The following is a 72,089-nucleotide window of genomic DNA, read 5'->3' as shown; positions in this document are numbered from 1 at the left end:
TGAACAGTATCTCGTGGAGTCCCGTTTTGCAGTATGCCACACCCCTCCCGATGAACAGGACCCCGGTTTCGACCGTAGCGCTCCAACACAAGTCCGTTTCGTCCGTTTTGCGGTACGCCACACCCCTCCCGATCAACAGGACCCCGTTTCGACCGTTGGAGGTCCGTTTCCTCCGTTTTGCGGTACGCCAGGCCCCTTCCGATCAACAGGACCCCGTTCCGAACATGGCCGGTCAAACACAAGGCCGTTTCCTCCATTGTGTGGTATGCCAGGCCTCGTTTCCATCACCTGTTCCATCCAAGCCGGTTGGCTCCCACGCGTTCCGTTGCCTCCCGATGAACATGACGCATTTCGTTGCCACCCCATGAACACGACGCATTCCGTTGCCTCCCCATGAACACGACGACGTCGCTGTTTCTCCGTTCCGACCCGGCCATGTACATGAGCCTTGGCCGTACGTATGCGCGAGTAGGCGTTCGAGACCCTGCCCGTATGTACGTACGTGGCCGTATTTTCTTTCTTGTACCCTCACCGCTGTACGTACGTATACATGCTACGTGCGCGCCTCTACTACGACACGTGCGCGCCTCTACAACGACCAGTATGTATGTACACCTTCGCGACCAGAATGACAACGCTACGTATGCTTCGACCAGGTGGGTCCCGACTGTCAGGCACTTCCTTGCCTTCGAAGATGTAGCTGGTGGGTCCCAGCAGTCAGGGGGGCGAATCGGTTTTTTGCCCGGACGCACTTCCTTGCGTGCGAAGATGTAGCTGGTGGGTCCCAGCAGTCAGGGGGAAACTTTTTTTTGCGAAATACGGTGGCCCGTCCGGTGGCTCCCCGCTGTCAGGTGGAGGAATAATTATTTTGCGCGTAATAAGGAGGCACTTCCTTGTTGCGGCTGTAGACCCAGCTGTCAGCCTCTCCACGTACAGTCCACGTCCGATGGAAGCCATTCCTTGACCACGTTGACCACGCCGCGCCGAGAGCACCAGGGCGGTGGACGACGGCGAGGCCTAGGAAGGGGACGACGCGGAGCCGGGGAAGACACGGCAGTGGATGTCCATGCGTAGAGGAGTACGAGGGTTCACTAGTTCGCTGCGGTGTGTGGCTGCCGTCGCCGTAGAATAACAGGGGGTGTGGGTGAGTAGAGGGATGGTCTGGCCAGCGGTGGGAGTAGTAGAGGGCGGTGAGGCCTCCGCCGCATCGCAGCCGGTCACGGGAGGCAGGAGCACGAGGCATGACCGGCGCTGGTTTGGGCGGCTGGAGCAAGAAGACCAGAGGTTGAAGAAGCACTACGGCCGTTGGATGCACATCGTACGATCACTGGAGCTAGAATCGTGCATATTGACTAAGTTGACAAAGCCCTCCGTCCCCGTCAACTTAGTAGGCCCACAAGTCAGCCTGCCACTATACTGGGTCCCAACTAACAGGGGGAGTATTCAATTTTTTTGTGCATAATAAGGAGGCACTTCCTTGCGTGCGAAGATATAGCTGGTGGGTCCGAGCTGTCAGCGGCGGTAACGTTTTTTTCGCGAAATACAGAGGCCCTTTCGGTGGGTCCCTGATGTCAGGTGGAGGAATCATTATTTTGCGTGTAATAAGGAGGCATTTCCTTGCGTGCGGCCGTGGACCCAGCTGTCGGCCTCTCCACGTACAGTCCACTTCAGATGCATGTCGGTTGTTGACCACGTTGACCAGGCCGCGCCGAGAGCACCAGGGCGGTGGACGACGGCGAGGCCTAGGAAGGGAACGACACGGAGGCAGGGAAGACTCGGCAGTTGTTTCCCACGCGGAGGGGAGTACGACTGTACGAGGGTTTACTGCTTCGTCTGCCATCGCCGGAGAATAACAGCAGGTGTGGGTGAGTAGAGGGATGGCTAGGCCAGCGATGGGAGTACGGTGGGGCGGTGAGGCCTACGCGGCAGCACAGCCGGCCGTGGGGAGGAGGGAGCAGGCAGTCCCGCCGGCGCTTGTTTGAGCGGCTGGAGCAGGAAGAGCAGAGATTGAAGAAGCACGACGGCCGTTGGATGGACATCCAACAGTCACTGCTTGTGCGTCAACCTTTTTTTAGGAAAGCCTCAAATCTGTGGAAAACAGCATACAGCCCATCTGCCATTATTTCTAATAATTTACAGCCCATTTCCTAATTCTTAAGGTTTTTTATGGAGCCCATATTCTTTTTGTTAGCATTACAACCCATATTTTGGCCACGGTTAAAAAATTATACGAAATTTTGCATATTTTCGTGCGGTCCGAACTGTTTTTAATCCCGAAATTCCGATGGAAGTCGGTCGTTGACCAGATTGACCACGCCGCGCCGAGAGCACCAAGGCGGTGGACGACGGCGAGGCCTAGGAAGGGGATGACGCAGAGCCGGGGAAGACGCGGCAGTGGATGCCCACGCGGAGAGGAGTACGAGGGTTCACTGGTTCGGCTGCGGCGTGAGGCTGCCGTCGCCGCAGAATAACAGGGGGTGTGGGTGAGTAGAGGGATACCCTGGGCCAGCGGTGGGAGTAGTAGGGGCGGTGAGGCCTCCGCGGCATCACAGCCGGCCACGAGAGGCAGGAGCACACGACACGAACGGCGCTGCTTTGGGCGGCTGGAGCAAGAAGACCAGAGGTTGAAGAAGCACTATGGCCGTTGGATGGACATCGTACGGTCACTGGAGCTAGAATCGTTCATATTGACTAAGTTGACAAAGCCCTCCGTCCCCGTCAACTTAGTTGGCCCACAAGTCATCCTCCCACTATGGTGGGTCCCAACTAGCAGGGTGGGTATTCATTTTTGTGTGCGTAATAAGGAGGCACTTCCTTGCGTGCGAAGATATAGCTGGTGGGTCCGACATGTCAGCGGGGGGAACGTTTTTTCGCGAAATACAGAGGCCCTTCCGGTGGGTCCCAGCTGTCAGGTGGAGGAATCATTATTTTGCGCGTACAGTCCACGGCCGATGGATGTCGTTCGTTGACCACGTTGACCAGGCCACGCCGAGAGCACCATGGCAGTGGACGGCGGCGAGGCCTAGGAAGGGAACGACTCGGAGCCGGGGAAGACTCGGCAATGGTTGCCCACGCGGTGGGGAGTACGAGGGTTTACTGGTCCGGCTGCCGTCGCCGGAAAATAACAGGAGGTGTGGGTGAGTAGAGGAATGGCCTGGCCAGCAATGAAGTAGGGTGGAGCGGTGCGGCCTGTGCGGTAGCACAGCCGACCACGGGAGGCTGGAGCAGGAAGTCCCACCGGAGCTGGTTTGGGCGGCTGGAGCAATAAGATCAGATATTGAAGAAGCAGCACGGCCGTTGGATTAACATCCGACGGTCACTGCTGCTAGAATCGTTTGTGGACTAAGTTGACAAAGCCAAAGTACACGTCAACCTAGTAGACCCACAAGTCAGCCTCCAAATCTGTCCCAAACAGCATACAACCCGAAATTTCTAGCCAGATTCAAATTACTGCACGCGCTGCTGGGTCCCTACTGTCCTCCTCACCATGTACAGTCATCTCCTTATTCCTCTTAGTTGTTGACCATGTTGACAACACCGGAGGGCGGCGCCGCGGCGAGCGAACCAAGGCGGAGGACGATGGTGAGGCCTCGGACGGGAACGAACAGGAGCCGGGGAAGATCACAGCCAGCCGTGGGAGGCGGGAGCAGGCGGTCCCGCCGGTGCTGGTTTGGCTTTGGCGGCTCGAGGAAGAAGAGACTGAAGAAACGCGACAGACGTTGAATGTCAATCCAACGGTCAAGGTTGGCACAATCTTTTTTGACTAAGTGGACACCAAGTAGCATACTTTTTTATATATAGGAAGAAAACTGCGAGGAAAATGCGTTCGTCTGCTGTCCTCCTCACAGGGAACGTTCGCCACATAAGTGACTAGCACCCTTGGTTTTCAACCGAGAGGTCTTGGGTTCGAGTCTGAGGAACTCTCAATTTTGTCCTCCTTCCTTCCTCGCAAAAAAGGGAAAGAAAATCAAAGACTTGGGAAGGCGTACAGAAGAAGCTAGTGTACCAGTAAAGAGACGTTGCCGAGTTTTAGAAAAAAGGAAGACGTGCTCCTGTAGCTAGTTCGAATCCAAACCTAGACTATGACTATATATGGTGCTATGCTACTCTGCAAGTAATGAAACTGACATATCCAACGTTCGCTTCTCCTCTTCTCTACTTACTCTGCCTAGCATCAGAAGCTCTGGCCGCAGCAACCATGTCCGCTGGCTGCTCGTCCACCTGCTCTTCAGCAGGCAACAACCAGATATGCGCCAAGTCGCCACCCGTACCATCGCCTGCGGGTCTCATCACACCCCCGCCGGCACGCGCACCACAGCCGATTGCTCATCGCAACCCGCTGCCATTGGTGTGGTGCCACTGCTGCAAATGATGCAGAGTCATCCGTCGCGTCTCAACCACAATCTACAACCCTGGCCGAGTCTTCTACAAATGCCCGAATCATGGGGTAATAATATGTTTAAGTGTTGTTCTGCTGCTTTCAGTTGCTGATTTTTTTAATAGTTTGGTTGATGATCTTCCCATTTGATTCATGCAGAAAAGGGAAGATTCGTGTGACTTGTATTTCTGGGAAGTTGCTGATGTGGGGGAATGCAACTACGCTGATTATTTGGTTAGCCGAGGAATCCCAATACCAGCAGGTTGGGGTGTTGGACAAGTAACTGAAGGAACGGCAGAAGAGGAAGATGCAGAGCAGAAGGTTAAAGATGCAGTTCCTCTGATCATGGCCAAGCAACAGCTGCTGAACGGCCTTGACAGCAATGAAGAGATGAAAGAGCTTGTGAAGATAATGGGCAAAATCGATGTGCTCTGTAGGATGATTATCTCTTTATTTGCAGTGTATGTAGCACTCGTGATGTATTCAGTGGCTACGGCATGAGCACTTTGCTGAAACTAGTAATGAATGAAACCTGTGTAGCAGGCTGGGCGTAGTGTTGTGAACATCTAATGATTTCTATTAACGGAAATCAGGGGGTATCCCCTTTAGCTCATATAAATAAATAAATAGCAGAGGCCTTGTCGGGTCATCTTTGTTCTCATTCGAAGACGTCGAGAAAATTGCAATCCAACAGCAAACTATGTCATCAAATTCAAGTTTCACAGCCAAATATGAGTACAACTAAACAACAATGTCATCATGTTTTAGTTGTCATACAATCACCAAACACAAATCAGCATACATAACAAGTGATGCTCTCACAGCAAAATACTAAACAATATGTTCATCAGGTTTCAGTTGTCATAGCAAACACAATTTCACATAGTAGATAAAAAATGTCTTCTGACAAGCAAATACGACAAAAGCAATGTAATCATCATCCGCAGCAGCAGCGTCAACATCTTCGCCATGTGTATCAGTCTGAATCGTAATTCCCCACGGTGTCATCTTCTTCTTTGTCCTCAACGTCCTCGAACGTTGGCTTCTTCTTGATCAACTCTTGTATGTCCACAGCACGATAGGCAATCTTTTCGTCGGCGTCATTGACGTGATGGTTCTCGAAGATATTAGGAACATCTGTGTTATCTTGTACATCAGGAGCAGTGTAAGCATCATCATGTTGTGCAACTTCATTAAACGAATTCCTCTGCTCAAACCTTTGCAATACTCTCCAGTCATCGCTACGTGCAAATGTGTCTTCCAAGAAAAATATCTGTGTTGCTTGATTTGCCAAAATAAAAGGCTCGTTGGGGCAGGTTTGGGTATAAGCTTCTCGTAAACCAGAGCTTCTCACAAAAATTGTGATGGTTTCGGTAGGGAACATTTCACCTTTCTGGACGAAACGATATCCCTTGCCTCTTCTCAATTTCAAATTTTTTCCTAGTGTGAACATAGAACAACAGGAGTGTTGTGTCAATTTTTGGGATTTTGGGGGTTCGCTTGGACATTTTTATACATTAACTGAGTTTTCTATGCATGCATGTGCATAATTCAAATTTGAACTACATGCACATGCTCTAATGCATATAAATTAGTTGAAAATTCAAATATGTGTCCTTGGTTGCATGCTTAGGTCCCATGCAAGAAATGGGAATGAATGTCAAACACCCTGCCACCGTCACGCGGCCACAAACATTGAGATACCTGTTTTTTAAATTCTAGTAAATCCAAAGCTTGTTTGAAATTCATGAATCTTGGCATGCTATCATGGAGCGGCATCAACATGTCGTGGTAAAAATATTGTCCCATTTGGGGCGGGTTTGGGGATATGCTTCTCACAACAAGCCTGATGGTTTCAGTAGGGAACGTCCCACCTTTGGGGATGAAACGATGTCCATTGCCTCTTCTCGATTTCAATTTTTTTCCTAGTGTCAACATAGAACAACAGGAGTGTTGTGTCAGTTTTTGGGATTTTTCGGGGTTCGTTTGGACATTTTTATGCATTAACTGAGTTTTCAATGCAGTCATGTGCATAATCCAAATTTGAACTACATGCAATTCTCTAATGCATATAAATTGGTTGAAAATTCAAATGTGTGTCCTTGGTTGCATGCTGAGGTCCCATGCAAGAAATGGGAATGAATGTCAAACACCCTGCCACCGTCACTCGGCCGCAAACATTGAGATACCTGGTTTTTAAATTATACTAAATCCAAAACTCGTCTGAAATTCATGAAACTTGGCATGCTATCATGGAGCGGCATCAACATGCCGTGGTAAAATTTCTGTCCCGTTTGGGGCAAGTTTGGGTATATGCTTCTTGCAAACCAGAGCTTCTCACAACAAGCATGATGGTTTCGGTAGGGAACGTCCCACCTTTGGGGACGAAACGATATCCCCTGCCTCTTATTGCTTTCAAAAAAATTCTCATTTCAACATAGAGCAACAGGAGTGTTGTGTCAATTTTTGTGATTTTTGGGGGTTCATTTGGACATTTTTATGCATTAACTAAGTTTTTAATGCATTTATGTGCATAATTCAAATTTGAACTACATGCACATGCTCCAGTGCATATAAATTGGTTGAAAAATCAAATATTTGTCCTTGGGTGCATGCTTAGGTCCCATGCAAGAAATGGGAATGAATTTGAAACACCAGGGCACCGTTGATTTCCGGCAAAACATTGAGATACTTTGTTTTTAAATTCTAGTAAATCCAAAACTCGTCTGAAATTCATGAAACTTGGCATGCTATCATGGAATGGCACCCGACATGCTGTGGTATTTTTCGCGTCCATTTTGAGAGAAGGCGCACTCGAATAATAGCCAACAAAGGCATTTTGAAAAAATAGCTGCCACTTTAATATCTCAAACGTTTGTATAATTCAAACCATGTGCGTTCTGTTAACCATTCACGTGACGCCACGTTTCTTGGTTTTAATGGCTATAGGCTTTAATGGCTCTTGATCGCAAACATTTTAGGTAGAACACCCGTATGCAAAGTGAGAGCAGGATTTGTGGATCTCTTCAACACAAACGGTTCTTTTGGATGACCCATGTGCAACCACTTACAAACAATTTGGTAAGATTTGCATCTGTCATATTGGGTATGTTGCCATTTGTCAAACTGGAAAGATTGACATTTGTTGATCTAGTAACATTGCCATTTGTCAACCTTGTAAAACTGCGAGTTGTCAAAATATGAAGCTAAAAATCACTAGCAGTATCTAATTTTTGCAACTAAAATTCAGTAATTAAGCATAGACGGAGGCGAGGAGGCGTGTTCAGCTGGGCATCCAGCGGGTGGCGCAGTACTATTCGATTTGACAGTGGGCGGCGAACTTCCCGATATGGCTTTAATGCAGACCAGGAAGAGGGTAGCGGTTCCTGAAATGTTCAACGGCCAATGATGCATCCTCCTTCAATTAGCATCGTGAATGCATGAGGGAAGTAATGGGAGGAGGACCGGGAAAAGAGGCAACACGATGTGAATGCAACGCAGTTTGCACTCATATAAAGGTGCCCCTCCATTCCAATGCATCTACCACATCGTACGCACCTAAGCATTTGCCTAAGCACATACACTAAGCGCAAAAGTGCTCACTCCAGACCCATGGCGGCGATGCACGCGTGAGGCTAGCGGCTGTGCCAGATGGTCCACGACGCCGGTCTGCGGCATGGCACCGAGGATCGTCTCCAGACGGTGTTGGCGACCGGCTGGTGGATGGCCGCCGTCGACGCCAGCTAGGACTCTCAGTTGGACCAGATGATCGTTGCCACCACCAACAAGTTCGTCGTCGTCAAGAAGCTCGTGGACGACATCGCTGTACTCCTCCAGCCCGTCGCCCGGGCTCCTCATTGCCTGCCACCCTAATCGGCCTCCATGGTCATAACCTCTTTCAAGCACTGGTGGCCCTGCGACTGCCCACCGACGCCACGAAGAATGTCCACCTGGAGGTCGCGCTCTCCATGAGGCGCCTCGCCCTACAAGAATTCGTCGACCTACACATCCACGTGTACGAGCAAATCGTGTACATAGGTATCTACAAGGCCAGTGAGGACGCTACAACGTTGGCCTTCTTCAACCGGCTGGAAGCCTTGGATGCCTTTGCTGAGAAGCACCTTGACCTCGCCACAAAAGCCGCCGCTCCTTAGCCGCCGGTCTATGGCCTGGCACACTGAGTTGAGGAGGAGGAGGTCGTATGTTGATGGATGCATCTTTCTTCCCACCTCCTGTAACCACCACTGCAGTCGCATCATCGTGGCCTTAATTCTTATTGTGCTATTGCATTCTTGTTCCAGTCAATACAGACATGTGCGATCCCTTTGCTTAATTATATGCATCACTATAACTAGTACTCCATCCGTCAATTTATAAGTTGTGTTGCCAGTGTTTGGGGCCGGCGCACGATCACGCACGTTCGTGTGCATGCGGTTGTGCCGGGCCGCGGCGCGATGATGCAGTTACTCGCTGCAAAAACTGCCATGCGGGGGATGTGGCATTGACCATTGGGCGGCAACAGTCGATCATCCGGGTGCCCAATAAAGGATGCAAAGAGGGATCCTACAACAACAAGGACCAGCTTCCCTACCGATAGCTCATTTAACAAAACTCCCAAGTTAACTGTGCTCAGGCTTGAGTAGTCATCAGATGAGTGACCGGATGGGAAGTGGCCTCGATGTTAAATTAACTGATGTGATGGGTCACTGTAAACATTTAATTGCGTTGAATGCATATAGTGCTCCATCATATTAGTTGAATTAACCTCGACGTCCTTGTTTTGTAATTTTTGACATTTTTTGTACACATGTTGATTAGCTTGAAGAAGGTTTATCTCGTTACTTTTTGACAATTTTTTGTTTTTTGAACACATATTGATTGGCTTGAATGAAGGTCTATCCCGTTACTTTACGACATGTTTCCAAAACATGGACCTCGAGGTCAATTCAACTAATAGGACGTAGCACTATATACATTCAATGCAATTAAATGTTTTACAAAGAAAAGTGATATGATTTCTGTGAAACTTATAAGTCATGTATGTCAAATTAACCTCTTTGTACTTGTTCTCGAAGTAACCTCCGGGCCTTTTTGCCGCGTATCACACACATCTTGTTAAGTTGAACCATTTATGTTCTCTTCCCTAATCGAAAAACAGTTCATTCGACTGAACTGTATGCCGTATATCACACACACCTTGATCTGGCTGACCGTTTCTGTTGCTTTCCCTAATAGTAAACAGTTCATCGAAGCGAACTGTATGCCGTATATTGCACACACATTGATATGGCTACCCGTTTCTGTTGTTCTATCTAATCGCAAACAGTTCGTTTGGATCAACCGTATGCCCTGCTTCGCACGTGCAACTAAAATCTAAACCGTGTTTGATGTATATGTCATCGCAAACGTTTTGCACCTTTTTTGATGGTTTCACTACAAAAAAAAGACACATCCGTGACATTTTGGGCCGAACGAATTTTTTGTCTGTCATGCTTATGACACTTCTATGACGATAATTGTGACAAAACCCGGTATCATCATAGATGTGGTGGGACCCTACTTCTATGAAAAAAAAGGATGACAGAAAATAGGCTTTTCATCCTGGGCGGGCCGGAGATGCAGCTGCATGACACTCTTTGGGTCGTCCATGACGGAGAAAACCGTGGTAGAAGCGAGGGAGAGGAAAATATCGGGGAGTTCCCGGTTACGGTGGGTGGTCGGGGGCCGAGCGATGCGCGTTTCTCTCGTACACGTAGGCGCGTGGGTACGAGGTGTTGGGCTCTAACTGAACCCAAGCGAGGCATTCGCCTACTGAACCTGAGCGATTGCACTGCACGCTACACGTTACTGAACCAGAGCGATCGATCGATGGCTGTTAACTGAACCCGATCGAGCGATTCCTTCGCTACTGCTGCTAACTGAAGCCGATCGAACACTGTTGCCTCCTTCCCTTGATGAACAGTGAGTGTTGTTGGGGGGTTTGGATGAACAGTTCCCGGTGGGGGGTTGGATGAATAGGACCCCGTGGTAGTAGAGGCCGTTGCCGCTGGATGAACAGTACCCCGATCGATCGAGCCAGTGGAGGGTAGGATGAACAGGACCCCGTGGAGGGCTGGATGAACAGGACCCCGTGGAGGGCTGGTTGAACAGTAGCCGGTGGAGGTCTGGATGAATAGTAGCCCGTGGAGGGGTGGTTGAATAGGACCACATGGAGAGGGCTGGCTGAACAGTAGCCGGTGGAGGAGCAGTGGAAGCTGGATGAACAGGAGCCCGTGGATGGACAGTCGCAGGTGGAGGCTGGAGGAGGTCGACGGTGGATGAACAGGAGCCCGTGGAGGCAGTCGATGGTGGATGAACAGTAGCCCCTAGAGGCAGTCGACGGTGGAGATGAACAGTATCTCGTGGAGTCCCGTTTTGCGGTATGCCACACCCCTCCCAATGAACAGGACCCCTGTTTCGACCGTAGCGCTCCAACACAAGTCCGTTTCCTCCGTTTTGCGGTACGCCACACCCCTCCCGATCAACAGGACCCCGTTTCGACCGTAGGAGGTCCAAGAGAAGTCTGTTTCCTTCGTTTTGCGGTACGCCAGACCCCTCCCGATGAACAGGGTCCTTTTTCGACCGTGGCCGGTCGAACACATGGCCGTTTCCTCCGTTCTGCGGTACGCCAGGCCTCGTTTCCATCGGTTGTTCCATCCAAGTTGGTTGGCTCCCGATGAACAGCACAAGTTCCGTTGCCTCCTGATGAACATGACGCATTCCGTTGCCTCCTCATGAACACGACGACGACGCGGTTTCTCCGTTCCGACCCAGCCATGAACATGAGACATGGCCATACGTATGCGCAAGTAGGCATTCGAGACCCCGCCCATATGTACGTACGTGGCCGTAATTTTTGGTGTGTGGCTGTATGTACGTGTACACGGTTTAGACGGTACAGCCTGAACTGCTACGTGGGGGGCTCTACTATGACATGTGCCGCTACTTACTCGGCCACGGTTCATACTTGCAGAGAGACCGATCGACCAGTATGTATGTACATGTTCCGACAAGACAGACGACAGTATGTACGCTTCGACCGGGTGGGTCCCAGCTGTCAGGGAGGATAAGGATGCACTTCCTTGCGTGCGAAGATATAGCTACTGGGTCCCAGCTGTCAGGGGGGATATTTTTTTGCCCGTAATAAGGACACACTTCCTTGCGTGCAAAGATGTAGCTGGTGGGTCCCAGCAGTGAGGGGGAGAAAACATTATTTTTTAGCGTAGAAAGGATGCAGTTGCATGCATGCGTCCATGGGTGTGGTGCGTCCCCACTGTCAGCCTCTCACGTACAGTCATCTTTCGATGACTCTCGGTTGTCGACCATGTTGACCACACCTTGTCGAGGGCACCAAGGCCGATGGACGACGGCGAGGCCCCGGACTGGAACGACCCGGATATGGGGAAGACGCGGTAGTGGAGTCACAGATGGTGAGGAGTGGGAAAATTGACTGGTTCGGGTGCGCGGCAGCGCTGCCTCCCACAGGAGACAGGAGCAAGAACAGAGGTTGAAGAAGGAGCATGGCTATTGGATTAACATCCAACGGTCCAACTGCTAGAATCATTTGTTGATTAAGTTGACAAAGCCCTGCGTACACGTCTGCTTAGTAGGCGCACAAGTCAGCCACCAAATCTGCTGGGTCCCAGCTGTCATCGGGAGGAATGGTTTTTTTCGCATAACAAGGAGGCACTTCCTTCCGTGCGAAGATATAGCTGGTGGGTCCCAGCTGTCAGGGAGAGGAAACAACTTAATAAGGAGGAACTTTCCTTGCGTGCGACCATGGACCTCGTGGGTCCCAGCCGTCAGCCTCTCCACATACAGTCCTCTTCCGATTACTATCGTTTGTTGACCACGCCGCGCCGAGCGCAGCGAGGCGGTGGACGACGGCGAGGCCCTAGGCTGGAACGACCCGGCGATGGGGAAGACGCGGCAGTGGAGTCGTAGACGGAGAGGAGTGGGAAACCTGACTGGTTTGGGTGCGGGTGGGCCTACACTGGGTAGAGAATAACATGAGGTGCGGAGTGGAGGGATGGCCTGGCCGTCAATGGGGTAGCGTTTCGTTGAGGTGCGCAAAACGACGCCGCTGGATGCCGGAGGCTAGAGCAGGCGGTCCCGGCAGTGCTGGGGGAAGAAGACGAGATATTTAAGAAGAATGTCGGCCGTTTGATGTATATCCAATGCCTTGCTTAGGCTTCGACCTACTGGCCCACATGTCAACCAGTCCATTTATTTTTTAATCCATTTGGTGGGCTAGGTGAAACAATGATGTAGCATCTATGCAGCCCGTTTATATATATGGTAGAATTTAAAGCCCATTTGAATTTTTGTTGAAATCTGCGGACTTGCTGGGCTGGGTGAAAATATCATGTTGGGCTGGACGGAGAAATGTTATAAAAACATAAACACATGATTGCACGTCTAATACTGCATTGGTCAGTAAAATCTTTGCAAGCTTATGTACGCAATCACTAGGAGTTAACTTGCAAGTTATATATAAACAATTATTATTATTATTTTGTAAGAACTTTCAATTTATGAAATAAAATATCATTTTAATATGATGAGTTAATAGGACGTGGGGTATTATTATTTTTAGGCTAGATATGGGACAACTTAGTTGGTTCTAGGGAAAAGTACTAGGAGAAAACTTAGTTTACATCGAAAAAAAATGTGGGAGAAAATTCAAATATTGGATTAATGAGAATGAAAAATAAAGGAAGTGGGAAGGTCTATAAAATGGTTGGACGAACGACAGGTTTAACAGAACCTTATGTTGTTTCTATTATATATATGTAATAAAATAAGATATAAATATAGGTTCAATTTTGCATTCTTATAGAAAACATAGGTTCAGTTTTGCATTCTTATAGAAAAATAGAACTGAGTTGTGCGTCGTCTTGAAAAAACAAACATAACTTGGGCTGTTGATGTTATAGTCAAGCTAGGTTGGGAGGCCAAGAGGCCGCTTGATACCTGCTGGATCCAAAAAATGTTGAAACATATCATGGGCTGCCCATGTTAAACAACAAAACCTAGGCCATGGACCTGGTGGGCCCAGGACTGTCAGCCTCTCAACGAACAGTTGTCTCCCGATTCCTCTTGTTTTGTAGACCATGTTGGGAACGACAGACGGCGGCGCCGCGGCGACAGCACTAAGGCGGAGGACGATCTCGAGACCTCGGACCGAACGAACCGGAGCAGGGGAAGACGCAGTCGGAGGGGAGTATGAGGGTTGACTTGTTCGGGTGCAGGGTGGGCCGGTGGAGCTGCCGCTGCCGGACAATGTGTGGGAGTAGATAGATGGCCTGGCCAACGCCATAGGCTATGATGGCCACCGCTATATAGGAACGGGACGAAAGATTGAACAAAATAAAGAATACAAATGGATAGGTGGTTGGTCCCATATGTCTGTGTGTGAGACCTGCTGGGTTCACGTGAGAAGGGGAATATGTTGGGAGGAAGGAGATTCAAAGCACAAAAGTCGAGTGAATTAGTTTTTTTAAACGGACGAGTGAACTAGTTACATACATAAGCAAATAGCCACTAAAAAAAGCAAACAGGTTAATGGGTTCTTAAAAGAAATATTTCGGACAAAACAGATAATTACGACACATAGGCTAATGCATGAAACACTTAGATGATAAAGGTGCTTATAAACAGATAAAGTACAACATCTAGACCTTCCTGGCATGCTTGATCATGACACCGCGGCTGTCCGTGTACTCGTCGGTTACGGGAAGAAGACACGCCCTCATGTCCAAGATCCGCCTGTACATGTCGTAGCATGCATATGCGTCCTTGGCCGCGTAGGTTATGTAGGCTAGATTCAGAGGTACCTCCCACGTGTTCAGGTCCTTTGATATCATTGTCTTCTTTCATGTTGGCGTATCAGGGGTCGATGATGGTCTCGGCGAGGTCAACCACGGAGTCCTTCTCCTGCACGTTGCCGATGATCTTGTATTGCTTCTGGATGTCGACAAGCTTGTTGCACCAGATGGCCGAATCGTCGCGTTCTTCCTTCTCTTCACCGTAGCGAAGGTGCAGTCGGCGCTGCCGATGAAACGGGCGAATACTCCAGAACCTCTTATGGCCCTACAGCAGTGGTAGACGAGAATCTCGTCCCGCACACATACCTGGGTGACGGCGATCCGTTGGTCCCTGTGAGGAGACGAATGGATGGGCACAAGGTCTAGTCCTGCAACCTTGTGCTTTCTCGTCCTGTAGGTACTTCTTGAACTCGGCGATGCAGAGCTTCACTAAGTCTGGATCGTTGGTGTACATCACATTCAACTTCGTGCAACCATAGGACTGAATGGTGAACTCAAACGGGAACTCCTTGCTGAAGTCCATATCCAGCAGGCTCACCCCTCATATCGCCATTGGAGTCTCTTCAAGTGAATGAGTGGGTAGGCGGTGGCAACAGTTTGTTTTTCAGCTCTTGGGGAAATGGATTCAATAGTAAACTGAGTGTGTATAGGCGACAACAGTTACTACCCATCCCTCGCCCGCTATACGCCCGGCAGAAGATGCACCCTCGGCGCATTCAAACGCCTCCATTAAGAAACCTACTCCGGCCACATGTCGGTTCACGAGCGGGTCTGCATTGGTACTGTAATAACAAGAGTTAGTGGTCACTTTATGTCGGGGATATACCCCACAGTATGACCCGGCTGGAGATATGACCCGGCTGGGATTGGATGTTTCGTTGGTAACCCGACAGACTATAAGCCGGCAGACACAGTTAAGCAAGCTAAGCTGGCGGGAACAGTTAAGCATTGTAAGCCCGCAGACACAGTCATGTAACCCAGTAGACATAGTCATGTAACCCGGCAAACACAGTCATGTAAGCCGGCAGATCGTAAGCCAGATGGTAAGTCAGATCATAAGCCAGACCGTAAGTCAGATTGTAAGCCAGATTGTAAGAAGCCCAAGACGTTAAAGAAGCCCATGGAGAGAAGCCCGTGATGAGAAGTCAGAATAGTTTAAGTATTAGTGCGAGATGGACTCTACATGTAACCTGCCCCTTCAACTTATATAAGGAGGGGCAGGGCACCCCAAGAGGGGACGAACAAGAAGAAACAATCTCCAGGGCTAGACACAAAGAGCCGGCTTACCGGCCACTCCCTCATGATCATAATGAGACCTAACAACAAACAACATGTAGGGTTATTCGGATGATTGCGTCTCTCGAGTCCGCCCAACCCCTCTCAAGCTACCACATAGATGCGTTGGCCTCGCGACTAAGTCCTCACACTAAGCACATCTTCCGTGACAAATCCACAACAGTTGGCGCCCACCGTGGGGCCTGCGCACGGTGGTGTTGAGTTCTTGGAGGGATCTCTCCCAGGGATCGAGAAGCTCGCGGTTGACCGAAAGAGGAAGAACCAACATGAAAGAATCGCCAGGAATAATCCAACATGGACAATCTTGGAAAGAGTTGGCAAGTTTGTCATTAAAGAAGTTAGGTTGCTGCTGAGCCGCCGCCGCCGGCTGGGTAACCCACCAAATTGCAGTCAAACCAAAAAGCAACAAGGACGACGACCACATGTCAAATTTACATCTGATGGAAACTAGTCCCGATTGGAGACCTAAAACGAGTCGAAGTGGGCATCAGGAACTCCAATGCAACAAAATTATTAAATGAGAGCCGCCGTCCGGGTCTCGCCCGCGGGTCGCCGTCTCTGAGCTGGCCCTGCCCCCTCGTCGTGGCCTCGATTTTACGCTGAGTCTCCAGCTCCGCGACCCGCCTCGATGGCTTTATTGACCCACTTGTCGGATTCCGCCTCTGTGTCTACGATCTCAAACCGGATTCGAGCCGGTCCACTTCAGCCTCCACCGCTCGTCTCCATGGAGCAAGCCACCTTTGAGGCGTCGTTTACAAACAGTCGCGGCGGTCTTCTTCCGCTGCTGAGTTTCTTCCTCAAGCCACCTTTGCCGTCCGAATCGTGGCAATCACAAAATCACCAAGCCGCCGCTCGGGCCAGGTCCTACTGCTCCGATAAGCCGCCACCTTCGCCGAGGCTTGCCACACCTTGGGCTATCCCCGTTTGCTTCAATTCGATGGCGAATCGTTGTTGCTTGCTAAGTCGCCCGAGTCCGCCGCCGGGTTCGCCATGCTACTGTGGCCTCCCCTCGTTTTATCTCCAAGTCACATCCAACCCGACGTCTGGGTACCCGGACAGAGTCGCCCTCCGGCCGGTTCTGGTGCGCTGAGCTGCCTTCTCAAGCCACTATCCGATTCAGGTGCAGCATGGGCAGGCTGCCGTCTGCCCTGGCCCTGCTAAGTCGCCGGGCGGCCTCGCCTTCTCCCCTGGAGTCACCTTGCTGCGGGCCTCCTCTTCAACCACAGGCCGCCTCTGCCTCCGTTGCAACCCGCCGCGAGTGTGGCCCCGCCTCACCTGCCACCTTGTATGCCCCGGCCTCAAGTCGCCGTGCCTCCCTCGACTCGTCGGCCGTGCCGCAGCTGCGTGGCCGTAGCCCGTTTGGGGGGCACGCCTCAAGCCGCCATCATCGGCGCGCCAAGTCACTGCCGTGACCCAACCCAGGACGGGCCTCCTCACCAGTCGTGGAAACCGCCTCTACCTCACGCTCACGACTCGGCCGCGCCTCTGCAACCCGGTGTCGAATTGCCTCCACTGGCCTCACCCCCTTGCCGCTCTGCTGCCGGCCGCTCCTCGCCGGCTCGTCATGGCTAGACCCTTATTTCACCGACCAGCCGCCGCGGTTACTGCCTCCGCAGCGCCCTTGCCGTTGTTGCCGGCTGCGCCTCCATAGCTTTGAGCTGCCTCCAAGACCGCGCCGCGCCTGCGCCGTCCCGCGACGACCCGGTGCCCCTCCTCTCGTCACGGGCTTCCATGGCCCCGCCGTCCGTTTCTTCGGACGCGCCTTCGAGCTGCCACAGCCTCACACCCCTTCTGCCATAGCTCTCATTGTGGTCTCGCTTCGCGCCATCCCCATGGTCTTGCAGCAAGTCGCCGACTGCCGCAGTGACCCACCTTGTCCTCGAGCCATCTCCGAACCACCCAGTCACCTGCGAGCTACCGTCGGGATTAACTTTTTGAGTAGAATGCCTTGCCTCCGCCTTCGCGGCTTGCTCCGAGCCGCCTGCGAGACACTTTTTTGTGAGCCGCCATTGCCTCCGCTGACTCGCCCCGCTCTGAAGGAGGGCAGCACAGAGTTATGCCCGCCTCGCGCTACCCCTACGCCGTGTGAAGCCGCCTCCGCCGGCTGACATGGCCACTGCGGTCTGCAAGCCGCCACCTCAAACCAGCCTCGCTGCCACTTCCGCAGGGGAAAGCCTCACCAGCCGCGACCTCGCTTCACCGAACGGTTCACCCAAGTCGCCTTCGCATCTAACCGGTCCCGACATTGATGGTCACCTGGATCGTCTTGCTAGCCTTGCTTTTTATCCGTCTAGAAGGTGCCTTGCTGCAGCTAACTTTGACAATACCTAGAGATTGTGGGACATTGATACTGGAACTGAACTTCTCTCTAAGAGGGACAACAAAAAGTATATATGCTGTTAGTTGTCAACCGGGCAGTTTCTTTAGCTGCATCTTGTGGGTTTGATGCAAGTTTGGGATCTAAGATTCGGAAGATTGTACTGAACCCTCATTGGACATGTGAAGCCTGTCCTAGGAGTCAGCTTCTCCCCTAATGGTCACCTCGTTGCAAACGGCCAGTGAAGACAATTTCTGTCGAATATAGGATTTGAGGATCAGACAGATGTTAATGATCCGGTTCTACAAAGGCAGCACGTGGGACAATTAGATGGAGTTGGGTTAAGGCATTGGGTCTGCCGTTACTGGGAGCAGGTTGTGCTAGTCTGTTTATTGGCTTCCAGGTGATGTTGGGATGGACAAGAATGCGATTGAATAATTGGAGCATAGAGACCAATTACTAGTTCACTACTAGTATATAGTATTCCTATGGGTGTCACACCAAACAAAGAAACAAGACTACAGGTCTATGATTGCTGGAATTTGGCGTTTAACCGACAAAACATCAGGTGATATCTTTCCTCTGTATTTTATCAGCATGTTAATTCGTCTGAGAACAATTACTTGGGCATCAAATATTGTTTTGTAGGACACTTGTTCATTACAAATGAGGCGTTATACTGCGGGTACGGAGCAGGCACTAGCAATATTCTGCACTGGCGTTCCGTCCGTGCCACACTACCCGATGAATGGATGTGCGCAAGCCGCCCCTGTGGCCCGGTCTACATCAACTCGCCCGTCCGTGCGGCTTACCACGCCTGCGATTGACACGCCCGTCTGCGTGGCTTACCGCATACGCATTTGACTCGTCAGTCCGCACCGGCTTACAACACCACGGCCGGTTCATCTGTCTGCTCCCGCGGCCGACTCGGCCGCGATGGATTTCAGTTTCACCGTGGTGATCATCAACTCCACGGTGGATAATTACTGGCCTGACATATCAGGTGAAATCCATCCAGTATATTTTATATTGTTTTCTTTAAAAAAGCAATTACTTTGGCTTGCAAGTTGTCCCATGCAGGACTCAAACCAGTCTATATCAGAGTCAACCGTGGAGAATCTCAAGTCAATTCATTGAGTCGTCTTAAGACTCGGGGGCTACGATGACATGGCTCAGTAAATGTTGCCAGTTTAGAAGCCGTCCGGAGAAATTCCGGTTCAAGAAGAATTTATCTCTCGCAAAGCTCGAGGTCTCAGAAAAAATTAATGGGACCAAAGAGAGTCTGTTGCAAAGCACAGCTCAAACATAGGTACCCTGCTTCAAGGTCATTTGGGGGCTTCCTGTTCAAACATAGGTCGTATTCGAACCAAAGATAACATAGCTGTCAGTACCCTCTTGATCGGCACAACGCCAAACCCACTAGGGGGCTTCTTGATCGTATTCGAATCATAGCTTAACCCCTTTTGGGTCCGACTTTGATCATATTCGAATCAGAGTCATTAAAAAACTCTCAAGGTCATTTGGGGGCTTCCTGTTCAAACATAGGTCGTATTCGAACCAAAGAGAACATAGCTGTCGGTACCCTCTTGATCGGCGCAACGCCAAAGCCACCGGGGGCTACATGATCGTATTTGAATCCTAGCTTAACCCCTTTGGAACGGTTTACTGATCGTATTCGAATCAGAAGCCTTGATTTTTCTTTCTATTTGGCTTAAGTTTTTTGAAAACAATCTTTGATTTTGTCTTGAGACTTTTTTGTTCAGATCCAAGTATAAGTATGGTTTAAATTTATCCCGGCTTGGTTTTGGACGATAAGTCGCCAACATACAACAAACATCATACATTTGGAAGTGAGTGGCTTCTAAGTATTGGGTTATCACCCTTACTGCACAGGTATCCGAAACCGGCAGTACAATTCAATATCACAGGAACCGGTTTTCCAAACCGGATTATATTATTCAAATCTTTAATAGCCAACATGGCTGAATTTTTATTATGGTTATCAATAGCCAATATTATGATGGAGGTCTTCAAAGTCGCTTCAGCGCAATGGTTATTATTTTATCAATGGACATGATTTATTTTACAATAGAGGGAATAGTCCCGAATCGCTGCAGGCTTATGACCCGGCACTTGGGGGATACATTATTCAAGTTGAGATTACATCAAATATGCAAGTCTCATGTTGCTGCGAGCATGCATCATGAGACTTGGGGGCTAATGCAAAGTCATTTTTATTGGCCTTATTGAAGACCCGACTCATCCCATTGTACTGAGCAGGCCCTTGGGGGCTACACGTTGCTGCTCAAGTTTACATGATCATATTTACAAAGTCCCTGATCATTATTTCATAATGACCTGGCACTTGGGGGCTACAAGTGATATGAATATAATGGAGTTCTACATCTTCAAGCTGGCTGAAAATCAGATGAGTATTTCATGACCAATGTTTTTGATTATGAAGCTAGTCTATTGACCCGGATTTTCTAGAAGAAGGAAATACCAAGGAGTTAAGGATGATCAGGTGCCGCCTTACAAAAGTTTTTAACCCGGAGCATAATCTGTCAATATTGTTCTTGTGTTTGTTTTACAGGATCAGTTTAACATGGATGAATCCAAATTAAACTGGGGGCTAATGTCGGGGATATACCCCGCAGTATGACCCGGCCGGAGATATGACCCGGCTGGGATTGGATGTTTCATTGGTAAGCCGACAGACTATAAGCCGGCAGACACAGTTAAGCAAGTTAAGCCGGCGGGAACAGTTAAGCATTGTAAGCCGGCAGACACAGTCATGTAACCCGGCAGACACAGTCATGTAACCCGGCAGACACAGTCATGTAACCCGGCAAACATAGTCATGTAAGCCGGCAGATCGTAAGCCAGATGGTAAGCCGGATCGTAAGCCAGACTGTAAGTCAGATTGTAAGCCAGATTGTAAGAAGCCCAAGACGTTAAAGAAGCCCATGGAGAGAAGCCCGCGATGAGAAGTCAGAATAGTTTAAGTCTTAGTCCGAGATGGACTCTCCATGTAACTCGCCCCTTCAACTTATATAAGGAGGGGCAGGGCACCCCAAGAGGGGACGAACAAGAAGAAACAATCTCCAGGGCTAGACACAAAGAGCCGGCTTACCGGCCACTCCCTCATGATCATAATGAGACCTAACCACAAACAGCATGTAGGGTTATTACCGGATGATGTTTCCCGGGGCCCGAAGCTGTCTAAATCCTTGTCTTATGATTGCGTCTCTCGATTCCGCCCAGCCCCTCTCAAGCTACCACATAGATGCATTGGCCTCGCGACTAAGTCCTCACACTGAGGACATCTGCCGTGACAAATCCACGACACTTTACTTAAATTTAATTAGCTTTAATAGAAATTTATACATAAAACAAGCAATGGATTGGCTCGTACTATCAGTGCCACAGGATCAACATGCACAACAATAGAATTATTATTCTCAAGACGCACACGATCAGCACATTTGTCGCACTTTCACACAGATAAATACTACCAAGTTTGAATTGTTTATTATGGTTGTTGTCCTCTACATCATCATGCCGTGTTTCCCAGCTTGCAAGATTCAGAACCAACAAATAAGATCCAAATAATAAGTACAACAAAGATGCCTACACATCCCATTGATTCCCAGCTTGCAAGATTCAGAACCAACAAATAAGATTGAAATAATAAGTACAACAAAGATCCCTATGCATCTCATTGATTCCCAGCTTGGAAGATTCAGAACCAACCCATTAGAGCCCTTTGATAAAGTGAATATCGGGATTAAATCCATCTTGGCTAGCCGTGTCATACAACCGAAGAACTTGGCAAATGCTCTTGACCGTCACAACATCTGTAGTTGAGTATTCCTGTTTGCACAGCAGAAATAAGAAGAGCATGATTACTATAATAATGGCACTCCTTGAACTCAACCTGCAGGTCCACTCGGATGAGGGTAGCCTGGAGTTCCATGATTCAATTCATGCGCCTTTTTCTGTAGTTCACCTGAAATGAAGCAAAGATTGCATCATTTAGCTAGCAAGAATTACTTGCTCTCGTGAGCTGGCAGGTCCTTCTTTAGTAGTTGCACCTAAATTGAGGAACATTAAGGTGGGCTGTCCGGCTCATGTAAGGTGCAACTATAATTTGCTTATCCTTTTGTGCAGTTCCACTAAAATAAAGTGTCATTGTGGTGACAGTGACGGCTCATCTTCCAAAGGCTCATAAAATCTTGCACGAGATTACCAGCAAAATTTGACGGATATTTTGGAAACTCCAATCACCATTTTGTGCAGTTCCACCAAAATTGAGAGATGTTGCTGATACGTCTCCAACGTATCTATAATTTTTGATTGTTCCATGCTATTATATTACCCGTTTTGGATTTTTATGGGCTTTACTTTACACTTTTATATCATTTTTTGGACTAACCTACTAACCGGAGGCCCAGCCCGAATTGCTGTTTTTTTTGCCTATTTCAGTGTTTCAAAGAAAAGGAATATCAAACGGAGTCCAAACATAATGAAACCTTCGGGAGCGATCTTTCTGGAACAAACCCAATCCAGAGGACTTGGAGTGGAAGTCAAGAAACCAGCGAGGCGGCCACGAGAGTGGAGGGCGCGCCCACCCCTACTAGGCGCGCGCCCTGCCTCATGGGCCCCTCGAGCGTCCACCGACCTACTTCTTCCTCCTATATATACCAACATACCCTGAAACCTTTGAAGAGCAGCACGAAAAACTATTTCCACCACCGCAACCTTCTATATTCATGAGATCCCATCTTGGAGCCTTCGCCGGCGCTCCGCCGGAGGGGGAATCGACCATGGAGGGCCTCTACATCATCTCCAAGGCCTCTCCAATGAGTTCTGAGTAGTTTACCACAGACCTTCGGGTCCATAGTTATTAGCTAGATGGCTTCTTCTCTCTCTTTGAATCTCAATACAAAGTTCTCCTTGATCTTCTTGGAGATCTATTCGATGTAACTCTTTTTGCGGTGTGTTTGTCGAGATCCGATGAATTGTGGGTTTATGATCAAGTTTATCTATGAGAAATATTTGAATCTCCTCTGAATTCTTTTATGTGTGATTAAGTTATCTTTGCAAGTCTCTTTGAATTATCAGTTTGGTTTGGCCTACTAGATTGATCTTTCTTGCAATGGGAGAAGTGCTTAGCTTTGGGTTCAATCTTGCGGTGTCCTTTCCTAGTGACAGCAGGGGCAGCAAGGCACGTATTGTACTGTTGCCATCGAGGATAAAAAGATGGGGTTTATATCATATTGCACGAGTTTATCCCTCTACATCATGTCATCCTTCTTAATGCGTTACTCTGTTCTTATGAACTTAATACTCTAGATGCATGCTGGATAGCGGTCGATGTGTGGAGTAATAGTGGTAGATGCAGAATCGTTTCGGTCTACTTGTCACGGACATGATGCCTATATACATGATCATGCCTAGATAATCTCATAATTATTCGCTTTTCTATCAATTGCTCGATAGTAATTTGTTCACCCACCATAATACTTAAGCTATCTTGAGAGAAGCCACTAGTGAAACCTATGGCCCCCGGGTCTATCTTTTATCATATAAGTTTTCAATCTACTTTTATTTTCATCTTTTACTTTTCCAATCTATATCATAAAAATACCAAAAATATTATCTTATCATATTATCTCTATCAGATCTCACTTTCGCAAGTGGACGTGAAAGGATTGACAACCCCTTTATTGCGTTGGTTGCGAGGTTCTTGTTTGTTTGTGTAGGTGCATGGGACTTCTGAGGAGCCTCCTACTAGATTGATACCTTGGTTCTCAAAAACTGAGGGAAATACTTATGCTACTTTGCTGCATCACCCTTTCCTCTTCAAGGAAAACCAACGCAAGCTCAAGACGTAGCAGTTCCCCACGTGACATTTTAGTTGAACTGCACAAGACACTCATTCAAAAAAGTGTTTTGTGCAGTTCACCAAAAGGTCACAATAGCAACAAGGTGAAATGGATATCCCTATCTGCACAAAAAGATAGAAAGTAAACAGTTGCTGGTCAATAAGAATATACGAAACATACACGAAATGAAAAGAAGCATCTTAATTATGTTCATGGAAATCACACAAGGAAAATAGAAATTTTAAAACATCAGCAATGCTTCATGTTACCGGACGATCAACAATGACATTCGTCAAATATGGGATTACTTTATTGGTGGCATTGCTTGTTTACCAGATATAGTAAATCAACAACAGCTAAAGAGTTGGTTTAAGGGCATGGGACCATGGGGACACCAGGACACTCAGCAGCATAAAGGAGCAACTTACTTATCATACTGGGGAAAATAGCAGGAGTACCATTTGTAACACAGTTTAATTGCATCATATCACTGGAGGCATTAGATTAACAATAACACTGGTTAGATATGTCCTTAAGGTAACAGTGTGATCGCTTCATTTTACATGCGCCCTTACATTAACAACAACAAAAGGTTGTTATAAGGACATGCGACAGTGGACGCATCAGCACAATGTACCTACAAGGGGGCATAAAGTGGTGATGCCGAGTTTGTTCATACTCTGTGAGGGCAGCAAATCTAATCCTGGAGACCTTTTACTATGTGACGGTAGCAAATCTAATCCTGGAGACCTTTTACTATGTGAGGGCAGCAAATCTAATCCTGGAGACCTTTTACTATGTGAGGGCAGCAAATCTAATCCTGGAGACCTTTTACTATGTGAGGGCAGCAATTCTAATCCTAGAGACCTTTTACTATGTCAGGGCAACAAATCTAATCTTGGACATACTGTGTTGACTTGTCCACCAGACGCCACTTCCAATCCTTTTTTCAACCAATAATAGATATGTTCCTTATCCAGTTTGTACTGTGTTTTCCCATTATTTCCCTTTTCAACCAAGAGACCGGTTGGGTTTACGGTCTCTACTACTTTCACCATATTATTTCCTCTTTGAATCAAGTCCTAGATTCATGCTACAACTTTCCCCCCTTTCTTCGTTGTTTGAACCAAATCCTAGATTCGAATGCATGAAGTAGCTTTACCTCTAATAATACTAAAAATTTAGGTGGCTTTGGAAGAGCTGATGGAAGTAGAAAAAGATGCACATGCAGACACGTGGGGAGCTGGGGCAGTAGAGCAAGGCCGCTTTCGAAGAACTACCTGAGGGTCGTCGGGGTGTCGGTGGGGGCAGGTCGGATCTGCGCACAATACGGCAGGGAGGAAGAAGGGTCGGAGGACCTCCCGAGCCGGCGCTGTGTCACAGAGAATGACACGGGCAGAGGATCGAACCCCTCCGACAGCTTTGGGTTTCCTCCCTCGCCGGTGATGACCGCGTGAACGATGCACCTAGTCCTCTACACACACCAGCCGAAGGGATCCGGCCGGATCTATGACCAGCGGTGAGCAGAGAGAAAATATTGCTACCGCTGTCTTGTTTAGATCTGGAGAGGAAGAGAGAATGAAGAGAGAAACCCTAGTAAAACAAGCGCTCATGCCCCTGCGTACATATATAGTGGAGTGATTATCTTTTTCTCTCCACAACAAGCGTTTCCATTTGTGTATGTGGCATTAAAGAAAAGAAACTCTCTATTTAAGGTGCCTAACTGTACGACTCCTACTTACTACTACTATAGTAGTATTGTTCACTTGTGCTCCCCGGCCCTCCATTCATTGAACAACCCCACGGGTGCATAAACATACAGTACTAGTATTTATTTAGAACGAACAAGCTCGAACTATTTTCGCGTAGTTAAAAGTTGAGGGCGGGGCTTTTCCCGGGCAGTACGCGCGGTAGTTTTTGCGTAGGCGGTTTGACAGAGAGGAGAGGAGGGTGAGGGAGTAGCAGATTCAACTTACTTACTATTGGAAAGGTCGGGCTGTGCGATTTGACGACGCATTACTGCTGGAAAGACTTGTGATATGACTACTCACTATAGTCATGAATTACTGGCAGTACGACCGGGTGATGCCCCCTTCCGTTCCGCACTCTAATCTGGTGCATGACACGTCGACCCAGATGCTGGCTCTCCCACATGTCGGCGAAGTACGTAGTAGTAAGAAGGAGCAAAGAATCATGCCGTATATACTAGTAGTACTACTACTCACGTCGGAGGAGTGCGAACCACGGCAGCCCAGTGAACCAGCAGAGGAAAACAATGTGCTGATATGGCCATAAAAAACAATGTGCTACGGTCCAGACTGTAGGATGTACAGTACTACTCCACTTTGTTTGGATCCCTGAGTTAGAGCTAGTTTGGGTTGAAATAGCCTCAAATTATCCAAACAAGAGGGGTTAGTTTGAGCTAGTTTTCTCTAACCCAGCTAAAAAAACTAGCCCGGTGGAGAGGTTCTAATTGGGTTAGTTCTCCCTAGGCCCACTAAAAGAGAACTAAAAAAATCTCCCCTTCCCGCACCAGATCGCTCCCTCCGCCCCCTCGCATGACTCCTCTCTGTTCCCCATTGGCCCGCCCGCCCAAGCGCCGCTCCGCCGCTCGCCCTCTCTCTCCTCCGGCCGCCCTCTCCCTCCGGCCTTCGAAGCTCGCCCCGCTCCCCCTTCATCGGTCGTTTGTCTCCCTCTGTCGTGCACGGCGGCGGCGCATCTACCAAGGAGGTCGCGAGAGGGGTGAGTTTGTTCATTCCTTCTCTGTCTCACAGCCATATCATTGATCTTGCTTGCTCTAGCACTAATTCTGATTTGAAAACGTAGATCCTTATTAAACTTGGTATAGATTTGTGGTGCACGCATGGAATTGTTTGATGCTGCTTGAGGAGGTAATAAATCTTTCTAGAGGCCCAAAGATTCAGTTCACCTTTCTAGGTATTTCAGTTTCAGGCTTGCATTATTTCTAGAGGCCCAAAGAATCAGTTTACCTTTCTAGGTATTTTAGTTCTAGGCTTGCATTATTTCTAGAGGCCCAAAGATTCAGTTCACCTTTCTAGGTATTTCAGTTTCAGGCTTGCATTACTTCTAGAGCCCAAAGATTCAGTTCACCTTTCTAGGTATTTCAGTTTCAGGCTTGCATTATTTCTAGAGGCCCAGAGATTCGGCTCGCAGTCGTCGGCAAGTGGCCCTGCTACCCATGCCGGTGTCGACCTCAAATTGCAAGCGCCGGTGTCGGAGGAGTTCCCGGGGCTTGGGCTCTATAGAGCCTTCCTCCAGAGCGACGATGACGAGCTCCTCCCTGGGTGCGTGAGGGTATCTGGGCTCCCTCCCTACGTGAATGACTCCCATGATGAGTTAGCTCATGCTTTGTTTCATGGAGTTTATTGTTTTCTGTGAAGCTTGATTGAGGACTTGTATGTTTAAGTGGGATATCTCATTTGTATGGACAAAGTAAAATTTATCATGTTTTGCATGCTTGATTTGTAAAGATGGTTCGTTTATGTCAATTGTGAGCGGGAGGAGGCCACACAAGAGCCGGCCACACCAAATCCGGCAGGAAATAGGGTCCAAAGTAGTCAAATGATTGAGAAAGAACATTTATTGTCAATCTAACCCTGCCATCCATACACCTCTTTGGTTTAGAGTTAGTTCAGGGTAAGAATCTAACTCTAACCTCTAACTGAGTTAGAGTCCTCCTCGTCTCGGTTCATCGACATCATACTTTCCCCATTCCTGTGTTTTCAGTATCCTGCGAATTAAAGAGGCCCTTAGACTGGTTTAGGTTTTTTATAAATGTGTTATGTCCAAAATTTAATGAACGTGCTCCGGTTTCTACGAAAATAATCTGGTTTGATGTAGTAATTTATTTATTTATTTATTCTTCTGCGGGGGGTTTGCATGTAATTCGTGAGGTCTGAAATGCAAAGTACCCCCGGCATATGCTCCGAGTCGTGCATGCACTACGACCCAGATGCTCTATGTCCCATATGTCGGCGAAAGGGAGCACGTGGAAATAGCCTAGGAGTACATATAGCTATAGGAGGATAAATGCATGAAAAAATACGTACGGTGAAGCGTAGCTGCGGTTCAAAAAGGAGACCTAAAGTGATGACATGTATAGGTCGCACGCACCCAACTAGTGGTAGTACTAGACATACGACTACTTTTTCCCTCAAAAAAAAGAGGTACGAGTGCTCAGTACTCCTATTCTATCAACACAAGTCCCATCTGACAATAGCGTCCATGCTACAGCTAGCCTTCTCCCTCGTTTCTCTCTTCTAATTCTAAACTCAGCCGACGCCCGGTGGGCGGGGTGGGGATTTGCCGATGGTCGGTTTGCTCAACTGCGGCCCCACCTCACAGTGAAAACATTATGAATGGAATTAAAATTCCATATACTCCCTCCGTTCCTAAATATAAGCCTTTTTAGATATTTCAAATGGAATACAACATACGGATGTATGTAGACATATTTTAGTGTAGATTCTCTCATCTTGCTCCGTATGTAGTCACTTTCTGGAATTTCTAGAAAGAATTATATTTGGGAACGGAGGGAGTACTATACTAATATAACATTAAGACCACGAGGTGATGCAGTGCTGGTTATAGGAGGCAAGAAGAAGAGATGCATCCATCGACAAAGTCCACCTCCTCGACTTAGGGCGCCAGCGCGCCGAACAGCGGCTAAGTAGCAGTGGCTTTCGTGGCCAGGTCGATGTGCTTCTGAACAATGGCGTCCAAAGATTCCAGCCGCTGGACGGTTTATTGCATGGCGAGGCGCTGCGCGGCGAGCGCGGCCTCGAGGTGCACATTCTTCGTCGCGACCTCCGGCACCTGCAGGGCCACCAGGGCTTGAAAGAGTTCGTCACCATGGAGGCCGATGAGGGTGGCAGGAAATGAGGAGCCTGGGTGCGTGGGCTGGAGCAGTACGGCAAGGTCGTCCGCATGATTCTTGACGGCGGTGAACTTGCAGATGGACTTGACCATCATGTCGTCCATGCGAGAGGCGAAGCCGGCGTCGGTGAGGGCTACGACGCTAGCGGTCGTCGGCACCGTCTGGAAACGCTGAGCGGTGCGGGGCCACAGACCGGTGCCTTGGATGATTTGGCACAGCCGACTGTTGCTCGCGTCCATCGCCTCCATAGGTGCTTGTGGCTTTTGGTCACTTGGTCTTTGATTGGAGTGAGCAGTGTTGCGCAGAGACTAGGAGTAGATGGATTGGAGTGGTGGGGCGTCTTTATATGAGAGTCCAAACTCTGTTGCATTCACATCGTGCCGGCTCTATTCTGCTTCTCCAATTAATTCCCTCTACATGTAATTGAGGATGCATCATTGACTGTTCAACATCTTGGGAACCGCTACCCTCTCCCTCCTTTGCATTCAAGCACCTGTGGAGGCGACTGTCGCTCGCATCTATCGCGTGTCAGGAGACGTTCTCATCGACGACGAGGTGCCTATGGTGACTTCGTAAATTTCAAGATGATAGTACTAGTATACTCAATATTGTGCAACGTGACCAAGGCGGAGAGGAAAACGAGAGAACTACGTATTTATTTATGGTGTAGATTCACTCATTTTGCTCCATATGTACTCCATCTCGGTGTAGTCTAGTCAGTTGTTGAAATCTCTAGAAAGGCAAATACTCCTTTCTGTTCACAGGGCTATACTAGCAAGTACTACAATAGTGGGCTCACATAGCAATTTTGTCTCATGCAAGAGCCTGGCTATATGCGTGCTCCAAGGTTTGCAACTGCCACGTTCGGGTTGCGCTTGGTTGTTCGCCTCTTCGAGAAGATGAACAATGATGTTACTACTAGTGCTTCTATAGTATCGAATCCACTGCTGCATGTTCGTCCACCGCGAGCGGGAGGGATAGCTTGTTGTAGTACTCCCTCCGTTTCTTTTTAGTCCGCATATAAGGTTTGGTCAAAGTCAAGCTTTGTAGATTTTGATTAACTTTATATTAAAAAATATAAAAAAACACAATATGAAATCAATATTATCAGATGCACCATGACATGTATTTTCATACTATATTGTTTTAGTATTGTAGATGTTCATATTTTTTAATATAAATTTGATCAAACTTTGTGTAGTTTGACTTTGACCAAATCTTATATGCGGAGTAAAAAACGGAGGGAGTACTATAAGCAAAAGCCTATCCTCGTCTGCGAGCCACCGCGCGCATGGGCGAGGGAGAACGCGTGTAGTAGTAAAATCAAGCTTCTCCTCGTTGTACGAGTTGACGCGACACATCATAGCACTGGCCCCACATGGTTGCCTCTAAACTTGGCTGAAAAACCCGCAGTGTACAATACTCCATTTGCTGCAACCTCTAACATTTACCCCCCCAGACAAATTAAAAAAAATATTCCTGTCTTGACCAGATGAGCATGCAAACTACAATCACCAGGATGACAGGTTGGGCCAGAAGATTATTTTAATAAAAAAAAAGCTTCAAGACGGCCTCATAGGATGGAGCCGACCCCAACGATTTTAAGCTTACAGGCACGGTACACGCTATCCTAGACTACTCTACACATGAAAGGCCTCTTTGATTCGTAGGGTTTCCAAAACGCGGGAATAGGAAAAACATGGGATTAGAGTGGAATGTCGTCTTGAATCCTACAGGATTGTACGAGTGCTTGATTGTGCATAGAAAAAACTTAGGATTCTTTCAAAGAGGTTTGAGTGGATGGAAAGTTTCCTATGAAATCTAGTGCAAATGAATCCTATGGAAAAATTCCTATGGTTTACAATCCTACGAATCAAACAACCAAGATAGGAAAAATTCCTAAGGATTAGAATCCTCCAAAATTCCTTTGAGAATCCTTTGAATCAAAGAAGCCCGAAACTACCACACGAGCGTCCGGGCTACGCTTAGCTCTTCGCCTCTTCGGGAAGTCGAACAATGATGGAGTACTACTACAGTGGAGGAGTACTACAGTATGCTTCTGGCCATGTGACACCGATTGAACTGCTGCATGTCCACCGCGTGCGGGAGGGAGAGCATGTAGCCAAAGCTTCTCCTAGTCCTACCAGCCACCACGCTCATGGGCGAGGGAGGGATGCAGCTTCATTGACTTACTGCTCCTTCCTTTCCATGTATGACAGGTGGGGCCAACAGGTGGGTGGCCCACCTGTCATGCAGCCAAAGGCAGGTGTAGTTAAGGCACCGGAGCTCAGTCCGCGAGGGAGAGGGCATTGTGGTAATCAAACTTCTCGGTCTAGTACGAGTTGACGCGACACATCAAAGCAGTGCACTCGATATATTTCAATAATTTGCGTTTACCGATGCATTAATTACAACGCATGCATGCATATCGTGACTCTCCTTTTGATACTTGCATGTGTTGATTTAATGCACCTTGAAGTAGTATGAATATGTGACGGTAAAGCTTTGTAATGCCCCGGCCCTAATAAAGCGAGAGATGGTTATGCACGAGGAGGGCGAGATCATGCAGACGGAACAGGACCCGACGATGGAGCTCTCTATGGTCTCGATGGACCTCACCTTGCTCCACTGCCCCTTGTACCTCCGCCCCTTGAAGCCTCAAGTGTATGAGGTTCGAATACACCTCGTCCGGTCGGCTGATCGAGCAAGGTGCAGGTTTCTTGATTGATGTGTTGTTCGATTGATTTGTGCAGTGCAAGGGAGGGCACCTAGCCTGCGCGGACTGCCGCGTCAAGCGCCCCGGGAACTAGCGGCAGTGCCAAAAGTGCGAGCGCGGCGGTGGCTTCGACACGCGGAACACGGTGGTGGACGCCGTCCTCTCCTCAGTGAGGGTGGAGTGCCCGCACGAAGGCTGTGGGCTCTACTTCACTTACCACAAGCTCGCCGATCACCAGAGCGTGTGTCCGTCCGCCCCCTGCAAACGCCCGGTGCCCGTCTGCGGCTACGAAGGCCCGCCACCGGCGCTCTCCCACCACATTAGCACTGTGCATCCCATGCTCGTGCATAGGATCCATTACGGCAAGGCGCTCCAGCTGCAAGTGCCACTGTCAGAGCCACAGCTCTTGCTGTTCGCGGAGGAGGACGACCGCGTGTTTTTCTTGGTCGGTGGCATGCTCGACATCGACGCGCCTATCATTGTGTTGGTCGTCTGCATCAGAGCGGGGGCGTCCCCACTACTGCACTACATGGCCAAGCTGTGGGCGAACGGCCCTCCGGGGGAGCCCAAAGGCAGGACCGACGCCATCAAGGTGGAAATGGAGGTGACAAGCAGCAAGGATCCCGGCGACATCGCCGTGCAGGAGCTGACCTTCTTCACAGTTCCGCCCAAGCTGCTGACCGGGGCTAAGCTGGTGTCCCTCCACATTCAGATGACAAGCTCATGTCCTAAATGATTCTACAGTGCCTTCTGTTTATCTTAGTAATATGCTAATATAGGGGTGAGCTCGGTCTACTTTAGCTTAAGAGATGGTTGGTTTTGGTGGCGATGCAGCAATTACTTCAACATCAGGTCAGCAGCTAAAGTAATTTCCAACAGTCGAACAGATATTTTGTGTCTGTTGGATATAAAGATCCTTTGGGTAAGAAGTATAATAGCTTACATGCTTGTTTGTTCAGGAAGTGTTGCATACTTGTGCGAGTTGACGCGACACATCAAAGTAGTACTACCACTAGTAGTACTCCCTCCGATCCTAATTTCTCTGTGCATAAGTCAAGGTGCAGATACCAAGGAGGGCCTGGTTGTGTCTATACATGGACAACCCACCCGACTGCGCACCAGGCAGACGATGCTCATGTCATGTTGGTGCCGTGTGCGGCCCGCACATTAACCAAAACCTCGCGCCTCCAGCTTAGCCTCCGCGTTTTAAACTTCTCAATCTCAAGGCCAAGGAGCAACGTGAAACCTATGATAGAGACAATCGGATGGTTGAGAACACTAGAATTCGTAGCTACAGATGTGTGTGTGTGAGAGAGGACGAGTGCGTGCGTGCGCTTCTTCTCTTCCTGTATAACATACTAAACTCAGAGTACAAGTGTATCTGGGTGGCATCGACCTAGGGAGCTAGAGATGGTGTGTGCGAGAAGTCCCGAGAGATAGGTGTGTGCGTGGGAAAGAGGGAGAGAGATAATATGTGTCGATGTAATGCTTGTGAAAAAACACTAGTCTATAGCTCGTCACGAGGCTATTCCTGTCGAACACCCTAATAACCATAAGATATGTATCCGACGGTGCCAGTTATTGCACGTACACAGCAGTAGAAAAAGAAGTACTCCCTCCGTCCAGGTGAATAAGTCATCTTAGGTTGTGCATCGTGACCAAAAAGGAGGGGAAAACGAGAGAACTTAATGTTTATTTGCTAACTAATAGCATTGCATGCAATGAACTAACCACTACATGTTGTGTTTGGTAGTCTCGAGTCATTGAAAACATGCACGCCCTACATCTCTTATTGGTTGATATGTTAAGAAACAAGAAACAAGGTGAGAGTTAATGCACCGCGCCTAAGTGTTTTGGGATTATTTGGTTTTCATAAGGTGACTTATACACCTAGAAGGAGGGAGTACCATGGCATATGCTACACCACGGCCGAGAACACGTGCCCACGTTACGCCATCTGGGAATAGTGCCGCACTTCGAAACTAGAACCGTCAATAAATTTTGAGCTTGCGTCTCGTCACATTCCAAATTACTACCACGCTATATTTAATTGCAAACTTGTTCACACCGATCACAACATAAATGGTTTCCCACTTAGGAGCATATTAGTAGTACACGGTTATAAATACTACTATGCCAAGATGACTGCACATTCCTCCTCAACTCCTCATCCAGAAAAAACAATCAAGTCATTCAGCATCATTCCCTTGCGTCTGTCATGGCCAGCGTGAGTTCTGGGTCGAGAGATTTCCACCAGGGAGAGACGAGCATGGAAGAGGAAGCACGAGAGATGTCCCGCCTCGCCGCGAAAGCAGCCGACATGTCCAGCCATGTAGCAGTAGCAGCATAGAGGTCCCGCCGTGCCGCCGAAGCAGCACGGAGGTCCCGCCGTGCCGTTGATGTAGCAGACTGGTCCGGCCGTGCCGCGGAAGCAGCAAAGATGTCCCGCCGTGCTACCGAAGCAGCACGGAGGTCCCGCAGCGCCACGGCGGCCTGGGAAAATTTCTCACGGGCAGGCGAGGACTCTTACAAGCGCATGCATGCGATCGTCCATAGCCAGATGGATCAGATCTCTGGCTGGGCGAGGTTGCAGGACGAGGCTACCGGCGTCATCCGGCAACTAGGGGAGGGCAATGCGAAGCTCCGGGCCGAGCGGGACCTGCTGAGGGCGAAAATCACCGAAAGGGCAAAGAAGGCGGAGGAGACCACTGCCTTGTTGTAGAGGACGGGCGTCATCGTCAAGAAACTTATGGACAAGAATGCCATGCTCCACATCAAGCGCAAAAGGCTGGTGGAGGAATCTGTGGATGCTGCCAAACAGCGTATTAAGGACATGAAACTGATGAAAGAGATCATTGCCGCACGCCGCGAGAACTAAAGAAAGTAGAGATCAACGAGCCAGATCGTTGTATGCGTCTTCCTTCTTCTTTCGCCCTTGTGTATTTCGGGCGTAGCCGCATGTGGCTTTTTAAATTATCTTCCTAATTATGTAAGACAATTATTATCCACTCTCGTCGTCCTTCTAATATTCATCAGTCTTGCTATAAGTCGCAGTAGATCCTATATAGGTCCGTCGAATCGTACATCAAGATCCTGCAAAATTTTCTTTTCAGATTTTCCTTTTTCTCTCTTAAATCTCAGTCGAGTGAGACATAGCCACGCCATTTAAACCATGTTTCTAAATGTTCTCGGTCGAACCACGATGCCCAAATGTTTGAATTTCATTCCCATTTCTTGCATGGGACCTAGAAATTCACCTGAGGACACACATGTGATTTTTCAACCAACTTTGGTGCACTGGAGCATGTGCTTGTAGTTCAAATTTGAATTATGCACATTAAATGACCAGAAATTCAATTAATGTATAAAAAGGCCAAACGAACCCGGAATAATTCCAAAATTTAACAGGGCACTCAAGTAGTTCTATGTTGCGTCTATAAAGAAACTCAATGGGGGGCAGCGTATATCGTTTCACACTCAAAGGTGACACGTTCCCTTTCAGAACCACGAGCCTTCTTGAGAGAAGCTCCGGTTTGCAAGAAGCTTATACCAAAACTTGTTCCAAATCGTCCCAATTTTTTACCACAGCATGTTAGTGCCATGACATGACACCATGCCAAGTTTCATGATTTCCAGGCGAGTTTTGGATTTACATGAATTTAAACCAAGTTTCTCGTTGTTCTCGGCCGAGTCACGATGCCCTGATGTTTGAATTTCATTCCTATTTCTTGCATGGGACCTAGAAATTCACCCAAGGACACACATGTGATTTTTCAACCAACTTTGGTGCACCGGGGCATGTGCTTGAAGTTCTAATTTGGATTATGCACATTAAATGTCCAGAAACTCAATTAATGTATAAAAAAGGCCAAACGAACCCGGAATAATTCCAAAATTTAACAGGGCACTCATATAGTTCTATGTTGCCTCTGTAAAGAAAATCTGGGGGGAGGCAGCGTATATCATTTTGCACACAAAGGTGACACGTTCCCTCTCGAAACCACGAGGCTTGTTGAGAGAAACTCCGATTTTGCAAGAAGCATATACCAAAACGTGTCCCAATTCAGCCAAAAATTATATACATGTGAAAACAGAGTTTAGATTATCCCAAATATCTCAACACCTAGACCAATGTACTCTGATTTGAATTCAACATAAAATGGATACAAATATTTGAATTGGAGATCTTATGTTACATGTAGTTCACAGTGAAATATGATTACTGCTATATGCATGATTTTTGTTATCAAGATAATATTTAAATGATTGTATAACTTGACAACAATCGTATTCAAATAAGGAAAATTGATTCAAATTTAGTCCATATGGTAGACGACAATATATATGTTCATAGGGTGGAGTAAAATGTTCATATATGATGGAAGATCAAAATGTAGGACTACATCCATTATAAACTGCAAGGTCACCTAACGATATATTTGAATGCAACATAACATGGATTCAAAAATTGAAATTTGAGATCCTAGCATTTGTAATCATATAAAAAGGGACATGACTCTTTCTTTTGGTGGGAATTGATTTGTTTTTTGTTGTTGTTGAGGGAAGTGCAAATCGATTTGGTAGTGTATAGGGTAATCTTGTTTTACCGATTTTTTTACATTTTTCTTGTAGTTTTTTCAATGACATTTATAGCAATATAGTAAAAGGGGACATGACTCTCTTGTGTCTTGTATGAATTGTTTTTTTACACGTTAAGTTTGTTCTGTCGAACAAGGAATCCGCGCCTTGTTATCCCGCAATTTTCAAGCTCGAGTATCTTTTGTAACATCTTCTTTGAAACTCCCGCCTCTTCAATCCGCTCCGCACCTTGGTATCCCAAAATTTTGACGCGCGCGAAAACTCCCTCCTCATCCGAAATCGGTCCCGTAGCCCAGACACATGAAATCCCCCTTCTACCCCTCAGTCGGAAATGTTGGCTCGACGTCGCGGTGTCAAAACCGGTGGGGTTCACTGGTAACTTGCCCTACATTTTGGACAAGCGCGTCCCTAAGCCATGGCTCCCCTACCTTCCCCTTCGCCCCCCATTCGTACACCGAGGCCGCCAAAACCCACGAAACCCCACGCTCCTTGGCCGGCCTCCCGACCGTCACCCAGCCGGAGACTCTTCCCCGATGGCGTCGTCCACCGCAATAGCTCGTCGTCCCTCATCCACCGCACCGGATGAGGATCCATCATCGATCTTGCCGTCCCGCCGGATCAGCTGCCCCGTCCTCCACCTCCAAGGAGCTGCCCCGACGTTCACCTCGTCTATTGCGCCACCTCCATCCCCACAGCGCCGTCTTGACCTGCCCCACCGGAACTTTAGCACCCTCACCAATTCCTCCGATGAAGCCGAGGCCAACTCGGCGCCACCAAGGAGGTTTTGCACTCACCACTGCATTTTATCTTTTATTCGATCTCACGGGGCTGCCGGTGCTCGATACCGAGCAGCCATGGCGGGTCTCCATTGATGGCGCCGTCGCCAGCCACTTCATCCATGGTGTCTCTCCCCCATATCGTTGCTTCCTCAGCGGCGACTTCCACACTGGCACTAGCTGCAGCTGCTTCGGCTCTCGCCCGCGCTGCTGCTGCTACTCCGGCTCTCGCTCGCGCTGCGGCTCTGTTCTTGCTGTCGGTCGTGCTGTTGCACTGCTCTTGCTTTCGTTCGTGCTGCTGCTCTGCTCTGCTATTACTGTCGGTCGCGCTGCTACTCCGCTCTTGCTCTCATTCGTGCTGCTGCTCTTGCTCTCGCTCGCGCTGCTGCTGCTGCACGACCTCCGGCAGCTACAGGAGTTGCTGCTTTAGCACTCGCTCGCGGTTCTGCTGCACGACTTGCTCTCTGCTAGTGCATTCCCTGCTCGAGCGTCTGCTGGTTTAGATCACTACTTCTCTGCTACTAGTGCTCGAACGCCCTAAACATCTATTGCAATGCTCTTCTACTAATTCAATCAGTTTCGACAGTAAAATTCAGTTTTGACTGTAAAGTTCAGTTTCTTCAGTTAAGTTCAGAGTAAATAGTATTTATGGCATCTGTCGGAGCGGCCGTGGCGTGGCTGATGCATTTTCCATCTAGCACCTTTTTGGTGATGTATTTTACATCATCTATTGCAGATGATATTAGAGTACCACTTCAGATTAACGTTGTCTGTCTTGTCTTGCTTCACCCTTGCCGCCGTACACCTCACCGGAGCTGCTCCAACGACTGAACCGTCCATCACAACGGAGCAGTACCGTCGGCGCCGTTTCCAGAGGCCTCTGATCCTCTTCCCCGCCTCCGACAGTCACACCAGTATCACCATCCTCCACGTCCAACCCAATGATGCTGAGGTCGACAAGGCTATGCCAAAGAGGTTGTACACTCATTGCATCACTATGTTACTCTGCATTCATGTCGATCCCTCAGGGATCCTTTGCTATGGAACTACTATGGTACTACTATTCGTGCATTTGGTTAGGAGTGGAGCAAATCAAAACTGGAGGATTTTTTTCCTTTGGTGTCTCTTTCAAAAAAAATGGTAGGAATTTTAATATCCAGTTGGACGTCCTTTTCAAATTAATATGCATGAAGAACAGGACTAATTGCATTACCGACATAATAAGATTCTTATTTATTTTCATTTTCACGTGGTTTGACTTTAATTTGACCATGTTTCTCCATTCCTGTGTTCTTCCAATTCATGTGAACCAAACACCGAGGTTCACAGAAATCCTATGTTTCCAAATGCTCTGTTTTGCACGTGCATTCCTATCCTATTCATGTGTTTTTCCTGTCCCTGCGTTTATAGAATCCTCCAATTCTAAGGAGCCCTTACAGATTTACTTCATTTTCAGGTAGGCGTCAAAGAAAACTCTGTGTGTTATGTCTTGCTCCTCCTGTGTCATCATCCACCCCACCTGAGGTGCACCATCAACAGAAGTGTTCACTGTAGTAGAGATCCCCCCTGCAAACTTTCTTTTGCTGCCTCAGATCATCTTCCCCGTTGCTGGCATCCATGCCAACTGCATTACCATCATCGACTGAGCAGATGAACCTGAGGACTACACAGTTCCGGAAAAGAGATCGCAGTCTTTCCTCTTTGCTTATGTTATACATCAGTTATTATTACTTGCTACTTTATCGGTCAAACTTGAGTTTTAAAATGTCCGTGGGTCTCATATCGAGGCAACAATGAATAGTATATGTCTACTATCTGGTTCATCTGTGGTCTTCTATGTGGTTCATGTTGGGTGGGCAACAAACAGTAGATGATCCATTCTCTATCTTTTTAAACTGAAGCTATAATCTACCTACTATCATTAGTTTTGGATCTATCCACTCATTTGCTACCATCAGTCTTGATTTCTACATGCACCCCTTAGGCCTTACAAAATCTAACTAATTTTTTTATTATACATGTCAGTTATTGTACACAATCGTACTGAACATGTAGAGAAAAAGAGAAGACCATTGCATGGGAATATAAGGTCATGCAGACGCCGCTCCATGGTGGGCGAAGTGCCCCCCCTCCGGCAATTCCAGATTGTATTCCAGAGGAATATAACTGTTCAGATGGGGATTTAGAGGGAGCCGACCACTCCTATTTACCACCTGAGGTGTTTGCTCTAACCTGGCATGCTGATGTTGGTCATATCATGCATATGGCGCCTCGCATTACTTACATTATACATCTTATATGTCATCAGCTTAGTTTAGATTTGCTTTGTGTGAATGCCACCTGTTTGGTTTCTATATCATACTCCCACCGTCCCTAAATATTTGTCTCTTCAGAGATTTCAACAAGTGACTACATACGGAGCAAAATGAGTGAATCTACACTCTAAAATATGTCTATATACATCCGTATGTGGTAGTCCATTTGAAATCTCTAAAAATTAAAATATTTAGGAAGGGAGGGAGTATATGGGAATTATGCAATGCCATCTTCTTTAGCCAGGCATCATATACGTGAATCATGCAATGCCATCCTGTTTAGCCAGTCATCATATATGTGAATTGTATCGTGCCATATTTTTCCACAATATTCTTCTGATGCGCGAATTCTGATATTCACTGTAATTACGTATAATATCTGAGAACCATGAAAACATAAATAGTTGTGAGATTATCTTTGTAATGCATAGGATATCCTAATATAGGGGTGCCCATGTAAACACTTGTGTGCTATCACTAGATTCTGATGAGAGAGCTCATGTGTGCTGTAATATGGTGCGTGCATTTATATAATCTGGCACAAGTACACAAAAAAATAGGCTCCAAAAGTAAGGATAGTTGGAAGATGATAGGTTCAAAATATACTGTATAGAGAGTTTATTGCCAAACCATGATAACAAGAGCACACAGCAACTAGGCAGATCATAGTGTACATAAAAGGGGTACACCATACCCACGATATATAAATCGGGAAAGTGGAACTGGCTTGAAAATACGGTATTGTATTGCCGCTAGTAATTGAAAGCCTATCGATCACGTACAGGCCAGCTCTATCAGTTGTTGACTACAGATGTCCCTGCTCCCCTTCTTGACAAGGAACATACTGTACGTACTAAATACAGAATAACAAAAGAGGAACATGTTAAAGAACAGAAGAGGAAGCATATTCTTGAGGTTTCGCTTAATTGCATACAATGTTGGTTGCCCACTCATCATGAATCACAGCGCCCAAAGAAATGCAATTCCATGCTGTCTCTCTATATGTGGCAATTTTGAACAAGAGTCATTAGGATCATATTCTGAACAAGAGTCAACAGGTGGGGAGCGTAGAGTTTCATTGCATCCAGAATGGCACTCAATGCCTTGGTGCCAATTTTGTAAGTCATTGCAGTGTTTAGCTTCAAGAGTGGACTGCTGCTAGTGCGACACAAAGCAGCTACACAGATCATAGTGTAGATATAACAGGAAAACCGTAAGCATCAGAGTAAAATCAGCAAAGTGGAACTTGCTGGAATATATGTGCTAGTATTGCCGGTACGGCTAGAAAGGCTTCGGATACCAGCTCTCTTCAACTGAAGGTGCGGTACTGTTAATATCAGTGTAACTCTCAAAGGCGACATAGCTCCCCGCATTTCCTTGCTATTCTTATAGGATTCAAGTGGGCAGGCCACTACAAATCCTATTCCCATGTTTACAAAATCCTACGAATCAAAGAGGCCCGAAGAGTTCAAAGTGTCCATCACAACCGACCGTATAGACCTCTACATTGCAAATGTCCCTGCTCATCTTCACTACAAGGAACATACTGTACTACTATCATACTCCCTCTGTTCCAAAATATAAGTCTTGGTAGAGATTTCCACTATGGATCACATACAGATGTATCCAGATACATTTTAGAGTGTAGATTCACTCATTTTGCAACATATGTAGTCCATGGTGGAATCTATACAAAGACTTGTATTTAGGAACGGAGAGAGTACTTATCAAAGAAGAACGGAAGAGGAACATGCTAAAGAAGAGTAAGCAGATTTTGGATAATAAAATGTTTGTTGCGCAGTGCCCACACATGATGAACCAGAGCGCATTAAGAAAGCAACTCCCTGATGTCTCTCTATATGTGGTGCACGTGCTTTTCGAAAGTAAAGTAGGAACATTAGCTGACCAATTAAATGTTATCTGTTTTAGTAATATCAGCATCATATCAGATTCGTACTTGAGCAACAAGTTTGGAATTATGAGTGTCACGTTGTTTAGCTTGATGGATTCAGGAGCAGTGCTAAGCAGGTACAATGATGGTACTAAATATAAAGGCATGTCTGCATGCAAGTCGCGTGACTTTTTTCATTTGGGTCAGTCGACCATTTCAGGCGGTTGGATGAAGATCCTACGTCTCCTAACCCTTCTTCTTCCTCGTCTCTGGTTCTTCCCATACAGAACACCGCACGGGCCGCCGGCCGAACCACCGGCCCCCACCGCCTATGTTCCTCCGCCACCCCCACCCCCACCCCCACCCGCGTCGAGTTTTCTTCGTTGGGCGAGGCACCACCACCGCCCCCCATAACCACCTTCCCCACCCGAGCCCCTTCGTTCGCACCGGCGAACTCCGGCGAGCTCTGGAAAGTCGACTGACCCAATTTTGAAATTTAGTCTACTATGATTTAACTAGTGTGGAATATAAAAGGGGAAAACCATAAGCATTGGGAGTATAGTGTTGAGCGTGCCATGGCGGATTTGAAGGTGCAAACCGGACAAAGGCAACTTCGCAACCAATGTTTGCTTTCAACTAGCAAGTAAGTGACGGACAAGAAATCAGAGTAAAGCAGTGGCGATCTATTTTCTTGCTATGATAAATAAGTTGAGCAGATACGAAAGAGTACCGCCTCTGGTGCGGCACCGTGTATGCATCTGCTGAGAATTTGACGGTGCTGGGGTAGCGATGGCTGTCGGCAGCGTGGAAGCAGATCTAGGAGGGTAGACGGTGGCGGCAGGGCGTGGTGGACGAGACGGTCGTAGGAGCGGTGCCGACAAGGTGGACGACGGTGGGGATGAAGCGAGAGGACGGGATGCAAGGATCCCGGTCCGAAGTCGTGGATGAGAGAGGTCGATCTCTTGTAATGGACGACGGCGTCGGGGTATCAGCTCTGGCATGGTGGAGCAGGACGGCGGTGGATGGGGTGGCGGACGGAGGAGGCTGGGGTGGAGAGGGTGTTTTGGCGCCCATGGAGTACGAATGGGGAAATGGAGGTAGAGAGGAAGGGGGAACCATGTCTTCAGGGCGCGATTGTCTCAAATGCGAGGAAATTTACAAACTTAGCCCCCGTTTCAAATTTCCTACATCACAGCAATATTAGTCGGTTGGGGATAGGACGGTAATCTCACATACACCGAATATTTGCCGACGAGAGTTTGTTTTTGGCGCCCACCATGTATGAATCCGGGAGGGAGTCGATTTCGGCCGAGGACACACTGTTTTTTGGCGCCCACCGTCTATGAATTCGGGTGAGAGGCCGTTATGTCACGTTTGAGTGAAATTAGAAACCTACCCCTATCGAAACCTATAGAAATCGAGTAGAGAGGCTTTTGCGTGGCAGGGATAGGCAGTAGTAATTTCCATCTCGCAGATTTTGGTTTCGGGCGGTTACTGCGACTTTCCCCGCTTCGTTCAAATTTTGCAGAGTGCACGTTTACCATGCCAACTCAATTCGAATCCCGTTTGTATTCTGTTTTTTTTTTCGGGCGGGATCCATTTTCGATTGGAATAAAATTATATATACATCATTTTTTATATATACTTTCAAAAGCACAACACCCTTTATACATAAATATGGATTACAAATGGCATGATCTCAGATTCATAAGGTTGTATCCATCAATTTGGATTTTCAAATATTTGAAACCACTTTATGTTGAAATCCAATGTATGCATTCCTCGCTAACTGTCTCCAATTAATGTGTGCTTCATGCGGGTTTTTTTTACTTCTCAAACATGTATAATGTGTTTCACACACGCAACATATAGTGTAATCCCGTTTAGACATTAATTGCATATAAACCATGCATTGTTTCTAGTTAAAGAATCTATGGATCACCAATATTGATAAACTATATAACATTACACATGTCCCCAAATTCAAATGAATATGCATGTTTGATACACCAATTTGTGTTATGATATTATCGATGTCGTGATCTCCAGTTTAAATATTTGAATCCCATTTAATCCAGATATTCGTCTCATATAACTATCACTCATGCTTATATAGGACCATCTCTCTAGACCTATACGCGTTCATCGTCTCTCGGGTATCTCTCGTGCTACCTGTATGTCGACAATGATCTTTTATCATCGTAACACACTGACGGTACTCTCTCCCTCGACCTTCATCACTCTATCTCTCTCTAAGTATATCTCTCTCCCTGCTATGTGTCTCTAACTATGATTCTCCATGTGGAATCTCTTTCTCTCACACAAACACAAAACTTTGTCTCCCGGGGTCTCATTTCTCTCTACTATTCCCCTGTGTGCCACTCGCACACCCCTCATACAGAGATGTCTTTCGCTCCTTAGGTATGAGAACCTACGACTCTTCCTCTTAAATATCTCTTTCTCACACACAAACACAAACTCTGTCTCCCAGGGTCTCATAGTTCTCCACTGTTCTCTTGTATGTCGCTCACACACACTCTCTCCCTAGAGATATCTTGCGTTCCCTCATATGTCTTTCTAGCAATCACTCTCGTTTTGAAATATCTTTCTCTCTCGCAGACACAAAACTCCGTCTCTCGGGATCTCATTTCTCTCCGATATTTGTTTGTATGTGAGTCACATGCACCCTTTCTTCATCTCTCTCACACCCACACCCATAACTCAGCCTTTTGATCCACTCGACTCCTATCTCTAACGCACACTAGCTAGCATCTTTATCTTTCTATTTATCTGTTTCTCCATCAACCTTCTTTCACTTATAGGTTGATCTCTTTTGCACAATCGTTCTGCCTCACTCCCTCTGCTTGCCATAGATGCATGCTCCAGCCCACACCACTATCTCTTAAAGACAAAAACACATGCTCAATTGCCGGGCCTTCTTCCCTGCATTCTCACATGCATACATATTGTCATACCGATCCGTCTCTCCCATGTCGTTGATCTTATGACTTATGTCTTCCTTCTTTTATCTCGATCATGCACACGCACACACACACACATCCCATGTATACATGTATACCTCTCACAAATGCACGTTCAGGGTCTGTATGTCTCCATACATTGTTAATTACCCTCAACCCTAACGCCACATCGAATCATTCTCTTATTGTGTGCACATAACTTCCTCCTCGATGGGTAAAACACACACTCACACTTAACAATCTCCTTCTAGCTACCCCCCTCTCACTCTTCCCCTATATCCCCGAAACCAATAAGACCATCCCTTCGTTTAATTCCCGCCTACATGCACCATCGACATATAGTAGTCTTCCTCGGTGTCTCTCGAACAAACACGTTCTCTCGATGTCGACTACTCTCACGCGCACACACCTTCTCTTCCCTCTCTACGGGCATTTTCTCTCTCGCACCCCATCGTTGGTGGCCTTTGCCATACACATCACCTCTCTATGATGAAGCCATGCACACTTGAATTACATCCGCCACCGAGGACCCCGCGACACACACACACACACGCACCCATGCACCCACCCACCCACCCACACACACACACACTAAGACTCCATCACACACACACGCATACACACACACACTAAGACTCCATCTCTCTCTCTCTCTCTCACACACACACACACACACACACACACTGAGACTCCATCTCACACACACATGCTCTAGGCGGAGCATTTGTTCCTACCACCCTTCATCCACCCTTACCCGTATGATAAACAATCACCTTAATTTACTTGTATAACATGGACAAACACTACAAAAAAATACACTTCCGTGATGATACGTGTTTGTCACAGTAGGTCGCGTTTTCTGTCATGCATGTACATCCATGACAAATTTATGACAGAATCAAGATAGTCATACCTGTGCTGTCGTAGAAGTGTTCCATGACATTGCTAAAATTATCATCACGGAAGTGTCCACTTCCATGACGATAAATCGCGCGTCATAGAAGTGCTTTCGTCAAGGGTGACCGACACGTGGCATCCACCGTAACGGAACGTCGTTAAGCTATTGGGGCGGATTTTGGATCCGATAACCCGTTAACAGCCACGACCAATGCCGATTTTCCACGTGTAAAATTCTCATTGGCTGACGGATCCACGGGTTAGCTCCACGTTGGCACAGGTGTCACTCATCCAACGGTCGAGATGGGCCTATGATATGTTGACACGTGGATCGGCCCAATAGTGGCCCACAAAGTTTAAATGGGTCGGCCCAACCAAAGGCCCATAAGATTTAGCGGACCATAATGGGTCGGCCTAGCTAAAGGCCCACAAATTTTAGCGGACCATAATGGGCCGGCCCAGCTAAAGGCTCACACGATTTTGCAGACCATAATGGGCCGGCCCAGCTAAAGGCCCACAAGATTTTGCGGACCACAATGGGCCGGCCCAGCTAAAGGCCCACAAGATTCTGCAGACCATAATGGGCCGGCCCAGCTAAAGGCCCAACATTCTCTGTCAAATCGGCCCGTCAACGGCCTGTCCTAAACTTGTCATCCACGCGGCCCATGGTCACTTCTGGCCCGTTAACAGTCCGCTAAGTAATTGGGCCGAATTACGACCCGGTGTATTTCCGGCGTGTTAAAGGTCCGGCTTCATTTGGGCCCATTTACATGCCATCAAAACTTTCGGCCCATAACGACCGTGAAGGATTTGGGTCATATTCGGCCATGTCTGACATTGGGCCTGTTAGAGGCCCACTGTAGCTTTGGGCCACTTTCGGCCTGTTGTCATTTTTGGCCTGTTAAAGCCGGACGTAAACCATGGGCCATATGTGGCCCAACGTCATATCGGGCCCATTAACGGCCCATATAAAAATGACGATAATCTAGCCCGACCGAAGTTCCGGCCTGTTCAAGGCCCGTGTATTAGGTCAGTGCATTTACGGCCCGTCCGAATTTCGGCCTGTCAAAGATCCGCATCGTAAATGGGCCACCATTTCGGCCTACTAAGTCCAGTGGGTTATTTGGCACAATCAGGGCCCAATCTCACTTTCGGTCTATTAAAGGCCCATGTTTTTTATGGGCTCGAGATATTTACACCTATAAACGGCCTATTTTTACTGAGGGCCCAAATTATGTTTAGGCCTGTTAAAGGCCCACTATGGGCACAGGCCTACCAGAAAAATATGAAAGCTTATGTTGATTTAGGCCCAGATATTTTTAGTGGGCTACATTCCAATTTCGGCCCGTAATCGTTTTTATCCCAATTGGAATGGGCCCGACGAATGTTGGCATGTTGGGCTCCTACGAAGCTTCGGCCGAATACATTACTAAGATAAACCTACACTATACAAAAATAGCGTCGCAATTACTGCAGCCTGAGGCAGCATCATAAATGTTGTATCACAACAAAATAAATTCCAACCATACAACAAAAGGCCTGTTGGCATAAAGTTAATAGTCCTTCCAGATAAAAGCACCATCAGATGTATAGAAGCACAGATCATTTGACCTGAGTGCTAATGTTTCAGGCTGTAGAATCTGATGGAGCAGCATGATCTCCACCTTTTTTCCGCCATTGCTCTTGAACAATGAAGTGAATGTCTGATAGTCTGGTTTCAAAACCATTCATATCTTGATGAAATTTCTCAACCACTATTCTTGTTTCCGAAACAACGTCCATTTGGGATTGGACATGTGTCTGGAGCACAGATATATCACTCTGTCTAGGAGGAAGATTTTGTTTAGTAGGCAATTTGGACGAGGTTACCTTGACAACCAACCCAGAATTACGCAGGAAGGTGCTTTTTGCACTGTTAGTGGAGAGATACTGACGCACTGCAGCAAGAGGTGACATTGTGCCTATAGTAGCCTCGTCACCTTCAGGTGGTTGTGGCTGTTCAATCATTTGTTCCATAGCTTCCTGAAAGTTTGAACTTGTAGATTAGTGTACCAGATAAGTTACTAATGAGACAAAAACAAACAAAGTAGGTTAAACGTTTATACATACCTTATTTTGGTGAACTACTGTAATACATTAGCATGTATTGTAGTGCCAACTACATAATAAAATCACTTTCGGAACATATGTCCATGTAGCATCCTACTGTATTGTCTATTTCCTCACATTCGTTGACATCTAAGGATAAAGAGACATGGTTTAAAGTAGGATGAACATAGTATGACATCATTCATATCATGGGCAAACAGATATAAAACAAACAGGCTATTTTATCATTGTGTGCGCACGTGAACATAACAACTAGATTACAGATCAATACCAAAAGAATATCCTTCATCTCTTTTAAACCATGTAAGGTGAAATGATACGTTAAGACAACTGTGAATAAAAGTGAACAGAGTAACTGACATTGGCTGCAAACCAAGTAGTTAAATGAACACATCACAGTACCAATCAGTTCAAGGCAGGAGGAGTAAGGACTTACAACAGTGGCTTGAACTAGTGTGCTCATGCCCTTCATCTTGCTGGTGTGGCAATCCTTGAAGATTTGCACTGCATTCGGTTCAGGTTCTTTTTGGTCCGCACGGGCTTTCCTCTGTATTTGGAACAAGTCAATATAGATACGATAATATGGCAAAAAAAAGAAGAAGGAAGTAGCAGCTATTTACAAGAGCCTCGCAGTGTGCAATATAGCTACGAGATCCTGTTGTCTGTTGGAATTTCACTTTAGAACGGTTGGTTTTGTTCTTCAAACAGTTAGCCTAGAAGAAGATACACTTGTAAGGCCATACATAAATACAAGTTCAATATGTGGTCCGATCAAATACATATAGCCTACCTGATACTTTGGATCAGACCAGTGTTTAACGAGGGCTGTCCAGTCTTCATCTGTAATATATTCCACTGGAGATGTTTGGGCGATTTTCATTGTTAGCCTTGCCTTCAAAGTGAGATTTTCTAAGGTGGTACCGATACTATCGCAGAGCAGACTGAAAAACATGAGTGCATGCTTGTTTAGTTGCATCATCTTTCAGATCCAACTTGAACCTCATCTGTTGAAAAAAGAATGTGAGTCTTATTAGGAGGAAGCTAGAAAGTATGGGACAGAGCAAGACAATATTACTAATTGCGATGAATAACATTACTTACGGATAAATGGTCAAGGAAGGTGTTAAACTGGGTATTGTCTTTCTCATTCCTGTACTGGATCCACGTTGGGAGGATACGTGCATGACACCTAATGGCAACGGCTGCCTCTGATACTAACTTGGCTGACTCTGTAGCATCACGTGGCCTTTTTAAACCTGCCTCAAAATGGATCTCCATTCTTCCTCCTTTAGATTTTGTTAATCTGTCAAGCATTATCCCTGATGTCTGTTTTCGCTTGCGCCGTGGTGCTAGTTCAACAACGAATATGGAAAGTGTTAGTGTACATCAAACTGTGAGAGTACATATAAAGGAGCATGCAACTGCAACTTGACTCGGTCAGGTACCGTCTTGGTGTTGATGCTCATGAGGTTTATCTGACCTTGCCAAGTCCTGTTGTGTCAGCAGTGCTTCGGAAGTAGTGTTAGGTGTGAAGGCAGCTTGGGAACTGGCCAGTTCCGGAGCAAACGAACGAGTAACTGGTTGAGATGCTGGTACAGTTGAAGCGGATGCTGCAGCTGGTGGAGCAGGTGATACTGTGTTTGTAGATTTAGCCGGTGGACTTGGACCTTCTACTGCACTATAAGTACCAGCAGAATCTCGATGGCAGAACCTTTTCCGTTTCACCCGACGAGTAACAGCACTCCCTACTATATTATTTTCCTTGCTCTTTTTTGACTTTGCCATGTCAAGCTGTACCCACAACACAAAAGAATAAAATCACTCTTCAGAACTCATTGATGCATGATACAGACAAGCAATACTTTGATGTAAGACAACCGTATGAGGATGGAATATGTAAGAAAAACAGGGCGGCATGACATATTCACAGCTACGATGTGCAAACTAAGCAGAAGGATTTTCAAGAAAATAGAAGTAATGCAAGCTAGACACCATATGAAAGATGCAACCAATATTACTCTGCCAAGTTAAAAGTGTCTTGTCATAAGTGGCAATTCGAAAAATTAGAAGTAGTACAACATAGAAATCAATGCAAGATGCAACCACTATCAAACTGCCATGTTAAAAGCGTCCAATCATGAGTGACTGATGCGGGATACACAACAGCAGTACTTTGATGTAAGAACATGGTATGATAGATAGATGCAGTGTATTCTAGACACATAAAGCCATGTCATATGCACATGTATAACGTATGAACTCAGCACGTGCAACTTAATCAAAATAGAAGAAATACAGGCTAGACAACATATGCAACATGAAACCAATTATCACACTGTCAACTTAGACCAAGCACCTGCGATGGTGGAGTATGGGAGATGAACTCATCATGTAGACTTGGGACTTCAACTTCATTAGCAGTAGCAGTGGCAAATCTAGAGAGTCTCTGTTTGGGTCGGTCCGGAGGACCACCAACATCCCCTAACTTACTCTTTTCCTTCCTATTTTCTGATATTGCCTTATGAAGTCAAAACCACAAGAAGGTGAATAAAATTAGCTCTGCATAACTGGTTGATGCATGATACAGACGAACACTACTTTGATGTAAGGCAAGCGCAGGATAGGAGGATGGAATATATACAAAAAAAGATAGCGTTTCATATTCACACGTACGATAGGAGGATGGAATATGTATGAAAAAACAGTAAGCGGAAGGCATTTCAACAAAATTAGAAGAAATGAAAGCTAGGCACCATATGAACATGCAACCAATATCACTCTATCACGTAAAAAGTGTCTCGTCATAAGTGCTATTTCAAGAAATTAGAAGTAGTACAAGCTAGAAGACAATGCAAGATGCAACCTACATCACAGTCCCAAGTTAAATGTGTTTTATGGGTAAGTTATCATTGCAGGTATAAGTTGTAAGCTACGCAGATGCAATTGAACATAATCAGAAGCAATACAAACTAGACATCATACGGAAAACGCAACCACGTATAACAGTTCCAAGTAAGAGCAAGCACCTGTGATGGTGGAGTAGGGGAGATGTGCTCATCATGTACACGTATGTTCTAGAAATAGGAACACGTGTCATATTCACAGGCATTATGTGTAAAGTAAGCAGATGCAATTCAAGTTAGAAGCAATACAAGCTAGACATCATATGCAACATGCAACCACATATAATAGTGTCAAGTTAGAGCAAGCACATGTGATGGTGGAGTAGGGGAGATGTGCTCATCATCTACACAGCTACGTTGACTGTCCAGCCTTGTGTTGTCTTGCGAATCTTGTTGGGAGAATGGCGGAGTAGAATCTGTAGAGACCCCCTGTTTGAGTTGCTCCGAAGGACCACCATCATCCACTGCCGGACTAATTTCCTTCAGCTGTAATGATTTTGCATTGTGAAGTCAATTCGATAAGAAAAAGGAATAAAATTCGCTCTTCAGAACTCATTCATGCATGATACTGACGAACACTACTCGGATGAAAGGCAAACACATGATGCGAGGATGGAATATGTATGAAAAACAGGATGGTGTGACATATTCACACCTATGATGTGGTAACTAAGCAGAAGGCATTTCAACAAATTAGAAGCACTGCAAGCTAGACACCATATGAAAGATGCAACCAATATCACTCTGCCAAGTTCAAACTGTATGGCATTTCAACAAATTAGAAGCAGTACATGCAAGAAATCATATGCAAGACACAACCAATATCACAGTGGCGACTTAAAGGTGCCTTATCATAAGTGACTGATGCAGGATATGCAAGAATAGTAGTCTGATGTAGAAACAGGAACACATGTCATATTCACAAGCATTATGTGTAAAGTAAGCAGATGCAATTCAACAAAGTTAGAAGCAATACAAGCTAGACATCATACGCAACATGCAACCACATATAATAGTGCCAAGTTAGAGCAAGCACCTGTGATGGTGGAGTAGGGGAGATGTGCTCATCATCTACACAGCTACGTTGACTGTCTAGCCTTGCATTGTCTTGCGAATCTTGTTGGGAGGATGGCGGAGTAGAATCTGTAGAGAACCTCCGTTTCAGTTGCTCGGAAGGACCACCATCATCCAATGCCTTGCCAATTTCCTTCAGCTTTATCGATTTTGCATTGTGAGGTCATACCGACAAGAAAAAGGAATATCATTCGCTCTTCAGAACTCATTCATGCATGATACTGACGAACACTACTCTGATGAAAGGCAAAGTCATGATACGAGGATGGAATATGTATGAAAAAATGGACGGCTTGACATATTCACACCTATGATGTGGTAACTAAGCAGAAGGCACTTCAACAAATTATAAACACTGCAAGACACCATATGGAAGGCGCAATCAATATCACTATGCCAAGTTAAAACTGTCTCGTCATAGGTGGCGTTCATCAAACTAGAAGCAATACATGCTAGAAATCATATTCAAGATGCAAACCAATATCACACTGCCAACTTAAAGGTGTCCCATCATAAGTGACTGATGCAAGGTACACAAGAAGAGTAGTTTCATGTAAGAACATGGTGTGATAGACAGATATAGTATGTACCACAAACAGGAAAGTGTGTCATATTCACATGTATCATGTGTAAGCTAAGCAGATGCAGTTTACACTAATTAGGAGCAATACGAGCTAGACACCATATGCAACATGCAACCAGATATCACACTGCCAAGTTAGAGCAAGCACCTTGGATGGTGGAGTAGGGGAGCGGAGACTTGGACCTTGTAATGCACTATCAGTACAAGGAGAATCGGTACAGATGCTCCGTTTATGTTGCTGCAGAGGACCACCATCATCGCCTTCCTTACTCTTTTCCTTCCTCTTTCTTGATTTTGCCTTGTCAAGTCAAACCCACAAGAAAAAGGAATAAAATTTGCTCTTCAGAACTCATTGATGCATGATACTGACGAACACTACTTTCGTGTAAGGCAGCCGCATGATAGGAGGATGGAATATGTATGAGAAATAGGACGGCGTGACATATTGACATGTATGATGTATAAAGTGTAAACTAAGCACAAGGTGCTTGAACTTGTTAGAATCGATGCAAGCTAGAAACCATATGAAAGATGAAACCAATATCACTCTGCCAAATTAAAAGAGTGCCCTAACAAATGTATTTGACCAAATTAGAAGCAATACATGGCAACAGGCTAGAAATAATATGCAATATGCAACGAATAAAGGTGACTCATTGTAAGTGATTGATGCAGGATATAGAAGAGAGGTAGTTTCATGTAAGAACAAGGTTAACACATAGATGTAGTGTGTACCAAAAATAGGAAGGCATGTCATATTCACAGGTATAGTGTGTAAACTAAGCAGATGCAATTTACCCTAATTAGAAGCATTACAAGCTAGACACCGTATGCAACATGCAACCACATATCACACTGCGAAGTTAGAGCAAGCACCTGTGATGGTGGGTGTAGGGGAAGTGCGGTCTTCAGGTACAGATCTACGTTCAATATCTTCATTTAGGCTTGCAGTTTCTTGAGAATCATGTGGAGAGGATGAAATTGCATTCTTTATAAGAGTATTGCATCTCATATTAACCCACGCGCGTGACTGTCTCATCATAAGCGATAGACGCAGGATACACAAGAACAGTAGTTTGATGTAAGAACATGGTGTGATAGGCAGATGTAGTATGTACCAAAAACAGGAAGGCGTGTCATATTCACATGTATAATGTGTAAGCTAAGGAGATGCAATTTAACAAATTAGGAGCATTGATGAGGGATACACAAGAAAAGTAGTTTGATGTAAGAACATGGTTAATAGAAAGACGTAGTATGTACCAAAAACAGGAATGCATGTCATATTCACAGGTATAATGTGTTAACTAAGCAGATGCAATTTACCCTAATTAGAAGCATTACAAGGTAGACACCATATGCAACATGCAACCACATATCACACTGCCAAGTAAGAGCAAGCACCTGCGATGGTGGCGTGGGGGAATTGCGGTGATCAACTAGAGAGCTATGTTGACTATCTTCATTTAGCCTTGCTGTTTCTTGAGAATCATGTGGGGAGGACGACACTGCACTCTTTAAACGAGTAGGGCGTCTCACAGTAACCCACTCGGGTGACTGTCTCATCATAAGTGATTGACGAGGGATACAAAAGAGCATTAGTTTGATGTACGAACATGGTTAATAGACATATGTAGTATGTATCAAAAACAGGAAGGCATGTCATTATCAAAGGTATAATGTGTAAAGTAAGCAGATGCAATTTAACCAAATTGGAAGCAATACAAGCTAGACACCATATGCAACATGCAACCACATTTGACAGCGCGAAGTTAAAGCAAGCACCTGGGATGGTTGTGTGTGGCAATTGAGATCATCAACTGCAGATCTACGTTTACTGTCTCCAACTGCTGACACTGCACCCATTAGAGTGCTGAAACGCTTAGTGCTTATCTTCGAATTACACTGGAGCGACTTCTGTCTTTTCTTTTCTGCATTCATCAACACTGCGTCAGAGTCTGAAATAACCATGCATAAAAAACAATAGTGTGAGTATGGGTGAAGTGTGTGCACAATTAGTACAGTGTAAAGGTAGCAGTAGCAGGTCGGTGAGAAATAAATGACAGGAGACATATGATAGCTCTACAACATGCATGGCACACTAAATTACTACATGATTCTATGAAAATAACAGTCGACTGAAAGCAAATAGGTCAGTTCATTTTTTCTGCACCGTCCGATGTACAAAGAACGGGCAGATCGCCTTCATCTACCTCCAGCCAATCAGTGTTGACGATCTTCCTCGAAACGCCAGCGACCACCGGCTCAGTATTCCTCCCCTGCATGCGCCCTCCCCTCGACCTCACTGCACCGCCGTGCTTGGCACCGCCCCGCCCCCCCGGCCATCCATTCAAGCCCTGCCTACCTCCAGATCGGGCGCAAGCAGCTCCTGCGCCCCACACCCCTATGATAGATACCGATGCGTCGCTTCCCCGGGGAACAGGCGGACTAGGTGCTCCGCGCGCCTAAGCGGATGCTGCTTCTTTTAATTGCGGTTCGACTGACCCTGAATTGAAATCCAGGTGGGCTACTGACCTCTAGCAAAGGTGAAATAGTAAAAGGGAGGAAACCTTGTGCATTTAGTATCACGAAGAAGATGCAGTAAGAAGCGCTCAACTAGTTTCTTTCGTGGGATGAATACGGTGTGAGCGGAAACGTAAGATTTGCATGAATAAGGAAGAGGAGTACCTCTTTCTGCTGGCAGTGCTGTGTCCTCCTTCTGTTTTTCCGACGATCTTCTTGTTGTTCGCTGGAAACCAGAAGTTGTGGAGGACGGTGCAGCCTTGGACGAACCCATGGCCAAGTTGTTGAGTGTGGTGCGGTGGCCGTCTGTCGGCGGCAGGGAAGCAGATCCGAGGCGGCGAACGACGGCGTAGCGGGAACAACTCCGGTGCGGTGGATGGTTGCGACAGTGGAGCCGCAGCAGTGAGGCGCAGGACGGTGTGGTCAGAGTGGTTCTGGTACGGCGCACGTCGGCGTCGGCGTCGTGGAGGCAGCTCTGCCTCGGCTTGAGCTGCTAAGTCCTTGAGGGCGTTGCGGTTGCGGTTGCGTTGGACGACGACGTCGGGGTACCGGCTCCGACGTGATGGAGGAGGGCGGCGGTGGATTGGCCGCTATGGGGTGGAGGACGGAGGAGGCTGGGGTTTCGCGGCTGGTGGAGAGGGCGTTTTCACGCCCACGGAGTATGAATGGGGAAACGGAGGGAGGCGGGGAACTAAGGGGGAACAATGTTTCGGTTTGAGACGAGCTTGTTTGAAATTTGGGGAAAGTTACAAACTTTGCCCCCATCTAAAATTTCGGACATATTGCGGGTTGGGGGTAGAACAGTCATCTCAAGTGTCCCAAATGTGGGCGGGATAGATTTCGGCCGAGCGCATGGGTAGGCGCCCACGGCGTATGAATGCTTCTCGGAGGCGGTTGAGACTGGCGTCTTGGTGAAGTTACAAACCTACCCCGGTTTAGACCTTTGGACATCGGGCCGATAGGCTACACGGGCCAGAGTCAGGACAGTAATTTCCTACCACCAAAACATTAGTCTCATGCGGTTTCGGGTGACCAGAGGCCTATTTGGCGCTTCATTCAATATTTGGGAGCAAAAGCATTAACGTTTTCGGTTCTCTTGAATTGAACTTTCAGGATTTGTCAAACTTCACAAATCTTTACTCTTGAAAATCCTAAAGCTACGATTATTTTGGAATGGAGGGGGTACATTTGAATATACATTGTACACGAGTATATATTAAAAAATATGCAACTTACCTCAGTTCATGCATGGTTCCAGATATAATCTCCTTGGTTGCAAAAAAAGTTAGATATGCGTATGAATATATATAGCATGTTCAAACTCACAACAAAGATTGATGCCCCCTTTTACATCTGATTTACAAATGCCATTATCTCGGGTTCAAATAGATGAATGCACTTCCTATGAATTCGAATCTTCGAAACCCCCTTTATGTTGAATTCGACATGTATTCTATTTCGTAGCTAGCAATTTGGAATGTATCCATGCAAGTGACAAATGTATAAAGTGCTTCACACTAACAACATGGAGTGCACTAATTAATGTTTATATATGAATTGCAAAAGCATCCATTGCCTGTATTTCAAACCGCTCTCACTCTATGGATCGATAATATGAAATAAACACATGCACATGCTAGAATTCAATAGAGTATGGGTGTCTGATAGACCGATTTTCGTCCATACGCAATTTGCAAAATTCATGATCTCATCCAAAAATAATAATGCCATTTATATTTTAATTTAATGCGTAGAACCGCCTTTTACACGTAGATGCACTATGCCTCGCCCCATTCTCACAAACGCGTTATATATCTCTCTATCTAACGCATAAGTGCACACACTTTATATGCATCGGCATTTCTCTTTCACACATGCTCACAATCTCTCTCAGGGTGTCGGGGTGTCTCATGCACATGCTCTCTCTGTTTCTCTCTCTCTCTCTCTGTCTGAGTACTACGTACCACTCTTTTCACTAATCTCAGTTGGAAAACACTATTTCTCTCACATGCATATATACACATGCACGGTCTCTACTAGCCCTCTATACACACATATATGTGCCTACGTGTCTCCCGCACGCACATTATCTTTAGGCCTCTCTCGCACACATTGCCCCCCCCCCCCGACACACCTCTCTCTTAGTAGTTGGCAGATATGATTTCATCATATCATTCGGTAGGATACCCCTGGCTGTTAGGCTGGATGGTAATACGAGGCAAAGTTTTACCCTAGTTCGGATCGGACCCTTGCAGTTGAAGAAAGAGCCTACTCCTGGTACTGTATATTAGTGATAGGGGTGTGTACAAAGTACACGTCAATACCAGGCATTGTGCGTGTGTGTATACTATCGACGAACTAGCCCCCAAGCTTGTATAACATACTAAGGGCCTAGGGTTACAAATCATATATAGTCAGCTTATCACCAGTGGGGATAGAGTCCTCCGCGACTCTGGTAGCTTCGTGTTGTACGCCGAGTCCTCCACATGGGTCTTCGTATAACACGTCTCGGTCCAACCTATATGTGGCGCAGGATGGAACCGACCCATGAGTCTTCAGGTTGACCCACCACAAATAGAAATGATGTGCCCACCACACCACACACGCAATCGGCCACTAAGAAAATAAGCATATACAATAGTACAACGGTATCTAGCTATGTCTCCATATTTTGTTGATGACACTGACGGACTTTGCATTTGATGCGTGCTCCGTATTTTGTTGACGACACTTACGGTCATTGTATTTGAAGCGAAAGCATGATATGGTCACTGGACTTCAGAATAAGCTCATCACGGTCACCACATACATTTTGTCGTGCTAACCAACATGTGGTTGGATGGTTAGAGGACAGTGGTTTCTCAAGCCCACCAAGGTTACAGTCCCGGTGCTCGCATTTATCTTGTGTTAATTTCAGTATTTTCCGGCGATGTACGTTCAGTGGGAGGAGACGTTCCACTCGACTACGAGGCACCTATGGTGACTTCGTAAAATCTCAAGATCATATATGCTGGCCCACTCTCTCGAAGGTGCTCATAGGGGTAGGGTTCGCGTGTGTGCGCTTATAACGGTGAGTGCTTGCGCGTATATATGAGCCCTTGCGTCTGTACCGTGTTAAACAAATACATATCATGATTATACGGTCACTGGCTCACTCGTACAACTCTGTATTTTGTTGATGACACAATCAATTGACCAGTCAAACGTTCCACGCGGCGCAACTAGTGTTGCACCATCGGGGCGCGTAACCGTGGGGCCCACCTGTCAGCCCGTATATGAAAGAAAGAAATGGTAGTTTGAGTCTGTACTGTGTTAATAAAATAGGAGTACATTTTAGGGTGATCATATGGTCACTGGCTCACCATACAGCTCCGTAATTTGTTGATAACACGATCAATTGACTAGTCAAACGGTCCACATTCAGCAGTGCACATTACCATAGGGCCAACCCGTCAGCGCGTATATGAAGGACAGAAATGATAATAAATTAGTGGTCGATGGGTATTCGAAGTCGTGAGACCTCTGGTTGGCAGTCACCGGCGGTTGGGGGGCGTTCATTGGGCGGTGGGGTGGGGATCCCTGGAGAAAAAGCTCGGCGGGGGGGGGGGGGCTAGAGGGATGGCCGGTGCCGCGGCGGACTGGCGGTGGGGAGTGGTTTCGGGGAGGGCGGGCCGGCCGCGGGCGGCGGGGCTGGCGGTTCGGCCGGTGGTGGCTGGCGGCTCAGGGGGGGTGGAGTTTGATGATAAACTGGAGGCCCTTGATTTTGTATCCAACGGCTGGAATATCTAATGACCAGAGATGAAAAAGTCAGTCGACTGACGTGTAGCCTCACCCCGCACATATACATGCACGTACGCAAGACACGCACACATGTAGGCGTGCAACACTGACACGTACACACGCACGCATGCTGGCGTGCAACACTGACACGTACACATGCACTCACGAACACACGCACATACGCAACCATGCATGCAACACTGAAACGTACCCTTGCACGCACGCAACACTCGCACGCCTGCATGCACACAACACACGACGCAATACACACGCTCAACCTATACGTGCATGCACCCTTTGTTAAGGACATGGATTGTTACGGGTATTAATCAATCTTATCTGTCATAAGCAGAACATTGATGTTTGCAGCGGTCTTTATGAATCACAACGTATTGAACGGGCTATCAACATAGTAGGCTTATCTACATGAAAAAGATGACGTCACACTCAATGAACAATCATCGGTTTATGAAATGCCCGCTTCTGACCGCCCTGGCCCACCAAAGGTTCCTCTGCTGTGTGCTGACTGCGTTGGGTCACTGACATGCAGGCCATGCACCCAACGAGCCCACACGTCAGTGGAAGAATGGCGCGGTGTCCTAGGTCAGAGTCGAGGGTGCCACTCGCGGCACGCCCAGCTGAAGACGCCTCCGTGCCGCATTCAAACGCCTCCATGAAACCTGCCCGTGTGGAAGCCGAGAAACCCACTCTGGACAGACGTCCATTCATGACCGGGCCAGCGTTAAACGCAACACCGGCCGAGCTCCTCCCGTCCGCCGTCTATTTAATCTCTTATTTAAACGAGGCCAAACGCCGGCCAAGAATCGCACACCTCCGCCGCTCCCCTAACTCCTCCACCATTTTGTCCACTCTTACAATGGCTTACGAAGAGTAGTTATTCCGCATCCAAGCCGGCTAGGTAGCCCGCCGGATACGAGCTATGCAGCTCGCTGATCCACCTCCCTCCCCTCGCCCGACGGAGCCAGTTGCCGTCCCAAGCCGGCGCGCGGTTCAGCAACTCGCCGCTCCAGGCCAGATCGACGAGGAGCGGCGCACGGGTGTCGTTGCTGCCGTCCACGCCTCCGCCTCGTACCGCGTCTCCCGTTTCTGTGGCCGAGACTCCCATGCCGGCAGTCGCGCCATGGAAGCAGCGACAGAAGCCAGGTGCGCGGAGAGCGACGAGTCGGTGGCCAGCGCCTCTGCGTCCGCCGCCATCATCGAGGAGAAGTAGAACACGGGAGGCCGCCGCCGCTTGGGTCCCATGAAGGCCACCGCGGAGGCGACGCCGGCGTACACAGCAGGTGTCTTGCCGGATCCTTTTGTTGCGAGGACCTTCGTCGACCCCGCATGGGCTCCACGGAAGAGGGGAATGTTAGGATGAACTCGAGCCGGTGCCGGCCATGGCGAAGTAGTGGCCGGTGATGAACTCGAACTGGTGCCGGCCACCATCATCTTCGGCACCAGCCAATGATATCAGTTGGGCAGTGGGGAAGCGAGCCGTCCATTGCGCTGAAGCATTGTAATACCCACGATGCGGCTATATCTCCCACGTGTCGAGGCACGACTTAGAGGCATAACCGCATAGTGGTTTTGTCGCAAGAAGGGTCATCTTCACACAATCCCATGTAATGAACAAGAATGGGATAAAGAGTTGGCTTACAATCGCCACTTCACACAATACATAAATATCATTCATACATCATCCAAAATACAATCATATAGACCGACTACGGTCAAAATCCAGATGAAAATAAGACAACCCCAAAAGCTAGATCCCCGATCGTCCCAACTGGGCTCCACTACTGATCATCAGGAAAAGACACATAGTAACGACCACGTTCCTCGTCGAACTCCCACTTGAGATCGACGCCATCGTCTGCACTGGCATCGTCGGCACCTGCAACTGTTTTGGTAGAATCTGTGAGTCACGGGGACTCAGCAATCTCACACCCGCGAGATCAAGACTATTTAAGCTTAAAGGGGGGAATGGTGCAAAGAGGTGGAGCTGCAGCGGCAAAAGCATATATGGTGGCTAACTTGCGCAAATGAGAGCGAGAAGAGAAGCAACAGAACGGACGTCATCTAGCAATGACCAAGAAGTGATCCTGAACACCTACTTACGTCATACATAACTCAGACCGTGTTCACTTCCCGGACTCCGCCGAGAAGAGACCATCACGGCTACACACGCACTTGATGTATTTTAAATGGGTCAAGTGACAAGTTATCTACAACCGAACATTAACAAATTCCCATCTACCTCATAACCGCGGGCACGGCTTTCGTAAGATATTACCCTGCAGGGGTGTCCCAACTTAGCCCATCATAAGCTCTCATGGTCAACGAAGGATAAACCTTCTCCCGGAAAAACCCGATCAGTCTCGGAATCCCGGTTTACAAGACATCTCGACAATGGTAAAACAAGACCAGCAAAGCCGCCCGAATGTGCCGACAAATTCCGATAGGAGCTGCACATATCTCGTTCTCAGGGCACACCGGATAAGCAAAGCGTACAGGTACCAACGTAACCCAAGTTGCCAAGGAACGGTCCCGCACGGTGCTCTAGTTTGGACCAGCACTCAGAGGAACACTAGCCCGGGGGTTAAAATAAGATGACCCTCGGGCTCGCAAAAACCCGGGGGAAAAGGCTTAGGTAGCAAATGGTAAAACCAAGGTTGGGCCTTGCTGGAGGAGTTTTATTCAAGGCAAACTGTCAAGGGGGTCCCATAAATCACCCGACCGTGTAAGGAACGCAAACTCAAGGAACATAATCCCGGTATAACAGTAACTAGGGCAGAAAGAGTGGAACAAAACACCAGGCATAAGGCCGAGCCTTCCACCCTTTACCAAATATATATAGATGCATTAATTAAATAAGAGATATTGTGATATCCCAACATATCCATGTTCCGACATGGAACAACTTCAACTTCACCTGCAACTAGCAACGCTATAAGCGGGCTGAGCAAAAGCGGTAACTTAGCCAAACAACGATTTGCTAGGAGAGGATGGTTAGAGGCTGACATGGCTAAAATGGGAGACATGATATAGCAAGTGATAGGTAGCGGAGCATGGCAATAGAGCGAACAACTAGCATAGCAAAGATAGAAGTGATTTCGAGGGGTGGTCATCTTGCCTGCAAGATTCTTAGAGTTGTCGAAAGCTTGATCCTCGTAAGCGTACTCGACAGGTTCCTCGTTCACGAACTCGTCTCCCGGCTCTACCCAAGACAAGGACACTAGCAAACGGAACCACAATCAACTACGAGGAATGCAGAAGCAACATGATGCAAAACATGTATGATATGCAAGATATGATATGCGATGCATATGCGTGCTCCGGAGGGAAAAAGATGAACATGGCAGTAACTTGGCAAACCAAGCATGCCACTGGAAGAATGAGATGATTTCGGTCGAAATCGATATAAAAATCACTGGAATTGGATGCACGGTTTGCAAATGGCAAGCAAAACAAGAATGACACGAATCTTCGATAAACAGCAAGATAGCACTTAAAATGCAACAAACAACAATGCTACAGCACCCCAACATAGCAACAAAGCACATGGCAGTAATCTACAGGAGATTCTTGACAAAAGATGAACACTGAGCTACGGCTAGTTCACAACATATCAGGCTCAAACAAGCATGGCAAAAGTGCAAAAGATTATAGGTTCACAGACTTGGTGAAAAACTGGACATGGCAGAAAACAGCATCAGGTAGCAATGTTCAGAGCACGAAATCAACATCCTACAGGCACTTAACATAGCAAAACAAGGCACGGTAGTGTTCTACTAAAAGCACATGACAAAAGTCCCTTACTGACCATAAGCCAAAAAGGATCAGAAGATATGATGGCAAGCATGTAAACATAGCAAGTTTCGTTATCAGGTTTCAGACTTTGCAGAAAACAGAGCATGGCAGAAATAATAATATGTAGGCCTCTTTGTGAGCTTGATGCACTCACTACAGAGCAATGCATGACAAACCAGGCATACCTAAAGCAAGATGGCATGTTTATGAAGCTATCCATGGCAAGAACAATTGCATAGCATGTATGGATCAACTACAATAAGCTTGGCGAAATTGCATATCATATTAAGAATCTGCCAGAAATATTTTATAGCAAAAGTAGAGCAAGATTGGGTCATGCTATGGCACTCCATAATTGCAAAAAATTGCAGGAATGGATCAACTGCAACTATAGCTACAAAATATTCTTACTGAACATCTCCAAAATATGCATGTATCTCTCTGTAGCATCAAGTTTACATGGCAACAAAATTACAGCAGACAAAGACTTGGAGAAATCACTAAGTCCCCGAAATCAGAAATATAACGGGGCCTACTTTGCATGCTTGTGCTAGTCACCACAGAGATCACAAAAATACATGGACTACACCACTGGAAAGATGGCATGGCATAGTTCAACACACATGTAGAGCTCATGCTCAAAAGATGCACAGATTAAATGATACAAAAATGACAAATCTCCAAGTTCTGTCAAGAACCAGAGAATAACAGCAACTAGCCCTCTTCCAACGAAGATTTGGGGATTAAGATGACCTCTAATGAACAATGAACATGGTGCAATTGAACAAAATGAATAGCATCACGGGACGAACAATTTGACATATTACACGCGCGAATCGGAGCTACATGCAAGAAGTTATAGCATCGGCGGCGAAGGAGGGAGGTGAGGCGTGGCCAGAGGAGAGGAGGAGGGAGGCCGACGGGCGCGGGGCGGGGCGGTGCCGGCGGTGGCGGCGCACCGGCGAGCGGCGGCGGCGACCGGAACGCGGCGGCGGCGGTTGGCGAGCTCGCCGGAGCTCGACGGCGGGGCGGCCGGCCGGCGACGGGACAGGCGGCGAGGAGGAGGAGGCCGCACGGGGGCGCGGCGACGGGCCAGGAGGCGGGCTCGCCGCGGGCTCGGGCCGCGGCGCGCGGTGACGTGGCGGCTCCGGACTGGTCGGGCCGCACGGCGGACGTTGTCCGGCCGGAGCGGACGCGTCCGGCGCGGTGCGGAGGGAGAGGGTTAGGGTTCGTCTGTGATTTCGTTTTTCGGGATGCCCACATATAAATAGGTAGAGGGAGCTAGGAGACTCCAAATGAGGTGCGGTTTTCGCCCACACGATCGTGATCGAACGACCTAGAGCATGGAAGAGAGTTTGGTGGGTTTTGGGCTGGTTTTGGAGGGGGTTTTTGCTGGACACTCAAATGGACTTGCGGATGCCTGGTTAACCGTTGGAGTACCAAACGACCTCCGAATGGAACGAAACTTGACCGGTAGTCTCCGGGTGGTATATTAAGACCACTTCACAAGCCTCGGTTCATTCCGGGAAAGTTTGACACACGCACACGAAAGAAAACAAGAGGGGTGCACCGGAGGAGATAGGAGCGCCGGATTGGAAAACGGACAACGGGGAAAATGCTCGGATGCATGAGACGAACACGTATGCGAATGCAATGCACATGATGACATGATATGAAAATGCATGACATGACAAAATAAAAAACGAAAGACAAAACCCGACAACGGAGGGAAAATCATATCACATAGCCGAAAATGGCAAGAGTCGGAGTTACAAATATGGCAAGTTACATGCGGGGTGTTACAAGCATATACCTCCGGGGCTCCCGGCAGTCCGGTGATCGTGCTGCCGGACATGAGGAACACAAATCGATCGGCGGGCGACCATTTAGGCCAGGTATTATATACCTGTGCTGTCCAGAACTAGCACCGCGTAGTTCATTTGAATGTAATGAAATCCGTCATGTTTGTATGAAAATCAGGTATTTTATATGATTTCCGTCGTTGTTTATATGAAATATCAGTTTGTCTACGTGTTTGCGTGAATTTCGTCCGGTTGGTTGAGTTGCTGTCATAATGTGTGCAGCTACGGTTGGATGGCGTAATTTGCGGGTCGCCGGTCGGTCTGCGGGCGGCTCGGGCGGTGTTGTGGGACAAAAAAACATAGCTCGTGCGAGCTCGTCTCCAACGTGCGCGCTGGAGGATGTATGACAGCATGAGCACCCGAGCCATTCCTCGTTCATCGGTGGCAAAGGCACCGGTGGACAAAAGGGTCGCCAATATTTTGGCTACCCCGGGCAAGATCCAAACAGCCCCTCCCAACAGATTCAAATCCCTCGTTCGACGTGGAATTTTGCCATGTGTTGTTTTCATGGACTAGCAAGATGCCCGTGCATTGCACGGAACATCAAGATGCATTTTTTTACAAACTCCCGCATGCATGCAAGGGATAATTAATGTCCTCCTTTGCTAGTACCACGAGGCAAACACCATTAATATTGCATCGATTAGTGTTAGTGGCCTTGTATATCTGCAAATTGTAATTTTGATAGTGGCCCCTTGTATATAAAAATGGAGGGAGAAAGATGAGAGATAAGGTGAGGAGGAGTAGGGCGTGGTGGTGACTGGTGGTCGGACTGGGCGGAGGCATGGGGATGGACGGCGCATTATGTCTAGGTTTGTATCTCTCTCAGACACACCCACGTAGGTTGGGGACGTGCACGAAGAGAAGAGGTGCATGCACGGCGCACGTACTCCCGTCTCTTTCCCAACCACACCCGCGCGGGTACACGGTGCAGCTCATTTCTGTACTAAAAAGGCAGCCCACGTGGTAATTTGGCACGTCTACTGGTTATCCACTTGGTGGAGGGAGGATCGTCTACCACGGGTGAACAAACAAATTGCGACTTGACGTGTTATGTTAAATTAAAAAAAGAGGCAAACCATGTGGGGCCTACCTTAGAGGCAAGGCTCTATACACTGGAGTACTTTTGATGTGTCCCGTCAACTCGCAGAACGAGGAGAAGCTTGCTTAGTACGCCGTCTCCCCCGCCCACGGGCGCGGTGGCTCGCAGGATGAGGTGAAGCTTGCTTACGAGTAGTAGTAGTAGTAGTACTACTACTACTGTACGCCTTTACGCCCGCTCCCTCGCCCACGCGCGCGGTCGCTCGCAGCACGAGGAGAAAATTTTACTACTCCCTCTGTTTACTCCTCGTCCCTACTACGTACTTTGGTTAGTACTCCCTCCATTTACTTATACAAGGCCACTATAAAAAAATACATTTTGCATCTATACAAGGCCACAAATAGTAATCGAGACAAAAGTTACTACTCCCTCCTTTTCCAGTTTATGGCTCAATTTCAAAATCTCTCCAACCAAGGTAGACGGTGAGTGGTCGAATTAATTTTGTAGTCTGCACAAGTAATTAGTACGCTCGTTTTTCTCAAGAAGTTATGTTTACCGAGGCATTAATTAGAAGGAATGCATGAATGACCACTAAATTTCCATGAACTTGTACATGCATTGGTTAGTTTCCTCTTGACACTGCTTGCGTCGGGTGATCTAATGCACCTCGAAATCCAACATGTAATGGTACTACTACTAGTATAGTAGAACTGAGACTTATCAAACGGAAAAACGAATGTTTTTTAGATGAGCCCTATAAACCCTAGTGGGTACGTACTCCGTAAAAACAGATTTTTCCAAAACTAAGTCGCTCCCTTTCATGAATTCTGTAGTATACTCCTCCGTCGACGCTCCCTTTCATGAATTCTTTACTTCCTGTCGCCGACATGTGGGACATATAGCAACCGGGTCGACGTGTCAAGCACCAAATAACAGTGCAGGACAGCAGGGGGACGCACCCCACTCGTACCGGCCGAGTAGTAGTAATGAGCAATGAGACGTCAAATCACAATGCCGCACCTTCCCAGACGGACGAAGCAACCATTATTTCACACTTCAGTTCGCCATCATCTCAAACCACGCAGTATTGCTTCTGCCTCAAGAGGGACACGCGCATCGCCTTGGTACATCATGACACGTGGGACCGCATGACAGGCCATGTTCCCCCGCCAATCACTCGGTAAAATCACCTCATTTTTACTATACTTTCTCCGTATCGGGTTACTACATGGCATGCACGTCGTTCTAGGTTGAGAATTTAACTGGGTATATATGTGATGAACAGTACTCTAGCCTTTTAAAAAATGTATACTTTTGTACAGTAGTACTATCGATGGATTGCGCCATGGAGCAAAAATTGAAATTAAAAAAGGTGGTACATATAGAGAGCGCTCGTCGCCAAATTATGCATATAGTACTATTAAAAATGCTAGTACGTGCTTAATTGGGGTGCTAAATTCTATTAAAGAAATACTAGTAGTATGTACATACTGAAGAGTTAAAGTAACGAGAAGAAACATAACATAGTTCTGCTGGGGGCTCAGCACAACACACCCCTCAAATTAAACTAAGCACACCTGAAATTAAACTATGCAACTAATTCGGTAGACACTGCATTAGAAGTTTAGAACCACCATGAGCAACGACACTGCCACCTTACTCGGAGTCCTCGTCCACGTCCTCGACTTCGTCCTTGTCCCTCTTCCTCTTGGCTGATACTTCTTTGTTGGAACCGCACACTTGGCTATTGCTCTTCATCCAACCCTTGTAGATATTGAAACAAAGGTAGCCATCCATTGCAGCGTAGTGGATGTGGTCTATATCTAGTACATTCTGCTGCCATGCATGACGATGAATGTGTAATGAGGTTTCTCCAGTTTACGGTACGAAGGATGAACCATGGCTCCTGCCAGGGTCAGCATTGAAGGCTGACGAGAGGGCACCAGCCGATTCTTCTGGAGGTCGAAGGGGTTGCCTACAACGAGGCCTATCCGACCCAGGACTTCTTTGTCGTTCTTAAAGTCTACAGTAACAAATTTCACTGTTTTGTCCTTGAGGAAGTTCTTAAAATCCTGGCACTCAACGACGGCATGGCATATGTGGTAGACCAAGCAAACGTTATGTACGCAAACCTGGATCACGACGGGCTTCTTCCTCTCTTCGTCCTTTAGATCCTTCTCTCGTCCTAGGACTGTGGTGTACTCAACATCTAGCCCAGCGACCCACTCATCACCTGAGTTTTCGAACATGCGTCTGAAGCGAGAAAGGCATCCTTTCACCGTCGCAGAAGAACGGGTGTAGATGATGTCGAACTCATCGCCGGTGATGGTTCTAACCTTGTGCTCACCGCCGATCGTGGAGATTTGGGACGCCATGGATTTGGGAGGAGGTTTAGGATTAGTGGAACTGCCGTAATGTGAATGGATGGGACGACTAGGAGCGAACCGCCGTAGTATTGAAGGACGTGCGGGGACGAGTAGGAGCGAACTGCTAGCGTGCGAACGGCAGGGTAGTGGCTTTCCATTCTCCCATGATACGGGCTTCCGAGAGCCCTTGGATCTGAGATCGAACGGTTGCATGGCGTGATTCTAGACCTATGGGTGAATATCCTATCCTGGAGGGTTATTCTGCAAATTTTCAGCAACTTAACATGCGACCATTTGATCTCAGATCCAAGGGCTGCCAGCAACCCGTATCATGGTCGCGCCTACCACGACTGTCGCGCCGCTCGCGCGGTCGCGCCCTTGGAGATTTAACACGGTGCGTTAGGCTATCTGATGTTGGCATGTCATACATAGTCATCACTTAGTCACTCATACTACAACAAGGTTGGCTATAAGTGTAATTTTTTTTACTCCTCTTGTCGGGTGGTAGGTGCGACATATGCCAACGGGTGGCTTATCATTGTGGGTGCCAATAAGACGTCGTCGGTGCCTGGAAACGGGATGAGGCGAAGACATGCACGCCGGCGAATCTTACCCAGGTTCGGGGCTCTCTGAGGAGATAACACCCCTAGTCCTGCTCTGCGGGGTCTCTGCATGATCACTAGATCAAGAAAAGTAGCTACAATCGCTCCTAGAGCTGTGGGGTTCAAGGGAGAAGAAGAACAAGGCTAGCTCTTGCTTCTCTCTCTCTATGGTGTGTGTGTTGTGCTTAGAAGCCAACCCTTTGCATGGGTGCCCCGGGGGGTTTATATAGGCCTACCCCCCGGGGGTACAATTGTAATCCGGCTGGGCACTGGTCCTAGCCATCAGTGTCTACGCTCGCCGGCTTCTCCGCCGGCTGTTGGAGCCCGCCGACTGGTGGGTCCCGCCGGCTGCCGGCCTCTTGGTCTACAGTCGGCCCACCGCGTGAGGTAGTCGCGGGTCGACTCGTTGGGCCCTTGGACACAGAGGGAGAGCTGGCGAGGCTTGGGAGGCCGCTTGTAGGTGCTGGTGAAGTTGTGGACGAAGACTTCCGTGAAGTCCAGCCAACTGTTGATGCTGTAGGGCTTGAGGCTGTTGACCATGTGCGTGCCGTGCCTTGCAGCATGAGGGGGACGTACTTCACGGCGACACGCCGATTGCCGTTGGCTATGCTGACAGCCGTGGAGTAGTCGATGAGCCAATCTTCTGGCTTCACTGAGCCGTTGTACTTGGGCGTGTCTCTGGGGAGCGAGAACCCTTTGGGGAAGGGCTCGTCACGGATGCGGGGGCCAAAGCATGGCGGGCCGACATCGTCTTCTTCTTCTAATGCCAAGGATCGAGCAAGGCGGTCGATTCGATGGCGGGCGTCGTTCTCGCCGACTCCTTCTCGGCGGCCGAGTCGGTCGCCAAGAGTCGGGTGCGTGATAGGCGGCGGAGTGAGACGTCTTTCTCTTTGAGGCGTGGGAGGAGGCAAATGTGCTTGGCGTTCCACCGCTCGAGGGCGGCCTTCTGCGTCGCGCTCGATGGTGATGCGAGTCCGGCTGCGGCTGGCAGCCGGCTCCTTGTCTTTCTTCTGGCGGGCGCCGCTCGCAGTCGGCGAGCGGGACGTCGCGGCGTGCTCCCGGCGCGGGAGATAACTATCAGCACGGGCGCCGGCTTCATGCCATTCTGCAACCGCGTCGATCAGCTGCTGGATCCGTCTTGTCATGTAAGGGAGCTCATCGGCTCCCAGCCCATTGAGCTCTTCTGCGGCCGCCTGAGCGGCTCGCAGATTCTCGAGCGGGGTGGCGTAGACGGGGCGATCTGCCCCCAGCATGCTGGCGACGGCCGCGCCGCGCTTCTGGACGAAGCCGGCTCGGCTCGGGCCGCTAGGCGGCGGCCTACCGAAGGCGGCGCGGTCGACTTCGTGCTGGTGGGCCTCGGTGAGGCGTCTCATGGAGGCTATCTTCTGGCCTTCCACGATGAGGACGAGGCGGCGTGCCTCCAGGGTCTCGGCGTCGGCGTCGGCCGGGATGGGACGGAGAGGTCGTGCATCGCCGCTTGCAGGGCGTCGTGGGCGTTCTCGCCCGAGTTGGCGACGTGGCTGATGACCAACACTTCGGTGATAGCGCTGCTGCCGCTGTCAGCTCGAGGGAGAGGATCGTCGAAGACCACCACGTCGGAGGGGTAAGCGTCGAGCGATGCCGTGTCGGAGTCGACGAGCATCGGGTCGGTGGAGCCGACCGACTCCACATCTGCAGCAGGCTCGCTGGAGACGTGAAGCTGGTCGAGGAGGCTGACGAGGTGGCTCTCGGGGTAGTCCGTGCCTGCGTCGGACGCAGGCTCGTCGGAGATGCGAGTCTCGCCGAGAAGATCGGCGAGGCAGCTCGCTGTGCAGGCGTCGTCGACGCCTTGCAGCGCGTCGAGGCAAACGCCATCGGGCGCAGCAGGCTGGCTGCGCTCGCGGGGGTGGAAGAGGGTTCCCGTCCAGAACAGGTCTCCGGACGACGGTGCACCTGGCCCCAAGGTGGGCACCAAATGTCGGGTGGTAGGTGCGACATATGCCAACGGGTGGCTTATCATTGTGGGTGCCAATAAGACGTCGCCGGTGCCTGGAAACGGGATGAGGCGAAGACATGCACGCCAGCGAATCTTACCCAGGTTCGGGGCTCTCCGACGAGATAACACCCCTAGTCCTGCTCTGCGGGGTCTCCGCATGATCACTAGATCAGGAAAAGTAGCTACAATCGCTCCTAGAGCTGTGGGGTTCAAGGGAGAAGAAGAACAAGGCTAGCTCTTGCTTCTCTCTCTCTCTCTATGGTGTGTGTGCTGTGCTCAGAAGCCAACCCTTTGCATGGGTGCCCCGGGGGGTTTATATAGGCCTACCCCCGGGGGTACAATTGTAATCCGGCTGGGCACTGGTCCCAGCCGTCAGTGTCTACGCTCGCCGGCTTCTCCGCCGGCTGTTTGGGCCCGCCGACTGGTGGGTCCTGCCGGCTGCCGGCCTCTTGCTCGACAGGCCGGCCCCACCGCCTAGGGTCTTGTCGGCGGCTGCTTACTGGAGCCTCGCCCCTGATGACGAGGGCTTTGTCGAGGTAAGCGTGGCTACAGTGGGCCGCCTCGAGGGCTCTCACTGTAGCCTTACCTCGTCTTGTCTCCTTAATGTGGCACATGCTTCGAGGGAGGGGGTAGCCGGCTTCTGGGGGCCGGCTACGCCCTTGGCCGACTGGGGGAGGCCGGGCCGCCTTTGCGCCTCTCTCTGGCTGAAGGGGCCCGCCGCCCGTGGGCCGTACTGGCGTCTGCCGTGGGTGACGTGGAGGCTAGCACGGCTACAGTGCCGAGCCGGACGGGAGATGACCGTCCCGTACGGCGTCCTGTGGCCATGCCTGCCTCGGGCTTCGGGGGTAGTGGGCCGCACTGTGTCCACAGCCCGTCTTGTCACCGTTATGTGGCGTAGCTTTGGTGGTTGCGGTCTTGGCCGGCTTCTTGGAGTCGGCGCTCTTCGAGGCCGGCTTCTGGGAAGTCGGCATCCTTTACGGCCGGCTTCCTGGAGTCGGCCACCCCATGGTTATCCTGGGGGGGAGGTTGCTGAGGCTGGGTCGCCTTCCGTGAGTCGGCTTCAGAGGTAGCTGGCCAGGGAAGGTGGTCCAATGCTTGGAGTGCTTGAAGGCCCAAAGGCCGGATAATTTTCTGGAAGAGCCAGGGGCAGTCGATTAGGCTACCCGTGGCCATTTACTCCGACAGTAGTCCCCGAAGCTGATTGGGCTTCGAGGTTGGGTAGGAGTTGAGAAGCTCGATCAGCTTCCTATCTTGACAAGTCGGCAGCTGGGAGGAGCCCTGCGCATCACAATCTTTGGGGTTGGGGGACAGGGCCGGCTGCTTGCCAGCCATGGCCACAACCCGCTCCAGCATCTTCTTCTCTTCTGCCACCACGAGGGACTCGGCCAGCCGGCTACTGGCCATGGCACACTCGATGGACTTCTTGTAATCGCCGGCTACCGTGATGATCCCCTTTGAGCTCGGCATCTTCATCTTCAGGTAGGCGTAGTGGGGCACAGCCATAAATTTGGCCAGAGCAGGTCGGCCAAGCAAAGCATGATAGGGGCTCTGCAAGTCCACTACCTCGAACCAGATCGCTTCCCGGCGAAGATGATCTTTATCTCCGAAGAGAACATCCATTTTAATCTTGCCGATTGGGGAGCAAGACAAGCCGGGGACGATACCATGGAACACGGTCCGGCTTGGCATAAGCTGCTTCGCCTTGATGTTCAACTTCTCCATGGTATCGCGGTACAGTATGTTGATACTGCTTCCGCCATCTATCAGCACGCGGGAGAATCGGGCAGCTCGCCTCTCCGTCGCGAGGGTGACATCCAAGACCATTGCATAGGAGCCAGGAGAGGGCATCACCTCTGGGTGGTCGGCCTGGCTCCAGCTGATTGGCTTTTCCGACCAGTGCATGAACTCGGGGGCGCTAGAGGCGACTGCTTTGACTTCTTGATGCTGACGGCGCCGACTGCGCTTGTCGTCGGCTTGACTAGTGAAGACGACGTAGGCGGCGTGCTCTTCAGGGAATTCGTCTTGGATGGCGCCGACCGCCGGCCGAGCCGCCGGCTGCTGGGGGGCTGGAGGCGGCGGACCGGGAGGCGGTGGCGGCAACAACCCCTCGCCCTTGGTGATTCACGTGAGCCAGTGGCATTTTCGGGTCGTGTGGTTAGACGGCTTCGCGCCGCTGTGGAACTTGCAGGGGGCGTCAAGAGCCTGCTCGTAAGAGAAAGCCGGCTGCCAAGCCGGCCTGCGACCCTTCTTCTTGGGAGCGGGCCGCTCTTCGGGCTGCTCATCTTCAAATGTGGCCACCTGCCGACTGGAGGAAGTCGGCATGGGGGCCTTGCGCTTGTGATCATTCTGGTAGGGCGCCGATTGGGGTCGCCAGCCGGCGTCTTGGGAGCCAGAGCAATCACCTTCCCCGAGGCGTCCACTCGAAGCTCGGTCTTCATCGAGGAGTCGGCCATGGCGTACTTGTCCGCGATGACCAGCAACTCGTCGAGGGTAGCCGGCTCGTCGCAGAGGAGTCGGTGCTTGAGAAGGGTGCCCTCTCGGCACCCGGTGGTGAAGTACTCGATGGCCTGAACCTCGTGCACCCCCTCGCAGGAGTTGCGGAGCTCGGCCCACCGCGTGAGGTAGTCGCGGGTCGACTCG

This window comes from Aegilops tauschii, chromosome 2, assembly GCF_002575655.3.
Source record: "Aegilops tauschii subsp. strangulata cultivar AL8/78 chromosome 2, Aet v6.0, whole genome shotgun sequence".
Lineage (NCBI taxonomy): Eukaryota > Viridiplantae > Streptophyta > Magnoliopsida > Poales > Poaceae > Aegilops > Aegilops tauschii.
This window is presented reverse-complemented; position numbering follows the sequence as displayed.